The sequence below is a fragment of the Leiobunum rupestre genome, chromosome 6 (genome assembly GCF_980474605.1).
Source record: "Leiobunum rupestre chromosome 6, qqLeiRupe1.1.hap1, whole genome shotgun sequence".
Classification (NCBI taxonomy): domain Eukaryota; kingdom Metazoa; phylum Arthropoda; class Arachnida; order Opiliones; family Sclerosomatidae; genus Leiobunum; species Leiobunum rupestre.
The window spans coordinates 15949865-16021953 of NC_143389.1; the positions used below are offsets into that span (position 1 = coordinate 15949865).

A 72089-nucleotide genomic window follows, 5' to 3' on the forward strand; every position below is an offset into this window, starting at 1 on the left:
ATTCAACTTAAAATATATATTGATTTTGAAGTGATTACCTAAGATATCTACAAAGATATGTATGTAATCATTCAACATGGGACAAATACCAAACGAATATCGGTCGCTGTAAGAGTATGTAGGATTGAGGTAGAAATTTTCCAAAATCAAAAACCTTCCATCACAATTAAGTCACCAAAAACTCTCAAAATACTGAGCACCGAAAATGGCTGACGTTTGCACCACCGAAATTTTATCCTAATCTGGTTGTCAGCCGTTATTTTCAATTATTCACTAACAAGTAAGATCATTATTCTTATTTAAATTGAAACCTTTTTGACTCAAGTCCGCGAACTTCATGTCAAAAATATCAAGGCATAATAGTTAAGATTTTATTTTTGCGTTGAGTTTGAAAGTTATCTCCCCACTGGTTCATGGGGTTTCCCCCTCCATAAACATTTGTTGAGGTTACAAATAATAGTTAGTGTAGGGAGCGTTTGGCTCGCGTGGCATGAAGGGCTTGCCACCACCCTTCTACGCATTGTAACCTGGCCACCTGAAATAATGGTTTTAAAAGTCTCTTGATGACTTAGGCCTTAAGTGGTTTCTAGGGTAGTTTTGTCCATCCTGTTGACCGCACATTGATGTGCCCTAGTATAAACCTAATTACAGCATTATTATGATTTTGCCAAGATTTTCCAATTTACAAATAGGTCAGAACTATTTTCAAATATAAACGTGTACATTTTAAAACATTTTTATCAATAAGCTTATTGGTCGTGAAAACATCATTTATTCCTTTAAGTGCTAGTCAAGTATGGACAAATATCTTTAGTTATGTTTTATATCTGAATTTAAGGTACATTGTTTTAAATGCTTTGTGAAAAGTGTTAAAGTAAAGTTGCTAATGAAAAATAAGATTAATTGCCAACGTGGAAAATGCAATAAGTAGAGTTATAAAGCTACTGAAGTATCGAGAGAGTAACAAAAACTTGGGGCCGAAGTTCAAGTGATTGGACGAGCGCGTGAGATGAATTTATTTATAAACTGGGAATCGAGGAAACCTCAAATCAATCGGATCGGCAAAATACAATTTCGCGGACTGAAAACACATTTCATTCTTTTTTCTCGTTCTGAATTCGATAAACGTCTGTAGACCTTTCCTTGGAAAACTTAAATATTTATTAATCTTTCTGCAGAGAACACACCACTGCGTACAAATAGCTAGTTGATTGCGTATGCCAATATCATTTTTAAAGTAGTGAGACTTTACACGGTTTTTTTTTAAATTTTCAGTGTTTTAAACAGTTTTTAATCAAACTGAAAAACCAATGAAACTTACTTTAAAAGATGTTTAAAACTCTCCGTTATACTTTACCTTAAGTTTTGTGTAAAATACTTGTGTAATTCTTCAAAAGGATTTGGAAAAATTATGAGGAAAAATGTTTAAATCGGCATAAAATATTTTAAGCAAATTTCTGTTTTTAAAAACCAGGTGAAATCATGTTTTCAACCTTAGTTTTAAACATTTGGTTAGGATTCGATTTGGATTTTTAATTACATCCAATAAATCTCGTTTACACTTTTGAATTATTGCACTTATTTTATTTCTGATTTTGATAATAACACAAAACGTAGTGATATCCAATATATTTAATCATTTATCAGCTTGAGAAGTAAAAACCAGACTTATATTACGTAAATTTCTTTACGAATTGTTTGAAGATAATTTATTTCATTAAAAAACAATATACTTTAGTGAAATTTAAGAAAGAATGAGAGATTATGGACTGGGCGGTTTCAAAATGAGATCTCAATGTCTCGCGGCGGGTGGATCGAATAAAAATATTTGCGAAACAGCTAGAGCGGCCAATAATGAAGCATTCTTCTGAACCACTGAATCGAAAGATTACTTCTCCGCGAAGCGTCTACTTTTCTGGAGCTATTAAGCTTATTCGAGCGTCCAAACCAATTTCGTCGAAGGATAACGGCTTTCAACGGACCGCAGTTTCTTTTCCGAGACATTAGTTCATCCCTCGCGGAATGAAGACGTCTCAAGCTCGGTCGCGTCGGACCAACCCTTCTTTAAATTTAATGGGAAACACCGAACTTTACATTGCCCAAAACCTTCTACTCAGACTTTAAAAAGGTTCTTTTTCAGCTACTTAATGACATTTCGATTGGTTATCCCTTCGGTCCCAATGATTATTCTATTATAAATACAATGAAATACCTCAGGTTTCTCAAAATCTTCGTTTCTTATTCTTATTCAGTGCTCTAAACATCTTTCATGGTAGGTTTTGTCTGTTTTTTTTTTCAAATGTGGGCGCCACCCGGAAGAATTGAGTAAAAAGACATTTGGGTCGATGTCCGTCATGATCCATAACTTGTGCTCCGATGGTTCGATCTCATTTTCTGATATTATCTCATTCATTTCCAGCAGTTCTTCAAGTTAAGTCCGTTTAAGTAAAATTTCACGGATATGAAAATTTTGTCTATTCCAATCTACGTCTAAGGATCGCTGATCTATTGATTGAACGTATATATAACTCTCTGTACTCTGAATCTCTGTATTCGAAACTTCAGCAAGATTAATCTTTCTTGATGCTATATCCGTGCACGAGCCTTGTGTCGAATGGCCATGAAATGCCTCCTTACGCGACTGCAACGAAGTTTCACACTTCTAGACCAATCAGCAACTGAATAAGTCATACTTTTACACTTTTAGAGATACCAGAGTATATTAAAAAACTAGAAGTCACCTTTCGATGGTATTCCGCATAAGCAAGTTTGCAAATTCCTTTCAGTATCCATCAATTTGAATATAGTTATGGACATAACCAATATAACCAATTTCTATGTAAGAGAAACACATTAGACTATAAAATTGTTCATGTAGCTCAATACCTTTCAACGAAATATAAAAATACTTTTGCATTGACTTAGTTCAAACATAAATATTAAAGGGTAGTTTGAGATTTGGATCGGCGAACGCGATGAACAATTTTCAGTTTTTTAACGTACCTCAAATCAATTGTTTCTTTAAGTCACTTGTTCTCGAGCTAAGTTCCAAACGCCAAAACCAACGTAGAAGGTCAGTACCAGCTTTATTTTTAAAAAGTCAGCCAAAGGCTCGTAACATCTTCGCACATAACATTTCTTATTCTAGATATGTAGCTTTTTGCACATATCATTTCTTATTCTAGATATGTAGCTTTTTGCACATATCATTTCTTATTCTAGATATGTAGCTTTTTGCACATATCATTTCTTATTCTAGATATGTAGCTTTTTGCACATATCATTTCTTATTCTAGATATGTAGCTTTTGCACATAACATTTCTTATTCTAGATATGTAGCTTTTGCACATAACATTTCTTATTCTAGATATGTAGCTTTTTGCACATAACATTTCTTATTCTAGATATGTAGCTTTTTGCACATAACATTTCTTATTCTAGATATGTAGCTTTTTGCACATAACATTTCTTATTCTAGATATGTAGCTTTTTGCACATAACATTTCTTATTCTAGATATGTATCTTTTTGCACATAACATTTCTTATTCTAGATATGTAGCTTTTTGCACATAACATTTCTTATTCTAGATATGTAGCTTTTTGCACATAACATTTCTTATTCTAGATATGTAGCTTTTTGCACATAACATTTCTTATTCTAGATATGTAGCTTTTTGCACATAACATTTCTTATTCTAGATATGTAGCTTTTTGCACATAACATTTCTTATTCTAGATATGTAGCTTTTTGCACATAACATTTCTTATTCTAGATATGTAGCTTTTTGCACATAACATTTCTTATTCTAGATATGTAGCTTTTTGCACATAACATTTCTTATTCTAGATATGTAGCTTTTTGCACATAACATTTCTTATTCTAGATATGTAGCTTTTTGCACATAACATTTCTTATTCTAGATATGTAGCTTTTTGCACATAACATTTTTATTCTAGATATGTAGCTTTTTGCACATAATATTTCTTATTCTAGATATGTAGCTTTTTGCACATAATATTTCTTATTCTAGATATGTAGCTTTTTGCACATAATATTTCTTATTCTAGATATGTAGCTTTTTGCACATAACATTTCTTATTCTAGAGATGTAGCTTTTCTAAACTAGGATCTTTTTATTTCCTTTGAATTTTATTTAATTATGATTTATATTTGACCGTGTGACCTTTTGTTGATAAAGATATCAGTCCTCTCGAGTAAAATCTGTTAAGAGTGTCAAAAGGCTTCTCCTAATTTATGAAGAAGCATCGGCGAGTGTAGCAACGTCGAAACGATAAGAGTATTAAACGTCTTTTCCTTTCCTCGCCAAAGTTTGTTAAAACGGCTTATCTCCGACTTCACACTTCCCTTCACCGTCATTTGTTTCGCTTAATTTTCCCTGTACGCCAAACGTCCGCCAAGCTCAGAACCTCGGTCGCTCCGTTGCAATTTCCGCTCTAGAAACGGTTCGCTTTCGTCGCTAATAAATGAAACGATTTTATTCCAGTTTCTAGAGTAGAGTGTTATCGGAGAAAACTTTCCAGGTTTCGTTTAATTTGTACCCGAATATGAATCGTAAGAAAACGAAAGGATATATATTCCTTAAAGATTTGGTGAATCGCAACTTTTCAGAGGGAAATTTCGCGTAGTGTATGTTTATTAATAAAAATATTTCGTACGACGGCTTCTTAGGATTTCTTTTTCTTTGAAAAGGTTTTGAATTGTTTTTAAAACTTGTTCTGCTTAGGCAATATAGACAATTACCCGCACTTCAGAAGGGCCGGTATTTTAGTGGTAGGTTTGTTACATTTATTTTGGAAAAAATAATACATTTGGGGTTTGGTTGGAAGACTTGGCCTATAGGGCCTGAAAACTGCTATTGCAGTCCTATTTATATATTAAGTAAATGGGGTAAAATTAAAAAAAAATATATATACGAAGGATTATGAAATTTACATCATTTTTATAGATATAAAATGTAATAAATTAAAAAAGGAAATACAGGGTGTTTCAGGAGTCAGTACAGTAACTTTGAGGTGTTATAGAGGTCGAGTAAAGATGTATGACTGTCTTTGTCGCGATCCTCTGCGCCGAATAGGAAAAGCGCTAGAGAGCGTTAAAGTTTGGCCTAAAAACGCCTAAATGTGAGCTTCCAACGAACACAAGAACTCAGATAGAAAGCCGGTTTTAAAGGGGTAGTAGGAAATTGTACTACCACAAAAAACTCTAAATATTCGAGTGCAAAAAACTTTTATTTTTTAAAGCAAATGCTCAAAATGTCGTCCTCCAGCTCCTAATCAAAGTCGGCAGCAATGAAGAACACGCCAAACGGACGAATGATTGTACCCCAACGAATGCGTGACAGCACGTGTGCTGGTCAAAGGTTCGTTAAGGAAGGCCTGCAGAGACAATTGAGAAAATAGACCAACAGACCTTGAAATAACGTTTTTAGTCGAAGCGAAACAAATGAGTAGACATGTTGCTAGAAGAAATGTCCAGTCCTGTTTGGAAACCGCCTAGCAACAGGTCTAATCATTTGTTTCGCTGCGACTAGAAACGGTATTTAAAGGCCTGTTGGTCCTGTATTTTCTCCATAAGTTTGAGATTACTACCCGTCAAGGAGCGTTATCGATATACCACTGAAGAACTTGCGGACATTCATTTTACGTACGGACGAGCGGATGGTAATGCAAATGTTGCTCAACAACTTTACCGTGAAAGGTACCCGAACAGAAATATCCCAAATCCAAGAACTTTTACGAATGTCCATCAGCGACTGCGCGAGACAGGTGCAACACGGGTAAGAAATTACTGTTAACTTTATTTTGAAGACGAGATATTTAGGATATTTCTTTAGGCAATCAATCAAGACCTTGGCCGCCCAAGGGATATGCGCAATCCCCGGATGGAAGCGGATGTTCTGCAGGCCTTTCATAACAACCCTTCAACCAGCACACGTGCTGTCGCGCATTCCTTGGGGTACAATCATTCGTCCGTTTGGCGTGTTCTCAAGATCTCAAAGCGACCGATTTCCCGTTGCGCCTGGAGTTCGCACGATGGTTTTCCGAGCAAACCGCCCAAGATCCTGTTTTTCCAAGATCTGTACTCTTTAGTGACGAAGCCACATTTTCCAGGGAGGGCATATTCAACACGCACAACCAGCATGAATGGGCCCACGTTAATCCACATGCGACATTTACCCGTGGATTTCAAGAAAAGTTTGGCGTAAATTTGTGGCCTGGAATCGTTGGAGATGTGTTAATTGGTCCGTACATGTTGCCGCCAAGACTAGATGGGACGACGTACATGGTTTTCCTTCGTGACGTCTTACCTGACCTTCTTGAAGACGTCCCGTTAGCAATTGTAAGACACATGTGGTTTCAGCATGACGGGGCTCCGGCTCACTTTTCCTTGCGGGTACGAGCGTTCCTCGACGAGCAATATCCAGGGAGATGGATTGGCAGAGGAGGTCCAGTCAGATGGCCTGCAAGATCACCGGATTTAAACCCACTTGACTTTTTCCTGTGGGGGTGGATGAAGGAACTTGTCTACGAGACACCAGTGGAGACGGAAGTGGATTTGGTCGCAAGAATACACGCAGCATCGGAAAAGATTCGTACCACACTTGGAGTGTTTCAGGACGTACGTTGATCCCTTCTTCATCGCTGCCGACTTTGTTTAGGAGCTGGAGGACGACATTTTGAGCATTTGCTTTAAAAAATAAAAGTTTTTTGCCCTCGAATATTTAGAGTTTTTTGTGGTAGTACAATTTCCTACTACCCCTTTAAAACCGGCTTTCTATCTGAGTTCTTGTGTTCGTTGGAAGCTTACATTTAGGCGTTTTTAGGCCAAACTTTAACGCTCTCTAGCGCTTTTCCTATTCGGCGCAGAGGATCGCGACAAAGTCAGTCATACATCTTTACTCGACCTCTATAACACATCAAAGTTACTGTACTGACTTCTGAAACACCCTGTATACAAAACTCGTTTCAGAACCACAATCGTTTCATTGTCAATAATTTGGAGTTTATAGATAATTATGAAAAATATTTGACCCATAGATTATTATTTTTTATGGTATCTATATTCAGGGCGAGGTTCCGTTTTTAGTTGAAGTTATTATTTAGAATTGCAAATTGCGTTAGTAACGATTATTTATGGTGTTGTGAAGTATGGCTCAAAGGGTGACACCTTGAGAAAAATAACCTGGCAACACCGCCTTAAGTGACACAACTGTTCTATCCATTGATGACTTAGGCCTAAGGTGGTGCCTTGGGTATTAACCTAGCTGATTATTATCCTTATCCTTCACAGGAAATACCTTTATCGAACGTACCACAGAGATGAAATGAGAATTCCGACAGGTATTGCGTTCCTTTCATTTCGGGTGTTTGTAGATCTGGCTCGTGTAGTGGCTCGCGACTTCAATCAACGTAAATAAGGTCGCTACGGAGCCGCCGGCGAGGTTTGTGGTCGCTCCAGGCTGACTTGTTAGTCTCGCACTTCTCCGCAAAGTTTCTGGGTGATATCGCTAATAAATGAAACAATCTTCTTATCTCGGTGAACGAACACCCCCCCCTCCCCAAACTCCTTTGGTGTTTTTCTTATTAAGTAACTGAACCCAGGTACAACTTTTTCCTTAGGCTCCAGGGATTAGGGATTGCCTCAATATACGCTGTATCTTCTGTCTCGAAATATGAGGAACATACAATGATTACTTTTGCAAATGAAGTGTAAAGCTTACTTTTGCGAGCTTTTTGCAGGGCTTTGGGTATTGTATACTTATATTGTACAAAAGTACTCAAATTTAAGAGAACCTTATATACAGTGTTACATTTATTAAAGAAAATTCATGTAAAACATGATTTTTTTTTAAAAGAAGTGAGTTACTTACTATTTTAAGCATTTTAATTGACCTCGAAAGGTCTAATCATATATTTTACCCTTTCATGTTAATACAATACCATTTGGGGTATTGAAAGGAAAGAAGCCCTAAGAATAAACCTTTTCCAGTACTTGTGGTAAAGGTATAAATGTTATGTTCCTTAAATTGAGTTCTTTTGAAACAAAGAAAAACATTACATGGACGAATTTCGAGACTAGTATTTGAATACTTGGTTATTTCCTTTTGGAATATTTTCTTTAAAATAACACAATGCGAAAAAATCCAATCACCTGGAATATTGAACGACAGTTAAATCTTTCAAAGTTTGATTAAAGATTTTAAATATAGGGGATATTGAATAAGGCGTCAAACTATGCGTACCCAAATAGGGGCGCTCAAGAATTATTGTTAAATGTATATCAACTACTGAAATACTTAAATGATATTTTAAGGGTTGCAGCCCCCTTTGCTCAGCGACTTCAGGGACGCTCATTGGTATATTAACCCCGGGCGATAACCAGCTTACTCTAGTCTTGTAAACGGTTAATATATTGCATCGCATTGAATAATAAAATAATGAGAATTAATAAGGGCCGATGAAGGATTGTAAATACTATTTAAAAGGTCTAGCTTCTTACGTTTTATGAAGTGCAATAAGTACTTTAACACTCCACAAAAGGACTGACTATGGAAAGCAGAAGGTTTTAATATGTTCTGTGGCAATACCTTCAATGGTCTTAAACATTGGAAAAAGTTTTAACCACTCTAGAGGTCTAAAATAAAAACGTTATTTTTAACAGTGCATTTTATATATCTTTTTTGTCTTCTTAAGTCAACACCAACGTATCTATTAGACTGGGTTAGCATGGTAGGAATGCCTTGTATCCCGGTCACTTGGATTAATGGCTTTAAAAGACGATTGATTGATGACTTAGGCCTAAGGTGGTGCCTACCGTGCCTTGGGTATTAGCCTAGCTGATTATTATTTTTTTTTTTAGTTTCCGCTTCATAAAACGTTGAAAAAGGCTTTGTCTACAACGTTAAATTTCCAGTCTAATTTGGTTTAGATAAAATTATTTGCTGATATTGGGTATTCGATTAAATCATCGGCAGTTTCAATCCCTGTATTTAATTACTTTTCTCGGTTAGGAAACTGTTAAAATACAGCTATGTGGGTTGACGGAGTGGTTAGCACTTTCGCCTTGCAGCAAGAGGAGCCGGGTTCGATTCCAGCTTGTGGCACTGGGTGAAAACTCGGAACAACTCCTTCCGCGTTGAGTTGGCAAGTTCTCTCTCCACTGATTTAAGGGGTTTTTCCACGAGTTCTTAGGTTTCCCCTTCCAAAAAACCTTGTTGAGGTTAACGGTTATAGGTAGTGTAGGGAACTGTTGACTCGCGTGGCATGCAGGCCACCACCCTTCTACGCCTTGTAACCCGGCCACCTGAATTAAAGGCTTTAAAAGTCGCCTAAGGTGGTGCCTTGTTGCTGATTGTTGATTATTATTAAATATTTAAGTTTTCTTTTAGGAAAATTATTTGAATAAGTCCATGAATAAAAGATATCGCTACACAAAAGTAACAAACTGTTTAAAATAAATAATTGTTGCAATGGACATATGTGCTTTATAAATTACATTTATTACGAAGGTATTTGAGGAAATATGAAAAATATAAACGTTAAAATAGACATTGGCCACAATTTTATATATAAACAGTAATATAGAGCAAAACATTCCCTATTAATATATCTGGTGTACAGGTTACGTTATTATACATAGGTCGAATTAATAAAATATCTGACCTCCATTTTGAACTTCATTCAATTGATTGTAATATGGAGAAATTTAGATAACTTCTATTAAAATATAGAAAATATTTGCCCACAGTTATATTAACAGAAATCATAATATTATAAAACAATGTGTAAATAGCCCCCAAATTTGAAAATTAAGAATTTTGATACTATCCTTTTAACAGTTAACGTTAAACAATTTAAAATTTTGTAAGTATACAAATTTAACCGTTTTCTTTTTTAGGTGTGGGGAATTTAAAAATTGGTTTTCATTCAGGGTCGTGCAGAGGTTCGAGGCAAAGTACATAACTAAGTTTCGTGCTGAGTAACCTACACGACCTTAACATGACCTTGGGCCCTTACAACCGGTCCCTTGGAAATTTAGATTGAGTTTGACTTCATGAGAAATTTTGTAACCGTAGAAAATTATGAATTTAGCAAAAAAAAATGGATATGGAGTTTTAAAAATTAGTTTCGTTTAGAAGATTGGCTATAAGCCGACCAACAAGAATGTTTTACTTAAGCAATCAATTTATTATACATCCAGTTTTCCATCAACAACTTTGACAAACGGTAGACGAGCCCGGCTCCCAAATGTGACGTTGGAGAGTGTAAAATTTCACGGCGAAGAATTGAATATCCCATTTGGTTTGGTTATTGAAGTGAAGGAAGATTTACGACGCGCGAACAGGTTCCGAAGCGGGAGAGGCAGGCCAGGTCCCCGATATTTACTGGCAACTGTCGGGTCCACAGGCGACAAGCGAGCTTCACGGACGCATCTCGGGTTGAGGGTGGAGCGCCGGGAGAGAGCTAGAGTTCGATCAATGGGTGCGCGAGCGCCTCCCGCGGCACTCTTCATCTCGGGTTCGTGGCTTCGTGGGAGGCTCGTTGGGGCCTTTATCAGTCTCTCGGTCAGGATTTGAAGGGAGGACAGCCTACTAACGCGGAGAACGGTCGTCCGCTTCGGGTGAGAGATCTTCCGGAGTCGACGAAAGACAACGGTAAACGCCAGGACCTGTAGAATAAGTAAACAGCCGCTGTACCTGGTTTTGCGCGTCTTTCCAATAAGTTTAAAGTTCCACGCTTTATTTGGACGCAATGCTAAAGAAATAGCGGATAGTCAAAAGGTAATATTGATGTGCTTTATATGTATTTATTTGAGGTGTAATTTAGGTTTAAGTGTCAAAAGGCCTTTTTAGTAATTTACCAGGAACGTTTAATTTACTATTGTTAACGTGTCTTAAGTCGTTCGTTTTAAAGCCTGCTATTTACGAAGTACGCGCGTTATCACCTCAAAAAGATTATTGTCTTTCTTGTTCTCTTTTTTACTAACTCTATTAATCTCCAGACCAACGGTGGTTAACTTAATTTTCGTCAAGAAATTAAGACAGTAGATAATGGTTAATAATTTTTAGCAATTTAGAGACTTGTTCTAGGGAAACATAAAGTTATAATGCTTTTTATCAAATTATATACTTTTGTTCTACCGAGTGATACTATTCTTCTTCAGATTTTGAAAGTAATGATTATTCATTGATCAATTTATATACAGCTGTTCTAAAAGGGAAAACTTTAAAACTAATTAATATGTAAAACCCGGCAGTTCTTCGAGGCGAAGGATATAATGTTTTTATTGATAAGTGAGTGTATGAAATGGACCAAATTGCTAATAATATTTTTTTATTCTTATATAAATGATTTAATCCAAGCTTTCTGACCAGTAAATAAATTTAAACCAAATAACATGTTAGTTAAATTTACAGAAAATATACTCCAAGTAAAAAAAATATATTGTTCTTCTTGAAAACTTTATTGATTACGGAATTTACTCGAAAAATTTTATTGTAAGATAGTAATAATAATAATAATAATTATAATAATAATCAGCACCATCTTAGGCCTAAGTCATCAAGCGACCTTTGAAGCCTTTAATTCAGGTGGCCGGGTCACACTGCGTAGGAGGGTGGTGGCAAGCCCTGCATGCCACGCGATCGAGCCAACAGCTCCCTACACTAACTACTACCGTTAACCTCAACAAGGTTTTATGGAAGGGGAAACCGAAGAGCTCGGGGGGAAAACCCCTTAAACCAGTGGGGAGAGAACTTGCAAACTCAACGCACAGCAAAAGCCCAACGTTGAAATAAGTCAAGAAATAGCCCTTAGCGGTGATAGTTCTTGTTGCTTATATGAAAAACTTTCACTAGTTTGACACTCTTTCGCCTTCTAGAGAAGAGGCCATTTGCGCAGAAATACGAAAGGTCAAAATTATCAAACCAAAACCTCCTATTTTCAAAACATTCCCATCAAATATCAAATATTTTAATCCACAAGGCAGTGTTCAAAAATCTGTCTCAGCTTGACCTAATAGTCAGTTCAAGCAAGTTACACTTTTCATACGAATCGTTTCCGTTGTTTGTGACCTCAAATATTTCATTTCAAAATAAATGTTTCCAGATTTACGCAAGGTAAGGCCATGATGTCACTTGAACGAAAAGATACCTACATTTGCATTACCTTTACCCTCAACAATTCAAAATGTTTGCTGGAAATTTATTTTTCGTTAGTAGCAAATTTCCCTCTATATCGATTAATCCTGAAATACCTAACGTTACAGATGTTGTTTTAAGATTCACATGTCATCCTAAAATGTCACACAATCAATTAGTAGGGTGTTTTGAATTGCTCTGACTGGGCATTTTTTTTAGAAACTGCAGAAGATAGAGTTGCGTAATTTTTAGGGTGTTATTTCTAGTGTGGGATCGCTTTAAATCCTAAATTTCAGAAAAATCGGGAATAATTTCAAGTTTTTGTAAAAAAATATTTTTTCACTGGTAGGTGCTAGAAAAAGACGTATCAATGAGAAAGTTGTAGAGTGCTGTCGAAAATTTTCAAGCAAATTGGTTTCATTGGAAAAGAACACTTATGATATGAACTGATGAAAAAAAACTGTCCATATGGGCCAGTAGCCTTCGCATTTTTGTACGTTAATGAAAGAAATCACGTTAAAATATTAAAAAAGGTAAACGTAATTAACCCAAACGCCAATTTAGGCCCACATTAGGCCTAAAAACGTATCATTAGCCAACTACGCACGAAGGTCAAGTTCTCAATTAGTTTTTTATGTGAAATCTTTTTGTTTTCAACCATTCTCTAATGGTTTTTGAGTCTAATCAACATGCCACTAAAATATTTTCGTGATCAGCGTGCTTTCATGGTCGAGTTATTTTATGAAGTCCATCGCCACGCTCAAAAGGTTAGTGAATTGTTCACCGTTCGATATAAAGATAGAAGACCAAGCCACAACACAGTTCTTGGAGCTGTTCTTGATTTTCAGACTTACGGAAATGTCAATCCCAGATTTCGTGAACCAGGTCGTCAAAACATCAACATGGAAGACACCGTTCTAGCTTATTTTGTTGCGTATCAACAGAGGTGCAAACGACGATCTCGGATTATCGACGAACTACGTGGGGACCTTTCTTCACAATCACAACTTCCATCTGTATCGAGCGACCCTCCACCAAGCTCTGCACGAAGGAGTTATAGAACGAAGATTTGATTTCTGCAACTGGCCAATAACCATGTCTGATGATAACCCAAATTTCATCAATCAAATGCTGGTGACCGACGAATGTTATTTTTCTGAGAGATGGGCCTTTCAGCCATCAAAACACCCACATGTGGTGTAAAGAAAATACTCACTGGAGTTTTCCTCACCATCATCAACAACAACTCCGACTGAATTCTTGGGTGCGTTTGCTCGGGGATCGAGTTATTGGTCCATTTTTCCTCCCTGCTCGTCTTAATGGACAACGTTACTTGGCGCTTTTGCTGAACGAATTAGCAGACGCTTTAGAAGATATTCCGCTAGAAGCTTACAGACAGATGTGGTACCAACATGACGACGCACCACCCCACGTACCTAGATGTGTAGTGGAGCATCTTACCAACGAGTTCCCTCAGCGTTGGGTTGGCAGGAATGGCCACGTCCAATGGCCTGCGAGGTCTCCGGACCTAACTCTGAAGGACTTTTTCTTGTGGGGGTTCATCAAAGCACAATTTTGCGTGACGCCTGTTGAGAACATCGAAGATTTGCGTCACCGAATCATTGCAGCCTTCGAACTTATCACTCCTGATATGATCAGATGCTTGTTTCAAAACATGCTTCATCGTGTCCAAACGGAGATATCATAGAACCTCACTTGTAAAATTCCTATGTTTATTCGAATAAAATGTTCAATTCAATATTTCGGACATTTCTTTCATTTACGTACAAAAATGCGAGGGCTATTGGCCCCTATGGACAGCTTGTTTTATTCATCAGATCTAATCTTTGGTAAAAGGTGATCTTTTCCAATGAAAATTTCTTTGAACATTTTCGACAGCACTCTACAACTTTCTCATTGAAACGTGTTTTCCAGCACCTACCGGTGAAAAAATAGTTTTTTCCAAAATTCCGAAATTATTTCCGATTTTTTTCTGAGGTTTAGGATTTAAAGCGATCGTACGTTAGTTATAATATACTGAAAATTTCGTAACTCTATCTCTTGCAGTTTCTGAAAAATATGCCCAGTCATTTATTCACAAAATTTTATGAAAACTCACGAAATAGTTGACGATAGCATAATCATTTGGTAATATTTTTCCAATGAACTTCAAGGAATTATATTCGATTCAATAATGGATTTTAAGAATCGATATTATATTTGGACAGTATGATACGTTTGCATCTCAGGCTAAACTAAAATGAACAAAAAGAGCTCTTTAGAAAGCTATGAACCACGCCCGCGTTTCAAAAAAATATCTTAATAAATTTTTCCGTCTTGACTTTGGTAAAATTAGGCCCTGCCACGATCTAGGAAATATTTCATTCTACCTATGTGCCAATATTCGTGCAAATAGGTCCAGTAGTTCTTGAAAACTATCGATTACCATATAAATTCATTGGTTTGATTTCGATTACCACCAACAAACTTTTCAATTCCTATGCTTTATTAAATAAAAATTCATTTTGTACTAATTTTCCATAATCAACATTACCAAAACCGCAGTGGAATCCTACAGAAAAGGTGAATCAAATTTGATTCAGAAACTATACCTAAAATGGGAAGATTTCAATTTTGATTTAAACATTTTTATTTGATCCATTACAATGCATAGAATTAATCTTTATTCCAAATTTATTCAATTATTTAATTCAAACAGAACTGGGTTGGACTTGATTCCCGTTGAATCCACATTTGGACATGAAATTATGTGAATTTCACCAGGGAAATTATATAACGAAAAGGAAGCGTATGGAACAAAAGTTACGGATTGTTTTAAAACAGCGATGCAACTTTGAGGCTGATCGAAAGTTTTAGAAAAATTGTTTCACAACATTTCTTTTATTAAAAAATGTAATATTTACTAGAGGTGGGAACCTGCCATCAAATAAACGGTCACCTGAAAGAAACCCACTCACCCGGTTAATAAAGATCTATGTTGGTTATATTGGGTGTTTTTGGAAGAATTTGTACTAGGGTTATCCGTTAAAAAACGGATATTTGATCTATAATTGATTACAGATTTTGTTATATTTCTCTTAGGGCCACAACTTTATGTATACACTGCTCAAACATATTCAAATATATAAATTAAGAAGAAGCGAGCGTAACTGTCTATTACGAAACTATATAGAAAACCAACGCGCGGGTATCATTGTATACCGCAGGTTGGTAGAAATTTTAGCGGTTTTACTTAATTGGGTAGGGGTAAGGAATTTTTATTGACGTCAGATGAGTTATTGCATTATAATTGTTTCGGTATGCAGGGTCTCACCTCTCATGTAAACCGTTCTAATTTTAGTACATTGAGCAGAAATCGTTTTATAAACTCCGGCTAAAAGCTGAAATAAAGAAATCTCGTGAGATTGACGAAACATTGAAATAAAATCCATTCGTGAAATTTGATTATGAGTAGCGCAGAAAACTCACAGATTGTTTATGTTGTAGCTTTCAAAGCATTTTAGACGAAAAATACGCAAGTCTTCCTATCATAAAAATTCAAAGCCAACTGTTTTTGACACTTAAACTAAACTTCGTTATATTAGCCGATTACCACATATGATACTATTTGTTATCTTTGATACATTTATTTACCATTATTACTAACCAGTAATTATTTTTTTGCAAAAGAATGAATGTCTAAGCCAAATGAAGTAAAGAATTCAATAAAGAAATTAGGAATAAGAAATCAATTGAAAACGAAATTTCGAAGCTAATATCATAATTTTTAATATTATCGAAAAATTGTGTTTGTTGTAGAGTTAGTTAATCATTTGAAAAAGACTGTTGAGATCTCGGATTTACGGCTTAAGCGTTAGAGAGATAAAGAATTAAAAATAATCTTGCGAATAAGTATTTAATTAAAAGGAATTCAATAGATTTGGGAAATATGATTTTAGATCAATTATCTAAGTCTCTAATTAATTCATTAAAAACTGTATCATAAAACTGTCTATCTTGGAATATTTTAATTTTTTTAAAGCTAGAGCTAAAGGTATTTGAATCTTGACAACAAACGCAAAAGTGAAAGAGATATCCTTCAAGGGGAACTCAGCTAAGCGTACGGTATGAAAATCGAAATACGGGTGGACTTAGTACATTAGCGATACCCGGAGGACCTTCCTCGACATAAAAGAATCGCGTGGAAAACCTTCAAAATGCGAGAACTTTAAAAAGTTTCTTAACCGTCGGGGCATTCTGCCTCGAGGGCCCAAATCTTTACTCAAATTTAGAAGGAAGTTTAGTTTTCTGCCAAAGAAAGCGTTCCCTCACTCGTGTTTTAAATCCTGAAACCTTGAGCGGCTAATGCACAATCGGGAGTTCATTAAAAGAAGAATTCGACGTTCATTGAAACATTTGAAACGCTAATGGCAAAGAGAGACGTGATATTTATGCTCTCAAAATATTCAAATGACGTGAAACTATCAGGGTTCTGTCTGACAAACAGTTTCCACCACTAGTTTCGATTTGGTGCATTTGGTTTGGCAAAATTTATCATGCGTGGTCGGGAACTATTGACATTTACCATTTAACTTCTACTTAAAGTACAGAAAAATAAAAAATAAAAACCATGTTAGTCGAAGAAGGCAGGCTTATAAATACATCAAAAATGTATAACATTATTTAAGTTATCAATTCCAAAATTAATCAACCAAACATTTATCAGATTTACAAAAGTTTTTACGGTTGTACATTTTTATATGTTTATATCAGTTTCATTATATATTTTGGGAACTAAATAAAGTTATTTGGTTTTGACGTGGTAAGTAGTGACCGTGGCAACCGATTTAAATAAGAGCTAAGATCAACAGATGGCTCTCTGGAAATCATAATTTGACAGGACTTCGGGGTGGTCTAGGGCTCGTTTACAACTAAATACTTCTTTTTAATGACTTCCTTAAAATCTTTACAAATATCGCATTTTCCCCTTACCAAACAAAATTTAATTATTACAGAAATTTACCAAAACCAAAATTAAATTTAGCTTTAAAAAATCCAAAGACAATGTAAAAAAAATTGCAAATGGTCAAGAACGTCTTTCAATATCTTTCACGGAGATGGGGAAGGGGATACCAATGTTGTCCAATTAGTTTAAAGGAATTGAGAGTAAAATTGTGTAGCATAATGCATTTGGATATTTGAATTGGTAATAAACTAAGGCTAGCAAAACATTCAAATGAATTATTCCGCTAACAAAATATCCAAATATACATAAAAAATTCCATTATCAAAAGGTAATTGAAAAAATGCAATAAAATTTTAATAAATAGTACATGACCCGGAAACTACGAACGACAGACCGTAGTGTATTGAATGAGGATGGCTGCGGTGACATATTCATAAGGTGGTAAAAACATTTTAAGCCCACCATTACATTGGCTATAAATATATTCCCCCCTTCAGAACGCCTCTGAATAAGGATCAACTACATCTTAAAGATTTTATAGGTAATGGTCCAATTGCACAGTTCTCATTTGCGCCGTTTCCATAAGCGCATATGCAATTGCGCGGTTTTGCATTTGCGCGAGTTTCACTTGCGAATTTTTAATAAGCGCAGTTTTTCACTTGCGCAGATATTGTCCATTGGCGCGGTTTTCCGTTTGCGTAGATCCTCATGATTTAAATAATATAAATCAAGCCTTTTTTGCTTAGAAAAAGGTATTTCGTGTCGTTTTTGTCAGAACTTAATTTGTATATCCAGCTGAACTGTTGTGTATGTTTTATGTTCGGTCGTGCTGTAAATACCAATAATATTCATGTTTTTCTACGGTTAAATAATATTCGTTGAACTATTGTCTAAGGTATATATGTTTAGTCGAACAGCAAATCGTAGTTTCTCAGTCTTTCGCCTTCGATGAAAATGTAGTATCTGATTAGCTGTGAACAAGTTTATCAGTTCGAAGGAATAAATGCAGCTTGTTACAGTTGCATTAGACCTAATTTAGCTGTATTTTTGAGAGGTTAAGCTTATATTAAGGTGGAAAATTCAGCAATCTAAGCGGGGCCAGGGATAAAAATTAGCGCTTAGGAAATGGGATTTACGTATTTCTCAGGGGACAATAAGATTTTGGTGGTGAAGGTGCTTTTTTGAGTAAATCAATAGTCTAAGTTGAACTGGGTAAAACCAACCCTCAAATAAACTGAAGCTACCCGAAAACGGCTAAACCTACCTGAAAATTAGAAAATTCATGGTAATCGTTTTTTTTTTCAAATTCAATAAATTCCCATTCGACCGAATAATTTCAATCCAAAAATAGTATTCCCATTGGTTGGTTTAATATTTGGTTGAACAATACTTTGTACCATATGGCTAAGTACTGTCCTCTAGGTCGCGTTGTAGACGGACCAGTTTGATTAGCCCGATAACGCAGGGGAAGTGCAGCGCCGTCAGGCGCCAATGCTTAGCGTACGATACCGTTTTGATTAGGAAAACACGAAAATTATTGTTATTTACAGCACGACTGGACCTTAATCGTACGCTAGCAGTTCAGGTAAATGCTAAACAAGGTTATTAAAAAAAGCCACAAACAACCATTTTACAAGGAAAAATGCTCGATACGCAATATTTTCTTCATGGCTTAATATACAATATTTACGTCATGAGAAGGCGCGCAAATGGAAACTCGCGCTAATGATAAAACTGCGAAAACGGAGAACTGCGCAAATGAGGGAACTGCTGAAACGAAAAACTACGGACAGCAGAAAATTAGCGCAAATAGTAAACAAAGCTATTGAGGAACTGCGCAAATGCACAGCCGCGCAAACGGCCACTGCGCAAATTGGAAAAGCGCCAATGAGAAAGTGCGCAAAAGAAAACCTCGGAAATGGCAACTGCACATACGGACCCAAATCATTGTCTTCATGGTACTTAAAAGCTACGGTTGAAAATAACATTATAATTACGTTTTTATTTTTGGTAGTTTTAACTATTTTAACTATTTTTATTTTCATTATTTTTCGAACGCAGGAAATCGAAATATGTGCAAGTAGTGCTTTCTTATTGTCCTTCAAATGACCGTGATCTCTTCCGTGCCATCGGCCATTTGCCCAACGGCTGCAGTCCGGCAGATTCGATTCCGGAGCACGGTTGACACGTTAGGCGCGAACGGACAGAATGGGCGCGAGCAGTACCTCCTGAACGAGCAGAACGATCACCCGCTGCAGGAGCAGCAGCAGAGAGGCGGTTCACTCAATTTGAAATCCAACATGAGGAACTCCAAGTGTCCAGCGGACAAGATAAGAGAAGGGTTGGCCACCGTGGCTAATGTGGTGCCGGACAAAGGGGACGAGATCTACGGAATCAAGAAACAGTTCCTCTACGTTATGATTGCTTTGTCGTGGATAACAGTCGTCATGAATCTTTCTCTTAACATATGGATAATTAAAGTCTTAGACTTGACTTCGGTAAGTCACATATCAATAGAGAATGAGTTTCTTAAATAGATTGGGCCAAGTGTTATATTAGAGATATGATCAAATGTCCTATAAAGCAACTTAAAAAAATGTTTAAAGCATTATGGGAAAATTCAATCTTTTTCAATAGTTTGGTATTTCCTTTTTTTTCACAAACTGATGCAAAGAAACACATTCAAGCAGTGTTATGGTCTTTAATTAATAAATAATTAGATCGATACCATCTCAGAGATACTTTATCAAGTTTCAATTAATCATTAAGAATGTAAATAGACGGAAAATTTAATCAGTTGTCGGAACAAAATTTTCCATATCATTAAAACAGAAAAGAGTCCAGTTCAATTTCTGACTGTAGTTTTTTATTCTTGGTGCTTAGTTGTTTACTTTGCCTGTTAAATTATCAAAGATTTTTTTCTGATTCGGCGCATGGTTGATTAATATGTTTTTTTAAACAGGTAGGCATTGGATCTATGTCCTTATCATCTTCAGGAGTTAAAATCAAGAGCCCTGTTGAATCCATGGACAAAATCAAAGCGAGATATATTACTACACCAAAAGTAAAATTTATTTTATTTATGTGGTGCACGAACGGTAAATGTTCGCATTAGAATATTATGAGAGGATAATACGTTAATCGGCAAGATATAAATTTGGCTCTAAGCCAAACTGAAGGCATTTTAGTCATTTCCAAATAGTGACACTTAAAGTTTCACAAGTGTTATTGATCTCCTAATATTTTTTATTCCAAAATATAATTTCCCCTTTGTTCGATTCCAAGAAAAGTTTCCGTTCATAAGGCATTAATGTCTATAATAAAAATAATGTTTTCGTAAACTATGTCTGTAAAAAACCAATTAATTTGAAATACAGTTCGTTATACAGTTTTCTCGATTTTTTCCAATTGATCTTAAATGAATTAGTAGTAAATCAAATGGTAATCCTAAACTATATTAGGTTTGTTTTATGTTTCTGAATACATTGGTACAACAGTTTCATATAAAATGTTTTTAAATAATTATATTTAAAAAAAGTTTAAATTTCATTTTCCAAAAAAACCCATTAAAACAAAACATGTCACTTTTATCAAATAAAAGGGCATAGATAAGCAACCTAAAATCGAGCACCAACAGGCTTATTTGCATAAGCATGTCACTTATAATACAGTGTAAAAAATAACGAATTTTTGGAAACTAAGTCGATTAATTTTGATTGTTAAAAGATAATGAAATCGATCAACGACACGTGTTAGGCGTAACTAAGTCCTAAATCTGAACTAAATTATTGGCGTATTATCTAGTCATATGTTAATAAATTATTAAACTCTTATTTTTTTTTAAGTTTGCCACTATTTCAATTAATTAAAGTATTTAAATTTGTATATTAAAATTATTTACATTAAAATGAAAAGATACTTTGAGACTAAAATATTTTAGTCATGAAATATCTTGTCATTTTTATGTAAATAATTTTTAATTTAGTTATAAAGCCATGATTCGAAAAAAATTATAATTCAAGATTTATATTTGTATTTTAGAATCAAAATTTGAAGTTGGAATCAGGAGGAAATGTCACAGTAGTTTCATACAATCCGCAGCCTGGCCGCAGCAGCTATATCAATTTAGGTAAAATTTATTTATTTCCTTACAGGGCTGGGCTTAAACTTACTAAAGATCGGTTTCTTGAGCCTCTATTTAAAATTTTTATAACGTCGTTCATTATATGCACCACCCAAAAACGATAATGCAGCATAGTCCGGCTGTCATTTTACTCGAATTACATTTACACTGTGTACTATGTCGAGGGGTCTATCTATACAGGGTGTCTCAATTTGCTCGATCAGGCAATTTTTCTCAAAATGTATTTATGCTAGGGTTCTGAAATTTTCATGGTTTATTTGTTAGGTATGGAAGGCTTTCGTTACTAAATTTCAGAAAAATCGAACGATTTTGTGCCGTTTTGGAAAATTTATTTTTTCACCGGTAGGTGTCACGCAAAATGTTTCAATAGAAAAGTTGTAGGGCATAGTCGAGAGTGTAAAAATAATTTTGGTTCGGTTGAAAAAGACCTATTTTTCACTGAGTTTGGTGGTCGGGGGAAAAACAAGTTGTACTAGCAGGCAATAGCCTTTAACGTAAACAATCGTACATAATCACAACACACATGTACATTTATTTTAGGGAACTTATGCTTTCAGCTATGTAGTTACTAATCAGATCTGCAAAAAGTTATTGTTATTTAACGAATTGTAGGTAACATGCATTTCAGTTATAAGATTTCGAAAAATAAACAAATAATAATTAGCCCAAGTGACAAATGTTTTTAATGACTTCTACAAAATGTTTTCACCTTCTGATGCAATGCACAAATATGCGAAATGCTCCCCGAACCATTTCTGGAGTCACCCGGCGACATGCTTCGATGATTCTTTGTCGTAAATCTTCAACGCTCGTCACAGGTGTTTGGTATACGTAGTCCTTTACGAATCCCCAAAGAAAAAATGTCGAGTGGTATTAGATCAGGGGATCTTGCAGGCCAACGAACAGGACCAGTTCTTCCGATCCATCTTCCAGGAAACTCGTCGTTTAGATATGCAACCACGTCACGATATTGGTGAGGTGGCGCCCCATCTTGCTGGAACCAGATGCGTCTGTACTCGGCCAGAGGAATGTCGCCCAACACGTTGGATATTTCATTTTGAAGGAACTCCCAAGTAGTTTTGACCGTTCAGACGATTTGGCAGGAAGAACGGGCCAATAATTCTGTCACCTAACAGACCAGCCCACACATTTAAGCGAAACTGCACTTGGTGGCGGTGAGGAAATCCCCAGTGTGGATTCTCGTAGTCCCACATATGTTGGTTTTGACGGTTGAAAGGCCCATCTCTTCCGAATGAACATTCGTCGGAAATCAGTAGTTGATCGTGAAAATCCTGGTGTGCGTCAGCCATGAGGCAAAACCAATTGCAGAAGTCGAGTCGGCGCTGTCTATCACCGTCATGCAGTCCTTGGTGAAGTGTCGCTCGATAAGGATGAAAATGGTGTCTTTTGAGTGTTCTCCAAACGTAGTTTCGATCCAACCCTAAGTCAAAGCTGGCAGTCCTGACGCTCGCTCGAGGATAGGCGACGAAGTAGGCAAGTATGGTGTTTTCCATGTCGATGTCCTGGAGACCACGACCACGAAACCTCGGATTGATATTACCCCAGTTGTCGAAGTCGCGGACCACTCTAAGAACCGTCGTATGACTTGGTCTGCAATTGGGAAATCTTCGTCTAAATAACTGACTTACTAGAGTAGCATTACGACGACCTTCTCCGTAAAATAATTCTAGCATATGAGCGCGCTGATCTCGAGTGTAAAGAGGCATACTGGACAACAATCGGCCAAGCTGAGATAATGTTTTAACTTTGAAATGTAAACGCTTTAAATACTACTCGGACAATTGATATTTCACGTTAAAAATCAACAAAAGAAAAATAAGCGTAATTTTTGGTCTACAAATCTTTGTTTGATGATCTTACTCGTAACCACGTCGAAATGGAAGACGCGGTCTTTGTCTACTTTGTCTAATTAGGTGTTGAACGTAATAATTTTCTTTAACAATAACTTTTGCAGATCTGATTATTAACTACATAGCTGAAAGCATAAGTTCCCTAAAATAAATGTACATGTGTGTTGTGATTAAGTACGATTGTTTACGTTAAAGGCTATTGCCTGCTAGTACAACTTGTTTTTCCCCCGATCTCCAAACTCAGTGAAAAATAGGTCTTTTTCAACCGAACCAAAATTATTTTTACACTTTCGACTATGCCCTACAACTTTTCTATAGAAACATTTTGCGTGACACCTACCGGTGAAAAAATAAATTTTCCAAAACGGCACAAAATGGTTCGATTTTTCTGAAATTTAGTAACCAAAGCCTTCCATACCTAACGAATAAACCCTGAAAATTTCAGAACCCTAGCATAAATACATTTTGAGAAAAATTGCCTGATCGAGCAAATTGAGACACCCTGTATTTCTATCTTATTTGATAATGATATGAATATTTTAGTATGTATGTTTGTAAATTATCCATAGATTTGAATATGATCAAAGAGATATTAGAGTCAATAAACATTTTTCTTGTAAACTAAAAATTGTTGAATAATAGGGTCACTTAAATCAAAAGATAAGCATGGCCCTGCTTAACACATAATATATTATCATTTCAAGAAATAATATAGATTACCGGTATTAATAACAAATTATCATACTTGCGTTTACTATCGATAGATAAATTTGCGAAAGGATGGATTCAATGAAAAACAAAAAATAGAATATCGATAGAAGCATAAGTAACGTAATAACAATAAATATGACACTTCCTATTTTTTAATGCTACTTAACTGGCCGAACCTTTTTGAACAAGGACATTTTCGCCAAGCTCCGACTTGGACTCGCTGTGATTATCGAAAATATTTCAACAGAAAATGGTCCAAGTGTCATTTTATTCTACACCTCGTTAATCGTATTAGTAAAAGGATTAAATTTTAAGTCGTGTTGCGGGCTATGCTTCGGCATATTTGAATTTTATATATATGTATTTTTAAGATCTTCATGGATTCAAGCTCTGATATTACGAAAATAATATTTTTCTCCGTTCCGAACATCAATTTCAATAAAGTTCCGGAGATTGCGAAACCATTCATATTAAACGTTTTTTGTGATTTCAACCAAGTTAATCATATGATTAATACTTTTTGCAATTCAATTTAGGACAAGATGGCTTTGAAACCGTCGGAAGGCATTTCATAGTTCGTAATTCAGCAGGAGATGTGCTTTTCCGAGTGGACCCGAGCGAAGTCCTTGTCGCAGCTGATGACGTTAATATTGCTAGTAGGTGCAAATATCTTCCGAAAATAAAACACATTTTTTTAGTATCTCATGGCGGATAAGAAGGGTCTACTACAAAATGTCAAGGCGCAGCTTTGCGTTTTAAAGTCCAATAACTTATGGAATTCACTTGGAATTTTTTTTTTTACAGAGATGAATATTTTTAAAACCTAATGTGTCCAAAATCTATATCATTTGGATGTTAGCACCTAAAAATGTGTGTTTTTTTTTTTAGTATCTACATTCGTATTGAAAGGTTGTACATCTACAGTACAAAACTGAAGCTAGGTATTTTCCTTAAAACAAAGTTTCTGTGCACTACTACTATCCGAGCAATCGTTGTTGCGCAATCTTAGTTTGAATGTTAATGTTAGCGAAAACTATTTCTACACATTTCTTACATTATATAAGACCAAATTAAGGTGCGTGCAAAAATTCCTCCCGTTGCAATTTTTCTGACGTTTCTTTAAATTGAATCAGCGTGTGCAGGGGGGAAAACGAGTCAAAAAAGAGTAGCTTTCTGGAAATGAATCAATAAATGTAAGCTAAACTGGTGCAGTGAATAATAGTTAGCAACTAGTTTTATGGCGCCACTGTCCGTTTTTGTTATGCGACAATTAAATGTTTCGTTGATTTCATTACATCAATCCATCTCATTACTTTCATTTTAATTTCATATTTATTAATATTTAGTATTTTCTTATTTTTGAACTTTCTAATCACTAAATAATGATATAAAACATGCTTCTCTACTTCGCTGGAATTAAAAACCGTTTGGTGCTTCCTAAAGCAAACGGTTCAGGTTATTTAGGTCGTTATCTTCAGACGTTTGTCAGATCAAGTTGATCTGTTATTTTCCTCCAGTCAGCAATCGTATCTTATACATTATCCCAAGTAACCGATCTGAACTGATCCGCTACAATTTACTTCACCCAATTTGGTAAACTGTACAGTTATCTGACATCTGCGTTTAGTAGACGTAGAATCTTGTTGGTACGAATCAAAGCAAACCTTGATTGAAATTTCGAAAGGAATATTATCAGGCAGTATGTAAAATCGATAACTGTGAGTCATCTGTCTGTCGGTTTACAATGAATTCAGATTGATTTTGGGTTTAAAATATCTGGTTTGCATTCTGAACCATATCAACTGATCTTATAATATATAAGAACGTAAATTCCCGGTTTCGGATAAAGCAACTGTGAGAATCTGTTGTAAGCACTAATTGCGTTTAAATCAGCAGTAATTTTGGAAATGTATAAGCTACCAATGACTTCCTGCTCTGCTAGTCGTTGTAAATTTGTACTCGGTGACTGGTTCGATTTCCGCTCTGAACGGATATACTCTTTTCAATCTCAAACATGCAAATAATAAGTTTTTTCTTGTTCTGGTAAGCGGGTAGGTTGTAGGACCCTATTTACAAGACAAAAATTGTTCCACTTCACTCGGGGACATTAATAAAATACCTCAAAATATTACCGAAATAAATGGTTATCATGGTAGAAGGTGCCTATAGCTCTTAGTTACGCCACTCTATGTTACAGTACTATCTTTAAAATTACTTAGACGAAATAGTAAGCCTAAAAGAAGTCTAGCTGTTCAAACATCTCATTGCGTCGTCGTGTACTCTGCTTTACTCAAAAACGAAATAAGTGCGCTAAAATTCTGCGGAGAGCTCTGCAATAAGAAGAAATCAGGAAAAGTTAGAAATAATTTTCATTAATCTAAACGAGCTGTTCAAAATCTAATATTTTAGATTATTATTCAGTAATATCTTTGGTTCTTTTATAGGTGCTGATTTTATAATTTGGTGGCCGCCCATGAAGAACTTTTAGGCCCCTTACTATAGGGGTAATTATAAAATTTCTGATCCCAAGGCGCAGTGTGCTTTGGGAGTCCGTTTTGCACCCAATAAAAAATGCTACAATTCTAAGTCATGCAACTTACCTCCATTGAATGGGACACAATGGTGCAAACCAAAAATATTGGCCCAGTGTGCCTAGACGTAAAATCACTCCTGCCACGTACTTAACATTTTCTTTGCCCATTATGTTTCCCAAATAGGCAACAAACAAGCTTGGCCTGTTACTGTAGCTCAGATTGCTCAATCTTTGAAGGACTAGATTGAGCAATGTTATACAGAGGGTTACGTTTATTTCCCTTGGTTACTTAATCGTAGCGTTTTGAAGTCAATTAGATTTTAACAGGTCCTGGATACTCCGTAGTCACAGAAACGCAGCTCTTTGTATCTGACATAATTACAATATTTTATTTCAACTGCTGAACTCATATACTCTCACAAGGGATATATGAAGATCTCTGCCGGTTTTGTATTTTAGAGATGAGGCCGGTTTATTAAAACCTGAAGTGAAAGCCACTAAATGTTACTTTTTATAAGGTAAGCGACAATACTTTCGTGGGAGTTTAGAACAAGAATTCAATGTGACGTAATATACTTCTCAAATAAACTTTGCCCTCAAGATAAGGCAGTTTACGTGTTAACTTGACGCATACCATCACTTATAGAACATAAACCCGAGTAGACACACAAACGTTTGGTTGTTCTTAAATTGTTTAAAATGCTATGATTATTTTCTTTACATCTCTATAGATTCCGGAGGTTTAAGACTTGATGGGTCTCTAGAAACTACATTGATTAGAGGGGAAATTTCAAAAGATTTGCTGTAAGTGCATTTAAAAAAGAAATCCTATATTTTATTCGAAAAATCAGCCTAAACGATCTGATTTAGTGATGCACAAATCAACTACAATTTGTGTGCTTATAATAGGAAAATTTAGATCTTTTTCCCATAATTAAAATTGATGGTACAAATAGATTTCGATAAACTTGTACATTTATTAAAAAAATAGTTTATGCAATGAAATAACCGGTTTCTATTATAAATAGATAGGTGAGCGTTCTACCGCAGAACCACGGATACAGTTACCCTTCACTGAAAATTAAAAACTCTTCCGAGGAGAGGTATATTTTGGCTTGCCAACTTGTTTAGTGTACAAAGTTCACCAAGTAAAATGTATCATAAATTATTATCAATAAGACTATTGAACTCATAACCTTAACACCTTCACATAAATTGAAATTGAAGGTATTTATTGAAGAACAATTTATTTTTGTGAGAGGAAACCCATAATTTAGAATTATTTAACTAGGAAATATTTATTTGAAAAATATGATTTTTTTTATTTAAAAGTAATTGTGCGTGAAATGTAAGATTTAACTTTTACCATTTATTTTACAATTTCTAATTTTGTATCGAAATTCAAAAGGATTGAATCTCCTCGAAGGACAGTAAAAATTCAGGGCGACGAGGAAGTGATTTTCGAATCTAGAGCTGGAAAAGTGGAAATCAAGTCGCTAAACGACGTATTAATTCAAGGACAGAGAAAGGTAAATCCCACCTGGGACACCTGGCCGACTGAGGAAGGCTACTTATTATTGCATTTATTGAACATCGTCACTTCATTGATATTTATAATAGTAGGCACATTAAAAAGCTACTCCAATGAAGTAAAAACGTCTTTAAAAATAGCTTAGCGCTTGGTTTAACTGAGCTGAAGGGTATAAATTGAAAATACTGCTTTTATTAACAAGAAATGGGTACCTTTCCTGTGATTGGTTATAAAACCTAATTTTTATGTTTGCTAAAAAACCTCAAAATCAGCTTTATCCTCGTGTTTTTCAAGGTTCCGCGTCAAACTCTTTCAAACTGTTATTTAGCTTCCGCTTGACAAAAACCCTCAAAATCTCATAGCTTCCGCTACTAGCGTTAAGCTTTATTTTCAGGTTCCCGAATTTGTAGGTCTTTACTTAAGTTACTTTTCACTGGCATATGAATTACGACGCAGATCTTAACAGGATAAGTTAAATTAATTTTTGAAATGTTATAAATAAAGGAAAATAACACTTAATAAATTATCAGCATTAAACTATCCAATATAGCTCTAACGGTAATATTTAGTGTAGGGAGCTGTTGGCTCGCATGTCTTGAAGGGCTTGCCACTACCCTCCTACGCATTGTAACCCCGCCACCTGAATTGATGGCTACAAAAGTTGTATGATGACTTAGACCTAAGGTGGTGCCTTGGGTATTAGCCTAGCTAGCTGATAATTTAGTATTATATTACACGATAAAGCTAAATCAAATTTAGTACTTTTATATACGTACGTAACAAGACCAATCTAAAACTTCTAACAGGGAAATAAACACTTATAACTGAGCCAATAGAGGTTCGATTTTAATGCTCTTTTTCATAGTAGATGGCACCAATAAAAACGTTTTGGTGGGATAGGAGTTAATACATCCTGATATAGTACCAATAAAACGTGTAATATTACTTTAAGTTTTGTAAAAACACAAAAGTTTAACGTTAGAAACATTCTGCAAAAAAAGTAATCCAAAACAATTAGATTTTTTGTAGATTTTTGGTACTATTTGTTTCTGACTGTTGACGCCATCTGGGTGTATAAAAATGGGACCCTAACGGCGGTAGCATTGTAAAAGGATCTTATATCTTATCAAATGTGTGTTGGTTAAGTTAATCAAATTTATGGAATGTTTAACCTTTTACTTATTTTTAAAAACGAAGGTGGTTTTGGATAATGGCAAGCTTCAAATGAAAAATTTGCCAATATCATGGGCATATGGAAAACCTTCCGGAAGTCCGAGAAGTTTTCAAGTTTGCGCTTGCGACAACGGCAGAATTTTCTTGGCACCGGCAGAAGACACCTGTCAGATCGAAGCTGATGTCTGTGCACAGACGGATGGAACAACCAGCGACAAAATATCGCTCTCCAAATCGGCGTAATTCTTCATTCTGGAATGCAGCTAGGCCTGTCTGCCTTAAGTTTCTTAATACTATTCGTAGTTTGAAAGACATGTCTTAAGAATTGATAGGCTATGGAATTAGTCTGTCGTAGTTCATTTCACTCTAATTATTATGATTCGTAATGTGAATATTTATTTGTAAATAAATGTTTTAACAGTTTTAAAACAGTTTTTTTAATATAAAATTCCATACATAAGTATCATAAAAATCGAAATTATACTAATAATAATAATAATAATCGAATAAATTAACAGTACGAAGAGACCCAAAATAAAGCTTAAACTGTATTCATCCGGGTATCACGAGCTGACCAAATTTAACCAGAAGGGAGTCGGTAAACTTACCTAGCATAACTAATATAAATAATATATAATTCAATATTTAAGCTATATAAACACTTTTTCTTCAATAAAACCAATTTTAGCCATGATTCATTTTATTTTAACTGTTTTTTTAAGTTTAAATAAGTAATGGTTAACTGAAAACCAACGTGTACAAATATTGTATGTTCAAGTCAGAAAAGTTCATTACATATACCTGCAAGTTAGCGACAACATAACGTATCCTAAATTACCTGTTTCCATTAATAGTAGTAGTTTGAAACATGTTTCTTCGCAAGCTTACACATAGAAAAATGAGTGGAGGCCTACTACTTCATCAGGGAAATACGGTTTATAAATAATAGAATATCCCTAGATAGTTAAATGTTTTAAATTTTTTCGTTAATCTTCCGCGATTCGCAGGAAGCCAACGCCCATTCAAAACTGGGAAAGTACACGATTCATTTTAATAGCCTTGATGGGTAATTATCTGCCACGAAATATGTGATAAACCCCTGAGTATATTTAGAATTTAAATAACTAGGTATTTAACTAAATCAAAATCAACGGGAATGGTCAGAAAGGTAAGTTACGCGCATCGTTAGAATAAAAGGTTCACTGTTTATTGGATTCTTCTGCCGTAAGTGATATAATTCGAGTTATTTTCATAATTTTAAAACTCTAGCACTTTTGAGTACACAATACCCTAACTTCATGAAAAACAAAAGTAAGCTATTCACTTCCTTATCAACAAAAATCATTGTATTACAAGCAGTTTCTTCATTTCTCGAGATAAATGCTACTCCGTATATTGTGGTTGTCCTTCGAGAATATGAATAAAGTTGTACCTGGGTTCACTAATTTTCTAAAAGAAAATTGCTGTTTGGGGTGATCGGTCACTTAGAAGAGAAAATATTTCATTTATTAGCGATATTACTAAGATATTTTTATGGAAAAATACGAGACTAACAAGAAAGCCTGGAGCGTTCACCAACCTTATTTACGTTGATTGAAATCATGAGCCAGTCTTTTAACCAGTTCAACAAAAACGCAATGGTTTCCGTAATTATGATTTTATTTTGTGCATTTGGATGAATAAAATATTCATATACTATTTTGTTTAAAAAATTGAACCGCGTAAGCCATTTCTTACATTTACGTACAAAACTCTAAAAAATATTGATTCCTATGTCTAGCTTGTTTTCTTCATCAACCTCCTATCTCCATTAAAAATTGGTCCCTGTATTCATTAGTCAAAGGTATAACATAGAAACTGCTAAAATACGTGAAAAGTCAAATAAGTCCATAATAAAAAGGGGGTAAAAAAGCTTAACTCTAACAAATTTAAATTTCTTAGGGTTTAAAAAGTCGCAACGTTATCGAAAACCAATCGTCCGATCTCAAAGTTAATTTAGTGCTTGACAAAACGTTGCCATAGTAGGGGTATAAAGAGGGTAAATATGCCTTAACTAGTTCTCATAATGTAGAGGTTGTAATGAATGTAAAACTGAGAAATTATCACGAAAAAAATCATCCGCTCTCTTGCAAACCCCGCCACTAGAGGTCTCAAACTTGCGCGAGTCTGTTAATTGGATTTAAATTAAGACTCCCGCGAATCCAATAGACTGAAATGAATTTTGTTCATTAAAAACCGGGTTAAAATAATTATCGCACAATGGGAGGAACGATCGGAAATTTGGTCCCTTTTTTGCCGACGTTTTTTTGGGCCTTTAAAAAAGTCGCTTGGTGACTTAGCCCTAAGGTGGTGCTTTGGGTATTAGCCTGACTGATTATTAACAATTCGTCAATGTTTATTTCCTTAGATGAATAATGATCAGCGTAGTTAATAAATAATAATCAGCTAAGCTAATACCCAAAGAATCATACAGGCCTAAGTCAACTCGTGATTTGTGACTGTGTGAAATTGCGTCTCTTCGTTCATGCCACACGAGCCAACAGCTCTCAATACTTTTACTATTACCGTTCACCTCAGAAAGGTTTTACGGAAAGGGAAAAACGAAGAGCACGGAGGAAATTCCCTATAGCCAGCAGGGATAGAACATACAAACGCATCGCAGAAACAGTGGTTACGAGTTTTCACCTAGTGCACAAACTGAGATCGAACTCGACATGAAGTAAAATCACGCTCCGTATCACCTTTTTATTTCAGATTAGACATTTTTTTATAATGGATTTGCTGTCTCGCGATTAATTATTTGAACTCGTCTCGTCAAATTATTTAAATTGAAAAGGCATGATAAATTGTTTTGTTTCATCACGGCTAAGCTTTTCAAGAAATACGTTGTTAATACAAAATTAGCTTGTAAACGATCTGATCATAGATTTGGCTAAAAAAATCGAAACTATTAACAATCGTTTGTTTTTTTTCCTTTTAAAAAAATTTAATTATCTATAATTATATTATACACGTCTTATTTTCTAGCGTCAAAAATTGACAGCAGCGACAAAACGTGATTTCATAAGAAGGAAATTAAAATCACTTCAGTTGTTGAACGAGTTTCGTTCCGTTTGGTTCTTTGATAATTATAAACTTCGACATTTTTTTATTTATAATTGCGCAAGAAATAACATTTACCAATTTAAATATATCACAATTAGCGTCTTTAATGAGGTAACCTACCTATCTAACAAAATTTAATATTCATTCAATGATTTAATAAATTATCTCCTATGAGGGTAATAGGTATAAGTAAACAATTCACTTCTCTGAAATAAATATATTTTTTTAAACGTTACGTCTAAGAAGAAATAATACATCAATTTTAAAATATTCCATTTGGCGTCTTCATTGAAATAGCCAACTTTAGTTTTGACATACAATCTTTATGGCTTGAACCTTTTACTTTCTAGTTAAAGTTTAAAAATTCATTAATCAAATAGTATGTAACAAATGTAACTTAGCTTAAAAAACCATCCTTCTATAGTAACACACCTAATTTCAAGTTTAAATTGTTTACTATACCTGTATAATGTTAGTGCACATTTTTTGTTTTAAGGTGCATCTTACTTCGATTATATTTGAAAGCTATATATGGTTGTAGAACGTACAATTTTCCAAAGAAAGAATCGAAAAAGTTGTCTAGCTTGGGCCACCATCAGAATGAATGTACAGACTTGCAAATCCAATGAATTGGAATTTTGGTGAATTAATGATATCATTCTGGGATTAAGTGGATTTTTCTGCCTGAGCGTTGCATTTTGCTAAACGCAATTTGTAATAATGTTGAACCCCTTTTTTAAGGAATCATTGATATTTCAATCAGAGTTTTTGCTTAAAACGGTGTCCATTTGGCCTTACAATAAAGAATATAGAGAACTGATTTTGTATTACATGTTACCAGACGTTCACAGTAAATCCCTTCGGTGAAGTGTACCATTTCTCATTGAACCCATGCTATTTAGACCGAGGTGGGGCCACAATTATAAATTGATTTACTGTTTTTCCTAACAAAATGAATGTCCAAGGTAATGTAATATAATTTTTACGTTAAAGGCCATTGAACTAATTCAGTTAAACAATAAATATTAAACTATGACAGGGATCTTTGTCAGCAAAGAAACTTGAGTCTGCAGTCTTGAGGATAAGGTATGTCATTTTTTAGCTTTGGCTGGCTAAAAAGCAGCCTGCATAGGTATATTATATTACTAATTTGAACTGGTTTTCATAAAAAAATGCGATAAATTTATTATCTAGGAAATAAATGTTCGTGTTTCGAAAAATTACCATCTGAATCAACTGAAGGAAAATAAATTAACATTGCTGGGCAACCCGAGACAAAGTCTTATTTAGAAACAACCAGACCTGTTTCTGTTCTGTATTCAAAATAATTACAATAATAATTTTATAGTGGATATATATTTAAAAAACTAATTAAAATAATATAAATATTATACATAACATGAAGTCAATAACTAAACACCTAAGTATTCTTCAAATGTTTTCTAAAAGTCACGTATCTTCCTCTCGGGTAGCGATTATTTGGAGTGTTATTTTGTTGGAAAAATTTTAAATTTTTTTTCCATAAATATTATATTTAGATATAATCATGAAGGCTTTGCAAATTTTAGTCATTACGGGCGTAACATTTAAAGAACAAATATACATATTATTATGAAGGATTATATAATTAGCGAATAAGTAGAAAAGTTCATTATGAAAAGGGATAATAAAGCTAAACCCTACAAATTTGAAGAAATTTAAAAACTTACTAATAGCTCGTACCGATAGGTCTTTGAGCGAAAAAAAAGACGCAAAACTCGGACCAAATAGATCTTCGAGTGAAAAACTAAATTAAATTAAATTAAATAGCCAGAAATTTCAACGGTAGACCGGTTTCGTCCTATTTGGGACTCGTCAGTACCGTGCGGGAAATCTGGCCCGCGACTATAACACCGAATAGAGAAACTAAGCCTAAATATTTAAAATTTCAAAACTAGTTGCATAGCAACGAAAAGCCTAATAGGGGGAGAGTGGTGGAGATTAGTATATACGCAATGTTAAGTTAAAAGGAGCCACCTATGGACTGCATTGTAAAGGATTATATAATTAGCGAATAAGTAGAAAAGTCCATTATGAAAAGGGATAATGAAATGAAATGAAAATGAAATGAAAAAGGTGGTTTAATGTGTAGCAAAACAATACAATGATGTATCAGCAAGTTGTTACACAGGTTTTTTTTTAGATGCTCATGGCATGGTACATTTTTTGGTTTTATAATTTTTATACATTGTTAAAAAGTTTTACTTACAGCGAATTTACCACAAATTACATAGTTTTAAATATTTTTCTATGCAAGAAATGAGACGGAAATGACATTGACTAGGAGTGTAGATGATTAAATTTTCATAGTTTGACAGGAATTATAATTTTCTGTTTTAAGGAGAAAGATAATTTAAGTCACACGGGTTATACAATTGGTTTTAAAATATTAATTTTGCAATTGTGAATATCAATTGTTTTACTGAATTTATTAGCTGTAATTTGGACCCTGTTTGTTGGATTTAATCTACTGCGACCAGTTTTAAATGTATCCATACATCTAATATTATAATTAGGGACAGAGAGGTTTATTTGGGGAATTAAGTTAGAGCTTATAAGGAGGTTATTTAACAATTTGTACAAAAAAATTAATTCGGTTTGCTCGCGAATCGTTGAAAGATAATATAAGCCAATGTCTTTAAGTAAGTTTTCATAGTTATATTTACAATGTCTTTTTAAGAAATAAAAATACAGGTGGTCTACAAATTTACGCTGAATTTTTTCGATGTTTAATAATATATAATTAGAGCATCCTCCCCAGGCAAGAGACCCGCACATTGCTTTGGAGCGAATCAGGCTTAAATACAATAAAATAAAATGTCTACTAGAATTTATATTTCTGCTAAGTTTTAGGGTTACTCCTAATAGACGTTTACAGACGGTTATTGTACTATCAATTTGTTTCCGAAAATATAATTTATGATCATAAATGTGAAGGAAATAATTACGGATTTTGTGGGATTTATTGTTAGATTGTTTAGTTTGCACCAATTATTAATTTTAAATAATTCACCTTGTAATGTGACACAATCACCAACGTCCCCAATGACTCGACAGACCTTATTGTCGTCGGCAAATTGGTAGAGTTCAGAACTATGTAAATGAAATTGAAGATCGTAAATGTAAATAATGAAAGCAGCGGTCCGAGTGACGAGCCCTGCGGAACACCACATGTCACAGGGTAGGTCACATCGGTCACAACCCCGTTGCACTTAACAATAATAATAATAATAATAATAATAATAATAATAATAATAATAATAATAATAATAATAATAATAATAAATAATGGTCCTGCTGAAGTTCAAGCCAATTAAAAATAAAAAGGAAATAATTTAAGTGTATATTATTTAAGTTCCTTTTACTTTCAATACAATTCTATTTAAAAATAAATTTTGGTTTTAATTAAAATACAATTTATAAGAAAACAGACTAATGTAATTACATAATAACATAAACACAATTATAATCAGTAAGGTTTGAAATCCTATGTTTGAAGCAGTGGCGTAACTAAGAACTCCGGGGCCCCCCCGCGAAAAACTACTCGGAGCCCTTTTAAATAGCACCGATTTTAATCAGAAACGTTTGGGGGCACCCTAGTTCTCGCCCCCCCCCCCCGCGCCGCGGGGTCTGCGGGGGTGCTATTTACGCCACTGGTTTGAAGTCATCTGGGTATTTTTTCTTTGTTTTTATTTGACATAAATTTAATATTGATATTAAACCAATTAATAAACCAATAAATTTAAGGTTTATCTCTTTATCACAGTTCTTCTAGTAGGATAAGAAACATATGAACAAACGAAGTTTTAAATAAATATATAATTCCTCATAATTAATATAATTTTCTCAGCTGCAATTTCAATCCTGAATGTGAGGTATTCACATTAGAAATCTTGAATTATTTACCTTGACCATTCTTTCAATTTGAAGAATGCCTATAAATTGTATTTCATGACAAGGTGAAGTTTTTATAAAAGCAAGCAAATTATTTCCCCACCATATTTTGAAATACATTTTACATTCTCACTCTTTCCTATTTTAATATTTAATTAACTAAAATATTTTATTAAAAAGTATACCTTTCATAATTTTATCGGCAATGTTAAACTTCATCCAAGACGCGTTATTTTAAAGATCTTTACGTATGTCGACTGCAGACAACTGGCGACGAACACGCGTATGGTGTAGGATTATCACCATCCGCGAATAGGACGCGTTTGTATGACGCCACGGTTAAGTAGAGCCGGTGAGTGCTGCGGAATGATCTATCATGAATAAACTGAAGTCTAATTCTACACCCGAAGAGGTTTTATTATTAACTTCTGATGTTACTTATCTTTTCAGCTACAGAATGACCCTTTTGAGATAGTGAAAATTATTTTGAAATACTGGAATTGAATCAGTATGAAAATCCTGAACTATTATTATAGTGCATTTAACGCGCTTTAGTAAGAAGTTACCAATGAGGAATAATTAATAAAATAAAATATACAAATTTGGTTGTTTACCGAAAACAAAGCTCAAAGGAGCTCTGTAAAATGAAGAGCTCAGCTGCGCGACTGTAGATAGTATTCTTTACTTAGTCGCAACGGTGAGAGGTCGTATTTCGGAACGCCTGAGCGAGATTCGTCCGGGCCGCCTAAAATCGATAAGTAATATGAGAGTGAGTCTAGCACTCGTCGCGGTTTCTTGACAGGCCGCGTATTTTTAGCCCGTATAAGGTTAGCCTTGCATTAAATTGGATCCGCCTGAGATAAGGAACTCTTATCGAGTTGGAGGATTTCAGGCGCTTCAATATCCCGCAGTCTCTTAAACGAAACTAAAAATCCGTTAATGTAATAGAACAAGAATACCGTTTTTTCGCGTACGCCAAAGATAACTGGATCCCAATTGCATTTGCTGCGAATTTCGTCAACTGGTTTAATTTTCTATTTTTTGGTTAGGTTAATTAATGTTCAGTAAGGTTAAAATTAGGGGTAGGTTGAAGCTAAGGTTGGGTGATGGCCAAGGTTAGGTTGAAGCTAAGGTTGGGTGATGGCCAAGGTTAGGTTGAAGCTAAGGTTGGGTGAAGGCCTAGGTTGGGTGATGGCTAAGGTTGGGTGATGGCCAAGGTTAGGTTGAAGCTAAGGTTAGGTTGAAGCTAAGGTTAGGTTGAAGCTAAGGTTAGGTTGAAGCTAAGGTTGGGTGATGGTTAGGCTAGGTAAAGGATAGGGTTGCGTTGATGCAAGGGTTGGATAATGGCTTAAATTCGGTTATATGAGGATAAAGATGGATTAAAGTTAAGTTCAAATTAGGTTAGGTTAAGGTTAGGGTTAGCTTGAGAATAAGGTTGGTTGAGGGGTTTGGTGAGTTTTAGGTTAATTTAGGCTTAGGTAATGTTAATGTTGGGTTAAAGTTAAGGTTATATTGAGTTAGGTAAATGTTACAGAGAACTTGAAAACAAGTTAATGTTTGAGTTAGGGCTTGCTTGAGAATAGAGTTAGGTAAGAGCTAGGTTGATAATAAGATTAGGGTTAGAAGGGATAAGGTTGCGTTAAGGTAAGTTGGGTTCAGTAAAGTAAGGCCAAAATAGTACTTTAGGTTGCGAGAGGTCATTCAGCTAGTCCTACCATCATGATACATTTTGCACACTTCTTTCTATGTTAGGATAAAATCTTTATTAATAAATGTTTGACAAGATTTTGTTTGAAATTTGATGGATCTCTAAGAGCGTTTCGATTTATTAAGGACTTGTTTTTGTTGTACGTTAAAGAAGTTGAGGATATTTTGCGAGGGATCCCGAAAATCTTTTCATGAGGTCCAGCGGTTCCACTTTTGAAATGTTTTGATTTTTAAGATCCCTGAAAATGTCTATTTTTTAAAATTTCATTTTCCAGAGACGAATTATATATCAGTTGAAAGTTAAGTCTTCGGTTATCGAAAAAATTGCAATAGTTTTGTTTTTAAAGTTGAACCACTTGAGGTTTTGAACCATTTCTTATACGTTGAAATATATCATAATTTCTTCTGCTAATATTAGTATTTCTAACTTGTTATTAAATGAATTATATATAAGTGTACTTTTACTGAAAAGTATTTTGATTTCAATCTAACGCTGAAAGTTTATTGAGTTGTTATCACACGTACTACCTTACCCATTTTGTATAATGATCGATCTTCTGAATGTACCTTTTAAGCGCCATAATATTAAATTGGAATTTATCCTCATTGTTGAGAATCAGGTTATTGTAGTCACTTCTAGCATCGCTATTAATTCTCAATATCTAGTGGTCCATTGAAATACTTCTGTAGCGGCGCAATTTTATCATATCTGTATACAAACATAATTCAAGCTTTATGATCTCGAAGTAGTGTAAAGCTTGGGCAGGCAAATATCCAGATGGCGCTATTTTGAATATATGAAGAGTCACGCTTTTCAGAACAATGACTGAAGTTGCGTTAAGCGATAACGGATAAATTGAATGAATATCAATTCCACGGCGTCTCGGTCATTTAGCTCCTTAGAAGGTTTAATCGATCAGCTTTCAAATCAAATCTTTCGCTTTGCAATTAGTTACTCGGAACTACATCTAGAAGCGAAAAGAATTATAGAAGCAAGCTAGATATAAAAATAGCAAATTATAAAACGTCATGGATTACTTATTTCGGGGGCCCACAAGAAGGAGGTAAATCTGGTTATTTTAGGAGGAGGTGGTGGATTTCACTATGGCATTGGCCAAATTAAGAATGTGGTTTGTTGTTAAGAGCACAGTAATTATTATAACTTTACCGAACCAGAGGTACAATAAATGGGAGAAGCCATTAGAGAGATTTTAAACTTTAATTTATATTGTTTGCGTCACTTTGTAAAACTGCAGGTATTTAAAAATAAGACTATAACGGTGTTACACATGTGGAACCGGAATCCATACCTCTACTTGGAATGCTTATCCTGCTGTATCGGGTATGGTAAGATCACTCTGACGGCTTTGTCCCCCCCCCCCTCTACGAGAGACAAAATCCCCTCTGCGCGAGCTCCCCTCTCACGTAGTTGTTTGTTAAGTTAGCATGGTGACGTCAAAAAAACCATCAGCCACATCGAGACGAAAATGTGCCGCGATAAGCATTCAAAGTAGAGGTATGGATTCCTGTGTGAAATGATGTGCTCCCTTTTCAAATGTGTATCTATCAATTATATTATTTGCGTAATAATTTAATGTTACATTATTTATGTTAGCGGTCGATTTATTTATATTAGGAGCTAAAAGAAATAGTAATATTTTGTTTGAAAAAAGGCAAATGGCCCTATTTTATGTAACGGATGTTAACAATTTTAATTGTAATAATTTTCCGACGAACCGTCTGTGGCAACCACGAACTACGCTTTAGCTTCGCGCATCAATAAAATAGAAATCGGGTTAGAATCTGCATTTTGGGAGGCTTTCCTAATAGAATCCTTTAAAAAAGTCTTCAGAGAATCGAAACCGCTGTAAGCCGAAACAACCATCGTTACGCGGGCTTAGCTATAAAATTTACATTTTTATGAGACTGTCTGCTCGTATCATTCGTGATCCTGGCCTCGGCTTCTAATGCGAAACAAAAGAAGATTGCCAGATAAGCCCCTAGCTGTCAAGAAAACTTTGGCTAAACTCTCTTCGAACTCCCTCGGCATCGATTTCTTGTCAAGATGCAGCCATCTATTTTTTTCGCCCTTCCTGTAAAGACCAGCAGCGTGATGCGACGAATAAATCTCGCTCCTTCCCTTTTTCACCGCTGAACTTATCACCTTGTTTTTTACAGTTATTTGGTTAGCGTTATACAAGCATACTTGGCCTTTTTGAAACCACAAACCTTTAGTTGAAGAGATAAATGATGATTAAACTATCACGCGAGAAAAACTTGTTAAAATAGTTAAGATCCATCGGAAGCTGATAAAATAAAAGAGTATCAAACCTAAATTTAATTTTTGTTTACTGATTCGATTCAGTATTTATTGCCATAGAGACAGAAGAATCCACGGCTAATAACTAGTTTAAGTCGGTTGGAAGGCTAAGGTCACTAGCAAACGTTAGAGGGTAGAGTCATCTGATTCTTTTATCACAAAACGCAATCATAGGTGGTGATCGTCCGTTTTAAAGGGTGTCACGAAATAGTATTAAATAGTGGCGTTCTTGGGAATTGGTAAGTACTCTCGTCTCACAGCAAGAGAAGCCGGGTTCAATCCTATTCCTGGTAAGTCATCTTCCTTCTGGTTAGAGAGGCTCTCCCCCGAGTTTTTTTGGTTTCCTCTTTTAATATAAACTTGCTGAGGTTAACAGTAATAGAAAAAGTAGGGAGCTGTTGGCTCGCGTGACTTGAAGGGCTCCTTCTCAATTTCACTCGGCCACGCTAATTGGCTTCACAAGTCACTAGTTGACTTAGGCCAGTATGGTTCCTTGGGTATTAGCTTAGCTGATAATTAATGCGGTTGATCATCATCGAGACATTCTACGTGGTGGGTTCCGAGTCCTAAATAAACGGTTTTCTTAGGCTCCGATGTAACAACATTAAAGTTCGCCTTGAAAATCAAATCATTCCCAGTGAATAACATATTAAATGATGGCAGAAATCAAATAGGAATATTTAAATACCATTTATTTGTTCGAAACACATCTATTAAAGACTCAATGGTAGCAAATAAACACCTGCTACCATGGCTATCCTCTCATATCCAAATTAAATCCGCCAAGGTAAAAGACTGGAACCTTTTTAAAATTATGAGAATAATAAAAAATAAGACAATGATTACTATCCTCTAAACATTTCAATTACGAGCTTCAAATTTTAAACCCAAACCAACGGAACAGAAAAGAACCAAGACAGAACTACTTAATTGACCCTCTTTAAAATAATCCTACTTTATATGCATAATCGATGACGTCTCGCGAATAGGATAAGCTCAATTGATGATAGAAAACGTCTTCATTTCAATTATTCCTTCGAGAAAATGATTTCAAAACACGCTTTTAAACACAAAGTCCATAACTGACTGAGTTAATTAACTTCAACATATACAGATCACAAAATGAAGTGTCCAAATCGCCTAGTTATTTCTGATAGTGCTGTTCGTATATAGTGGTAAAATCACCAATTAGAATCGGCTGCCATCGGAACAGCTCTCTCGTGGAGTTTGAATTGAGTAATTGAAACATCTGCAGAGGAATCACCGAAATAAGTCAGATTAATGTAACCAATCAAGATAGTCCACAGCCCTTTCGCATACAAAACGAGTCTGGATTATAAATTGAGATGTTCTTGCCGTTTGAGAAATGTTCCACAGGAAAAATCAAAACCAAATAAGGCCATCCCGGGTGGTGCATGATTTTAAGTAGTTCCTTTACGATAGGGGCCATCGCCTTGTTCTTAATTGGTACCCCTCCTTTCGAAATTTCAGAAGGGCCTTATTCAGTTAACTATATAAAGGGCCAATTAAACATGAATCCTAAAGGGCCAATTAAACATGAATCCTATGCAATCAATACAAATTTAAGAGCTTTCAGACCATAAAAATCTGTTGAGTGTCCGTCTTAGAGATCGTATCAAGATTAAAACAATGTACCTTATTTAACTTGTTAAATAATTTAAAATTATAATAACATTTGAAGTGAAATTCATAACATATTAACATTGATAGTCTAGATAAAGCTATTGAAAAGATTGTGTTTTGTTTCTAAACGTTATTAAAATGAAATGACTCGTGCACGAAAAGCAATTTTGGTGGACATTCCAGCACTCAATGAAACGAATGAGAAAGTAAAGGTTTCCGAAATCGAAAACCTTTCCGGCGACGTCATTTGAAGACGAAAAAAAGTCTTTGGAACGAGCGGAGTGGAATAAAGCACGCGGCCGATATTGATTCGGTAGCCACGAGAAAGAGCGTCACCGAGCAACTCTGTAATGAAATTCCTCTTGACATTCCGCCTATGTACAGATGACAACCGCGACACTCTGCCCAAACTACCGACACTGACTTTTTTCATTTCTGTCTCCATAGAGCGAGTCCTTTCATTTCGCCCGAAAAATGATCCTCGAATGATACTTACGATAGTTTCGACGAAATTTAATAAAGATTTTTATTTCAATTTCTATTACCGCAATCCGATGTTTAAGCTTTTTGCAAATTCAGGTTTGTTAAAATATTTGGCATAATGTCGTGGACGTTTCCACAAAAAGTTGTATGAGATGTAATTCCAAATCTAAATTAAAATCATTCAAGTATGTCATTGGCAGTAGGAGATTACAAAGGCAATATCTGTGTTCAAACCCTCTTTCTCTTGTGGGTAGAATTAATATTCCACCTCTCTTCAATCCCTTGGAATCTTTGCATAGTCTATACTGTTGATTAATTTCTAGCTACGCCAATGCTTGTTGGTTTGATCAAAATGAGATCGCAAAGAAATACAACGAACTCTTTTTTAGTAAATTGCCTCAAGCGACTGCACTTGTGATCAGAAAACTATATCATTTTAAAAGTGATATCTGTAAATTTCCCAGACCAAAAATTTCTGATCATATCATTTTTTAACTTATTTATTAAAATAATATTAATAATCAGCTAGGCTAATACCCAAGGCATTTTAAGTGTTCGGTCTAAAAGCCCTACCCCGATATCGAAAATGATAAATGAATTGCAAGTTTTGTTCTGTGTTGAATATGATATTGTTCCACATAATTATTTCATCTATAGCAAAACAGATATTGACGTCATCTCGTTTTAAAATAACTAAAACTTAAAGAAATCAAATTAGTATTTTATTTGAAAAAGGGTAGCTTATATTTTTGCCTTAAATTCAGATGGTTCGGCTGTAATGCGTACACTCTTAATAAGGTTGGGTTGTTTTCAAACCAAAATGGGTTACAATTCAGCCCAAAACCTGGGTCCGTATTTACCCAGCCCAAAAATTGGGTTGTTTAGATTCAACCCATTAAAGGTTAAAAATTCAACTTGATTTTGGGTTGTTTAGACTCAACCCATTAAAGGTTAAAAATTCAACTTGATTTTGGGTTGAAAACTACCCCCCATTGGGTTGAAAACTACCCCGCCTCTGGTTGAAATCTACCCCGCCTTGGGCTGAAAACTACGCCGCCTTGGGCTGAAGACTACGCAGCCTTGGGCTGAAAACTACCCCGCCTTGGGCTGAAAACTACCCCGCCTTGGGCTGAAAACTACCCCGCCTTGGGTTGAAAACTACCCCGCCTTGGGTTGAAAACTACCCTGCCTTGGGTTGAATTTTAATCGCGTGATTGCAGCTAGGTAGGTAAATTTTTGACCTGAAAATTTTCGTCTACCTATATAAGACCAAGTGAATGTCCCTCTTAGAGATGAATCATTTAAAGGATCCATGGAGATATTATAGGAATCCAATTTAAATGGAGGACACACATGGATTACTATTTCTCAAGGTAATCACTGTCTTGAGCTTTCGACCCGCAGGTCTTTGTCACACTAAATTGAACGAAACCAATTTTCTTATATATATCGACTCGTAAAAAACCTACAAAGTTATCAATTGTTAAAAATAAAAATACATTTTTTTTAACGATTAATAACTTTGTAGATTTTTTACGAATCGATATATATATAAGAAAATTGGTTTCGTTCAATTTAGTGTGACAAAGACATGCGGGTCGAAAGCTCAAGACAGTGATTACCTTGATAAATAATAAACCATGTGTGTCCTCCATTTAACTTTTACTCCTACAATTTCTCCATGAAAGAACATTCATATCTAAGAAGGTCGTTTAATTTTTATTATACAGGGTGTCTTAATTTGATCGGCCCAGGAATTTTTCTCAAGATCTATGCTTTCTAGAAATTTGAAATATTCACTATGTACGCTCTCGGGGGAGATCGTTATTTTTTTTGTAAATTTCAGAAATATCATGAAATTGTTAGGTTTTGAACGCTACGTGGTACCAGCGTGTTTGTTTTTCACGACCAATTATTTCAGTCACGAAACGTCCGATTACCACCAGACCAATTCCATTAAAGGTTTTCGAGTATGCTCTAGACTACAACTTGATTGTTGAAAATTTTCGTCTACCACGTATAGCGTTCAAAAACTAACATTTCTAACACCGTGAAAAATTTCAGGATTTTTCTGAAATTTACAAATAATAACGATTTCCCCCCAGAGAGTACATACTGACAATTTCTATGTCCGTTTCATAGCATTATTTTTATGATTGTTTTTGTATTTTCAACATTTTGTTTTATTATAATAGTAACAAAATATGTACTTTTCAACAAATATGAGAATCGGTAGGAAAAGGCTAACCATTGTTAAAATATTTGAAACCAAATGAGAGTTGAAAAGTTTCTATATGGATTTCAACCCAAATTCTTATCCTAATTTTGGTTTAATAAAACAACCCATAAAAAATTACCCAATTTTTAAAAATTAACTAAGGTTGGGTTGTTATTAACCCAAATTGGGGTTGCAGTGAGACAACCCAATTTTTTAACTCTTCATTTTTTAGAGTGTAAGAGTTCTCTACACTTACTGATATCTTAAACCTGTCTAGCTCTTCATTCCACGTTACCCAAGAGCTCCCTACACTTACTGATACCATTAATCTCAACAAGGTTTTATGAAAAAGGCAAACCGTAGAACTTAAAGGAAACCCCTTTACCCAATGAGGTCGAAAAAACAAGCTGCAATGCGTTACAGCGTATTTTTTTTCGGTTTAACATATATTCAATTAGTTTAGGTAAAGTCGTTATTAACCATCACAAATCGTGTCAGTTATCCTCTTTTGCTCGGCCAAGGTTATAGGTTTATCCGTTGCTTTGACCAGATTGGACTATTAGTTTTCGCTGCGCAGCTTTTTGTGGAATTAACTTTCGTAAGATTCGACGAAACGTGAGATACGGTTATTGATGGCTCTGAAATCCGGAATTTTTTATACGGACAAGAGCGGAATAAGCTTCAAAATAACACTATAACTTTACTTTTGAAGGCTTCCTTGCGCGTTCGAACTAGTTGAGCGGACTTGAGCTAGCCCAACAAGTAGGTTTTTGTCACCGTAGGTGGAAATTCTTCGATTCTCTTGGACATTCAGTGTTGCGCAAAATGGGTAAGGATATTTATGAAGATGACGCTAGATTTTTATCTAAAAGTTCGGAACTATAATAACAGTGTTATTTGGTAGCAGTCGAATTTATATAGCAGACTTCAACAATCAGACGTTTTTTGAGATTTACTTCTATTACTGCATTACAGTGGCTGATTAGCCAATAGGCTGATAAGGCTTAAGCCTACGGGGCACGCGAGTCTGGTCAAAGATAGGGGCCCTCAAAAATGATATAGCTAGCAGTGGGGTCCTAATAAAGCCCAAGTCTAGGGGCCCCAGTGGTAGTTAATCCGCCACTGAGTTTGAGTAAAATTGGGGAAGTGAGTGCTGTTGAAAAGTGTTGAAAGTGTAAAATCATCGTTCAGTTGTAAGTTCGGGTAAACAAAAGTGGTATAACTAGGATTGTTACAATATTAATTGAGAAATATTGCTGTGGAATGTGTTAGACGTGCAATATTCAAATCTCTCGTGGTACAGATATGTTAAATGTCTTTTTAACATTAGTTAGTGTCTTAATCAACTTTTAATAACCGTCGAGATGAAAGTTCCACGTCAAACTATTTAATTTAGGGTTGTTGGCTGGACCACATTATTTGCATTAACGAATGGGTATTTGCCCAAAATAAGTTGGAACTATTTTTTCAAAGTGTCTCTGACGTCAGTTTACAAACGCGTCCTAGAGTTGGCAGAAGAGACCGATAATTTTTTAGCGTGCGGGAGAAGAATAAAGAATATAAAGCGAGTTTTCTTTTGAAATAAGAGCAACATTTTATACGTTTCATTCCTTGTATTTTATTTAATCAACGGCTGTTTTGGGAATTTTCGTTAAGGAAATCAAATCGTTATTAAGGATTATTTCTGAAAAACTTAAATTTCGTCCCTGGAAGAAATTACTTTTTCGTGTACCAAGAATAAGAATTGGAAAGACTCTCAACCCCCTAAATTTCGTAAAAAATATTCAGACACCCGGATCAATTAAAATAGAACTAGCGGTGCTTCTAACGGCCCACTGAACTAGTTATTAAGGTCGTCATTTGCAGATAACTGAAAGTAATCACTTGACCAGACCGGATAAATATTTCCCTCGCCCATTTGATCTCAAATTATATTTAATACCGTAACCCAAGTTACGGATCTGAACTGATCTGCGGTAATAAATCTAACCATATTTAGATCTTTAAACCCAATATTTAGTGTTGGGGAAATCAAATTAAAATAAACAGTAATTCAAATATCGCACTGAATTAATTCGTTAAATATATGAAATCGAAAACTCTTAGGCATTTGAAATCTGCTCCCCTCTATTTGTCAGTTTTGCAATGAATTTTGGGCTAAAACTATCTGGTATGCATTTTGGCCTATATCAACTGCTCGGATAAAATTTAAGCATTAAAAATCGTAATTACTTCTTCGGTAAAATGATTGATAATTTAGATTCCGGTAATAAAATGTAAAACATTAAATAACGCTTGTTCGAAACCACCCCTCTCCATTTAAAGCATTGCGTTATTTGTGATTGCCCATTATAAAAAACATTAAATGTACAAATTTTACAGGATTTAAAAAAATCACTTTAATTTTTTTATAGCTAGTACAACGACGTTGGAAATGTTTTGAAAAAAATTTAATTTTTTTCAGGATTTGGATGGGCTTCGCCACGCGTAATAAAGTTGTTATTTAATCCGCTTTTTCAAGTTAATCCGATAATAGCATTTCTTCCGTTCTATTTCCAGTACAGTAAAACCGGATTAAACGAGTGTGGGTTTAGCGGTTCGGTTGAAAAAGCTTTTAAGTTTAAAAATAGTTCATACGCTTTTTACCTTCCCCTTCAACGTTTTTCCAAGAAATGAAACGAAAAAATATGAGTGTTTTGAGTGCAGTCCATAATCGTATGAGCTTTTGGGAAGCCTTTCATGGTAGAAATCCGTCTAAAAAGTAACAGAATTTTCCAATTAAATAAATCTTTTTGGCGTTACGGTTCGTTTATCACGAATGTAATTATTTCCATGTTATAGAATTACATTGTTGAAACGATTCGCGGGTATCGTGATCTAATTTACCTCTGGCACGAGAGTACAGCAGGAAAAACGTCTTCGTAGTGCGTTTCATTAGCGCAGTTAGACGTCATTTTAAGGAACCAGCGAGAAAAGGGGCTGATTGGCTTAATGTGAGAGCAAGAGGAACATTGGAAGCAACGCTACAGATCGTCTCAACATAATCATTCTCCTTTAGCATAAGTGAATGCATTTTTGTGTTGTGATTCTTCTTTGAAGGCTTTTCCTGGGCCCGGATTATCAGAATAATGGAGTTCACGTACGGTGAAGCGGAAAATGATCGATGTTATCTCTAGTTTTGCTTATAATAACACTAGCTTCGTACGAGCCCAAATTAGTTGAGTTGGTCTAATAATTATCCGCTCAACCATTGTATTTATTAACCCTCCCCCGGATAAAACAACAAGGACGTCATGTTTCCAGAGTGAAAATAATTACTTAAATTTTAAATCTTTACCAGTTCGAATAGCTTATGTGATCTATGGCCAAGACTGTGGGCACCCTTAGTGAAACCGACCAACACTACTAACTTTCGAAAATCTAGACCACTAGTCGAGGTTAAAATAAAATTATATTATAATTAGGTTTTACCATTGTTCAGTTTTATAAATTATATGATGAAAAATTATTTTTCCCCAATAAGTTATAAAAATATGTTATCGTTTAAACTTATTAATTACCTAAGCCTATTAGTGTTATCATATCTTTCAAGAAATCTTTTATTTTTATCTTCCGATAAAAAAAGAATATCATTTGAAGAGTTGAAGAGCGCTGCAATAAGTCGGGTGTTGTAACGAATTTTCATCAAAAAGCTAAGCCCTTCTTCTCAAGAACAAAATTGTGGTTAGAAAGGTTTAATTAAAATGCCTGTCAGTTCAACAGAGTGACATCTCAAATTCTTCTCATATTACTTTTTAGTATACTTAGCTCTAAGACGTTATTTCAGATTAATATTCTAATTATATTATAGACCGTGCTTCGCTACTGTTTTCTCAAGATAACAGGACCATCATTTCAGAAATTTAACTACAATTTATTAAAACATAGAAGTACTGCAATTTATATAACCCCATCAATCGAAAAATTCAAAATCCAATTTGCTTAAAATATACTGAAATTTTAAAAAATCTACGAAATCTCAAAAATCTCTTAAAAATTCCACAAATGTATACAAATTACCAATCCGTCAATTTTGAAAGTTTGAAAAACACTAAATATATAAATCTGGAATTTGAAAAAGATTTAGAATTGAATTTTTGTAAAGTTCGCAAATCCAGGAAGAAATTTTAAAAATTCATTGGATTTTCAAATCGCTTTTTCTCAATGTTCTATTTGTCGGATGACCTGGAGTTTTAACCGCTAATCAGCTAAGCAGATAACTAGACAATGAGTTGCTTAACAATTTAAATCAGAACAATTAGACGACAAAATTTGACATGAAATCTGATTGAAACGAAAATGTATCAGATAGTAAATCCAACTGATTCTTAGATAACAGTTGCATCAGCTCAACCAATTAAATAATTGCGATGTATCAGACATCAGATTTTCCGTATTAACATTCAGATATAACCAGATAAGTTGATATGGGTCAAATAAAGGAGATTGAGTAACCCCGAAACTAATCTTAATTTATTGTACACCGACCGATTTCAGATGCCTTATATATATCCCCGATTAAACTCCTTTCAAAATTTCCATTTCTGTTAATTTTATTTTCCTTATCATAAGATTATATATATTTAACGTATAAATTCAACTAACTGAGTCTGATCAAAACAGCAGATCCGTTCAAATCAATTAATTAGGAGAATTAATGAGATATGATTTAAAATTCGATTGCCCGGTGAGATACATATAAAAGACTAACGTGATCTGACTTACTCGTTATATTTGGTTATCCGCCAGTTATGAGCTAAATAACCTTATCAGAAAGGTTCTCAATGAAATGTGTTATCGGTTGAAAGAAAGTTCACATGGGAGTTTTGTTTTAGTTAAAAACCTTTATTTCTAACTATGCCTTGATCAAACGTTTCTAACTTTGAAGGTCTATTTGGCTTAAGCCTGTGTGGTACCTTCGGTATTAATTTTTTAATAAAAAAAACAGATATTCTTACATCTGCGATTCCGACCCAACAAATAAATATTCTAATTTTTAAACTAATCCTTGAAAAATATTTGAAAATATTGGTCACGGAAATTCGCCGGCAGAGATAGTTCCATGACTCAAGCTCCTTCTCATTTTTGCTATCCAGGCCAAAGAAAAGTGTTCTTTGCTTTATTTACTTTGGAAAGAGTGTTTAGCGGTTTTTGGCGAACGAAGCAGCGGTAAGCCCCGTCTTAAGGCTTCGGAAGAAATTGGATGGAAATCCCTGTTGTCATATAGCGGCGTGTGTTCCGGGAAATAACTTTCTCGAAGGCACCGTCGACAGGAGAATGGGGAAAGGTTTTTCGAGGATAAAAGGGGATTGCATTACGTGCCAATTTCCTCGAAAGACTGATAAGAAACTGCGAGGCCCGGATTTATTATTGGGGTGTATGTCATCTCTGCAAAAGCAAAAGTCTGTTGACACCGCGGATGACGAAGGCTATCTTCGTGGAATTCACGAGAAATGGAAATTGGGACACAGAGGTTTTTGGTATTTTAAAGAACCAATTTATTTTCTTAGATTAATTTAATTTTTTTGTTTCGAAAACTGTTTATTCTACTTCAAATATTTTAATGAATTGAAATATAAAACATTTTTTTACTATTAGAGCAGTGAATAGTAGACAAAATGATTATTAATTAGGAAGCGCTCCTCAAAAAGGGACGTTTCTTTGAAAAGTGATAAGGTGGGATCTTTTACCCTTAGTCACAAATAAATGATATATTTATTACGACCAAAGCATCCATGTTCATATCCTGCTAAGGTTATTGAAACATGTTCCTTCGCAGGCTCTCACTGATTTCCTAGAGAATGTTTCTGTGGAAAAATAATGGGGTCTAAAATATGGTTTATGAATAAGCTTCTTTGGAAGCCACGTTACGGTGTATACATCTGTGGTTTGAGGGTAAATTTATGCCTATATGTACTTAAACAAAACCTGTTCAACAATTTGCCTAGAAGTAGTAATACAAGGAGCCCGGACATACTTTTAAAAGACTTAAATTCAGATTTCAAGCGGTTTTGTTCGATTTCGCAAACACCTCCTGTAAGAAATAAATGCCTTATACTTAAAACTAACATAAAAACGTGCCTATTTTATTAAGTGAATCGCGCATGCGCGTTAGGGGGGGGGGAGAAGAAGAGAGTGGCATTTATGGAAGCGCCTATTGGAATCTGCCGCTAGCCTACGAAGGTCCTTGTTTCGTTTAAAGGGCCTAGATGAAACTCTTCTAGTAAAATATATTTTAAGTACTTCTGATATCTATAAAGGTTATAAAGGCTAGATATAATTGAAACAAGCCAGTGGCACAAAATCGTAACGGACCTAGTGTAATTCGATATTTTTAATAGAATATTTTAAATTTTCTAGTACAATTGCTGGTATCAGAGGAAAATACGTTTTGTCTTATAAAAATAAAAACGACGCAAGCTCTAAAAGTAACGCTACCAATTTCTTGAAAAGTAAACATTTGTTGTTATATTTTATCTGATTATTATCTTTATGATAAATACCTTTTTCTTCCTTTTAAGTTGCACATCGAGATATATTTCGAATATGACTATCTTTTCACTCGAAAAGTGGTAGTTGCTGTTGTTGTGTTGGTTGTTTAGTGTATTCTTTCTATGCGTGAGTGCCTCCTCAAAATTTAAATTAGAAAGGGTTCATATTTTTTGGCGCCTTTTTAAGTGGCGGGGTTTGGTTTATAAGTCCGCTCCAGCCATATTGCCAAAAGAGTTGCGTAGCCGTATTTGTTGTTGGCTTTTTCCCATGATGTCCTTGATTTCTAATATAAATGATATGTTGATATATTGGTTAGAAAATCTTTCTTGATCGCAATAGCCGCTTGGGGCCTCGGGGGCCCATGAAATCTCTGAAACTACTAAGGTGATAAATATTAATTAAATGAAATGAAAAGCAATTTCAAATTGGTTCAGGTATTTGGTAAATCGACAAATTTCTATCTCGAAGTGGATCTAATAATACAGCTAGACCGCCTTGGTTGGAAGCCAATTTTCTGCCCAGGTTTTTCTGTTTCATTTCATCTTAATTTATTGCTTTTTTAGCCACGATACTTTTGCACAAAAGCCCTGTGTGCTTTAATAAATTGTACTTACAAAATAAAAATAAAAGGTGAATTTAAATAAACAAATAATCAATTAAATATGAATCTCTTTTTCGCAAATTAGTTTCATTTTCTTTTCCAATTTAATTTAGCTTAACATTTTATTCAAAAATTAAATTAAATAACTTTAAGCTTTTACGTTTTCAATTAATACAAAATACAAAAAAATAAGTTTGTTTAAAAATTTATATAAATTAACAATTTGTATAAAATAATTACAATTTAATGAGAAAGGCTAATTAATGTTCAATAAATTTTCAAAACATTAAATAGATTTATAAATTTTGGAAATATATATAAATAACTAATTTTTCAATAATGTTTAATATTGCATTGTTTTACAATTATAATTAACTGACGAACTTTGATAATTTTTTACAAAAGCTGTGGCTATAATTTTTTTATAGTCAAAGCGACTTATATTCTGTTCTTAGATTGCAGAAAGAACTTGAGGCAAACTTTCTCGGCACCTTTTCCGTCGTTCAATAAAGTGCCGCCTTAAAAATTGCTGGCTTGGGAATTTCCCTATACGGAACATTAATTTTATCCCGAGCTCTGGCTGAAAACTATCCGAGCGTCGCTCGTGGCCATACCGAGAGACCCCCGTAAAGGGAGCTGCAATAAAATTTTGTTAAAAGCCAGAAAAACCCCGCGATATCACGGTGCCGTAAGTTTCATAAAATTAAACGTTTGTTTTTTATCCTTTCTATATAGCGAAAGAGAAAAACTTAATTTCTCAATACTTTCATTTTTATTTTATTTTCAAAGCGTATAACCAGACAATCGTAAATTTTTCTAAAGGTATTAAAGTGTATTTTCTTCAAATATGATCAATGTTATTTTGATGTGGATCAGATTAAAAAGTCCCGAAATTAGTTAAATATCGTGTTGATAAGAGATATTCAATTAACTTTTCAATTATTTTTATAGCAAGTAACGCTTCTTAAAGCAATCGCATTTTGATTTAAAATCATTTTTATAGATGTTTTTTTATTATTCGTTACATGTATATAGATTGACTTTTAACCTTCCCCTGACTTAAAGAAGGCCCCGTGCCCAAAAACAATTGGCGCGCGATGGTGGCATAGGCCTAAATGAATTTTATTCTTCAGATTTGTTATAAATATGGTATTATATTCTATATTGAACTTGAGTTAAAGAGTTGTGTATGTGAGGAAATAAAAACTTAAATAAATATTATTGAGCGACGCCCTCAATATTAAATTAGTATAACCATGAATGTATTCATTTTTCTCTAGTTTGTAGTTCTCAGAAACAATATCTGTACTACTACAAAATCACACTTCTCTTTGATATAGATTCAAACCGTTTCGAAGGAGTTGTGTGAAGCAGGGTAAATCATTTTAAACTTATTCAAAACAATTTCTATAGCTTACGTGTGAACGCACATTTAAGAAATTTGGCTTAATAACTTTAACCTATTTTCTTAATTAAAGTTTTTCAAATTTGGAGCTAAGCCAACTTTGAAACGTTGCCCATGTAATGCAGCTTGATATTTATGGTTGAAATGAATAACGCATTTTAAGATGTGCTTTCAACATTGATCTGGTATCATGCTAATGCTTTTAACTTGAAGCTTCGCAAGGTTAAGCTGATTTTTTAATATATATTTTACTTTCACTCTCATTGAAAAAATATATCGATCCTTCGAAATAACTGGTTTTTCTAAATGACCTAGATTGGTACTTCTCGTAAAATATATTTTTTACACTTCTGCTAATACTAATAATAATCATAATAGAGAGCGGAATAAAAACATAGCATTTTCATTTTGAGCCCTCTCCTAGAATGGATCTCTTTATTTCAAAGAAGCAGTTCAATTTGCTTTATCTAAAGTGATTCCCTGGATGTAACAATCAAACGCTTCTATTGACTCACCGGTCTCGAAAATCCTCTCGAGGAAATTGAAATCATCTTGAGGAACTCTTTCTAAAGCAGCGACTTGGGAAATCATCGAATTCAATTTGCCCTGTGTCACGCGACAGTCTTAACGCTCGGGTTCCTCATATACGAGCTCATTCGGGAACAATCCAAGCTACGAAAGTATAATGGATTTTTTTTCTCACAATTTCCTAACCTCCAGAAAAAAAATTAATAGTCTATATACATAAAAAGGAAAGTTATTGAATTTGTAAAGCGCATAATATAAAATAATACCTATTTCTCACGTAAGCCTCAACTCACAGTTTTCGTGGGTCGTTTTCACGAAGAATACAGAATAGGTTCATTCCACTTAAATTTTAAATTTAAACCAACGATAATCACTTTTCCAATATTTTAGAAGGCATTTTTCTACTGGAAGGAAAAAGAAAATTGATTTCCAATAAAAGCAATTACACTGAACCATAAATATTACCCACCACTTAATACACAATCTAAAATATCTTAATTTATTAATGAATATTTTGCATTTTTAAAAATCATAACATCAATGTCTGTCCAGACATGTGATAAATATTCGGTTTCATATTTTTGGAATATTGAAATTTTTCTTTTAATATAGAAAAAATGCCAAGGATAGAGGATTAACACCTTCGAAACGTTGACGGTCCTAAAAACCTTTAAAAAAATTAATTTTAACTCTAGTAGCTGCCTCTCTTCAGTATCGCATGATCGCAAATTCCATTAATTCTCGCGTATGAAACTGAGATAATGCTAAATCTTTATTTATGCTTGCTCGAACCCTGAAGGCGACCAGATTTAGACAGAATACTATCTTCATGTGGCTCTTGGTAATCAACTTCAGTGCTGAACGATACTCCAAGGTATATAATCTGAGTGTCGAAATGGATCCGCAAACATTGGAGACTCAATGGTATTCGATCAACAGTATTATTGAGGGATCTTGCAATTATCATTACCAAACTCAAGACAATTAGTAAGTTGCAAATTTGCCACCAAGGTTCAAGAGTCATTGAAGGTCATGGAGAGCTTCAGCGACCACATTCAAATTTTCCGCCAAAAGTTCAACTGAGATAGTATCGGCGATGTCAATGCGAGATGGTTGCTGAAGACAAAATAAAGAGAAAAATAACACTGAGCAACCCTGCTTCAATTCAAATGTAAAGTTAATCCTGGACTTAGAAATAAAATCCAACCAGTAACGATCGAAATTGGTTGCAAAACTTCGAAGGTATTCTAAGCCAAAAAGAGTGTTCCAAAGAAAATCGTGGGCTTCTTTAGGTCCAGGAAAAGCACGTAAAGGGGTCGCTTCTCACGGCGAGCAATTTCTATCAGCTAAATCAAAATGAATAGATTATCCGATCCTCTGAGATCCCTCTACTGGATACATATTTTCCAAGAGAGCAAATCATTTTACAGGGGTAACGTCAGCATTAGAGACAGATTAATTCTTTAATTATCTACGTCTTAGCAGATGGCGCCAACAGTCTGATTTTAAGTATATACGATTTTAATTAATAAAATACCAATTTATTTAAAAAAGACCGCTTTTAACCGTAAGTTTATTTTTCCACGTGCCATTTTGTACAAATAAAAGCCTTAAAATCGAATTTCTTGGGGCTTTTACTGTAAATATTTGTTTCACTGTGATCATTTTGTTAATCAGTTTACATCCAAAATATTTCCAGACATACAACGAAGTAAAGTGTACTAAAAATATTCTTTTCATTTCCTCGAAGTTGCATTTCAAACTTGAAAATAGAAAAAGTATTTTCGACCGAAGAAATACGGAGAATGGGTCAATGCAAAGAAAAGCTCGGGAAAAACACGATAAAGTACTCCGTCGTTCGCTGAAGTCTCAACCTGGCTCTTCGAGAGATGGATCGCCTTTGTGTTCCGCCAACAATATGAGAACTTGATAACTCGATTTCGCTTTCAACTATATTTCACGTTTGTTTTTCTTTTGAGAGTGTGCAAAAGTCTGAGTCGAAATTTCACGATATTTTGAAATATCATCAGAAAACAAAATTGGTATTCAAGCGACCCAAAATTGATAAAAATTATTGTAGATAATTTTCCTTAGAATCCAGTATTTCTTAAAGGAATAATAAGCTTAGTCGACACGCGCAAAATTTATAAACCGGATGTGATGTTCACACATACGCCGTGAATGAACTTGGCGCTGTAAAACAACGTTATGAATCTCAACGTTTTCCTAAATGACAGGCTGTAACGATTTTTCAAACACGTGCAAGATATATCATTGTATAAGTCCTTTGTACGACGCCAATAAAAGCGATTTCTAGCTTAGCGTTTAGGCGGTAAACGAATTAATGCCATAAACATGGCGCCGATAAAAAACGAAACGTTCTTATTAATATCATTAAATAAGCTTTATTTCCTAAAATATTTTCTCAAATTCCTAATCTTCCACAAACTTTAAACATTTTACATATTTCTCAACAAGCATATCTATTAAGACATATTTCTGCCAGAAACCGAGCGTTACATTGTTAGTTCAGTACCGATGAGTATTCTATGTCTAAACCATTGTAGAGCGCCTTTGATTTCAACGTTGTTATGTTTTGTGAAAACATCGGTTTTTTTTCACGGATGAAATTGTATCTTGACCCGAATTTAAAACAAATACATATTTATACAAAAGTTTCCAATTAATACTCAAACTTACTTTTTTTCACATGGATTATCGAAAATAGTGCATCTTTATTTGCTTTAGAAGTTTTAGACTTTTCAGTCTTCTTTCCCCTTACCCTACGAGCCATGACTAACAATTTTTCTATACATTTTACAACTGCTATGGTTTTGTTAAATTATTTATTTACTTTATTCTAAATAAATTAAAACATAAAAAAAATAAAACTAAATTTAAACTATCATAGATGTTTCAGAAAAATCTGGTCTAAATTATAAGATCTTAAATCTGTTGTCCAAAAATTAAATGGTTTCAAGAAATGGCAATTTCAAATTAAACTCCGAACGATTTTCAAATGCAAAAAATATTCTCGAAGAATTGATTATTTATTTGACAATATTTTATGCAAAACTTAATTGATTATTTTAATATTTTTTAACTATACAAACATATAAGAGTTTATATGATGGAATTAACGCTCGTTAAATATTTGTTTAATCAGACGCTATTAAAATAGTACAGTAAATTCAGAGAGCCATAAGGTCAAGAATTTATGGTGTATATTAAAAAAGGAAATAGGGGTGTGGTAGCCAGGGCCGTCTTAAAGCATGGGCTAAATGGGCTACAGCCCAGGGCCCCAACCAGTTTAATATTGTGTATATTTTAGTTACGTCTAAAGTAATTTGACTCATTGCCACATCGCGTATCCTACGGTACCGACAATTTCTAAAACCTAACAGTGACTCACTCAGCGCTCACTGTCAGTAAAAATCTAGTAGGCCTATGTTATACTTTTGAAAATAAATTTAAAAGTTTTGGTTTTATTATTGTGTGTAATTTAGACAACGGACATACAAAAGCTGACCGTTGGGGATCGCAAAGTTCTTAAAAAATAATTTAGCCCAGGGTAGCTAATTGTTAATAGAAGACTGTTGTTAATTCACGAAGCCCTCGCCCAAGAACACTTTATTGGCCAAGCTGCCTACCATAACTAGATCCTCTTTTAAAATCGAGTAAATTTTAGGAAAGCTTTCAGAGTAAAGTGACATGGAATCGGGCGAAGTATTAAATAATTCTGCTTCTTGCTTAAATAATATAAAAATAATGGAACTAGGGTAACATAAAATATATAGAGTATTTCTGATAAATCTGGTGCAAATTGAAAGGGGGGGGGGGGGGGCGGGGCATAACTGAAAAGAAAAGGTTCCAACATTTTTCGAGATTATGCACTTATCGGCCTTCAAAACGTAAATACGTAAGCCTTTATTGTCTACTAAGCATCGAATATTGCTTTGAACAAATTGTTTGCAAGTTTTGTTTAGTTACTATAAAATATTCTGGTTAAAATTTGCAAATAAATTATAATTGTTGTTTGCAAGTATTAAACTGGTGAATTTCATTACGTCAATATACGACTAATGTTTTACTTTTGATGTGCAATATCCTGAAAATTGTTAAGCTTTCATGTGCAATATATCGAAAATGGTAAACTTTTCATGTGTGATATCTAGAAAATGGTGAACTTTTCATGTGCAATATCTCGAAAATGTTTAACTTTCCATGTGCAATATCTCGAAAACTTTAGAACCATTAAGTTCTTTGGACCTTTTTGGTTTACTTTGTCTCAAAGAATTCAACCCATAAAGTGTGCCAAAACTAACCGAAAAACCCTGTATAACAATTCTTACAAATCTCCGATTTACAAAAATGGGTAATTCTTTTAGAGTTTTTCCGAAATTGACGGTCGTCTAGCTTACTTATCCAAGTTCTTCGTCTTTTAAATGATTCCCCATTTCTTGATATTTTGAGTTAAAAAATTATATTATTGCCTGTCAAGATTACATATTTGGTTTGTTATATTTTCACTTAAATATTGTCACGCGTATTAACTTTGATTTCGGAAAAATTCAGTTACCGATTGAGAAAAGTTGATAAATTTATACCATAAAATGGCAAAAATATGGAAGTTATAAAATTAAACTGTTTCCAATTTAAAATAAATATTGTTTCTTTATCAAAAAACATTTTTTTTCTAAAAAATATTCAATATCTAACTACCCTTATTAACTTTTTGTGTTGGAAATTGAAGATGAATGTTGAGAAAAGTGGAATCCTCTTTATTACTTAATTTTTACCACAATGATATTAGAAATTTTGAGTTATAAAATTTAATTATTGACTATCAGGATTATATATGATTGCACCGCCAAAGAACAATATTTTCGCTAAGAATTATTTAATATAATTTGGAATCATGAATTTAAATAAAACCCAATTCCAGGTGAACTGTAGTTTTATGTTTACAGTTGAAAAAAATTTAATATAACTTTTACTGTGGCTTTATTGGAATGTACTTAAAATTCAGAAAACAGTGAATTTCATGTCACCTACTTTTAAATATTAAAAGAATTATAGAGATAAAAGTTATTGTCAATTCAGGATAAAATATGGTTAGGAAAACTAGTAAAAATTATTTTTCAATTATAGTAATAACGTCCAAAGCTTAACTGTTTACTTTTTCTTTTTATTATTAAATTTTTTTAAATATTCCACGTTTTGGCATTTTAAATTTGAACGTATTAACTAACAAAGAGAAATCCCGAGGTGTTTCTCCCAGATTTTACTCAAACTCGGGGGTTAAGTAAACGTTCATGTACCTTGATAGCGCCTTAAAGGAAAGGTTTCAATTGTCATTCGGTTTACCATGGCAACTAAAAATGATTTTCACAACTCAAGTTTAAATTTGCTCTACGTAAAATAGCATGGCAAAATCACGGATTTTTAACCCTTATGATTTTAACGAATTTTATTAATTTTACCAAATATTTGGCCAAAATTTATATTTTTTAATTTTTTGAAAATGGCAAACCGTGATTTTCCCATGCTTTTTACAAGGCAAAAATAATGGCCATTGAAACCTTTCCCTTTAGGAGCTTCAAAGGTACATGAAGGTTTACTTAACCCACGAGTTTGAACAAAATCGGGGCGAAAATACCTCGGGATGTCTCCTTGTAAGTGTTGAGGTATTAAACATGTTTATAATTTTTTGTGTTGAAAGTCGAAACGTTAATTTTTTTGTAGAGATGTACATCTAAACTTTAAAAGTCTTTTACAATTAAAATGCATTCATATATAAAAATAATGCTTATTTCAGTGTTATAAGGACAAATTCTGATTTTTATAAATACTCACTTTATTGCTGTTGTTGATTGAATTGGAAAATTGAGACCAAAAACACGTTTTCACTGGCCATCTAAAGTTTCCTGGAAGCCAAACAAAGATAAATTATACTTAATAGTTAATTGGTTTATGTAGTACAAGTTTGATATCCCGTTAAAATGGTGTTAATGGCCTTGAAAATGGAAATATCGACCTTCAGAGTGCGGATCTCGACCTTTAAAATTTTAAAATAAAAAAGATTGCTATAAACAGGCCAATGTCGGCCTTCAAAATGGCTTTTTATTAAATGAGAGTTTTGAGCATTTCTGCCTTAAATTATAAATTATCTGATCGTTATAATTTAAAAAATATAATACCATTTTAGTTCAATAATTTAAGTTTATTTTATAGCCACTGTAACCGTTTCGATGCCTTAGTCACCTCAGTTTGTAAGCAACTGAAATGTATTTCAATCACCGCTTTATCGATCTCTGGAAAAATATATATTTATTGTGCTTTTGTTTGGAAACACAAAGCTATAAAGCGGAAATTTCCCCGATGATTTGAGCAGCTGTGCACTCTGACCATTGCCTTCGATTGGAGCTTAAATAAGAATGGAGAAAAGTCTTTTTGAAACAATTCTTTATTTCTTTGGAGTCTTTGGTTTCTCTCTTAACACGGATGCTCTTTTCCTCTCCGTATGTTCGCCATTCTGCACCGACTATAGGATTGTCAGTGGCTATATTAAGATAATAGATATTAATGGCTAAATAATTCAAACAAATTATTTATAATCAATGATATAATGGCATCGTTTCGATTGCTTAACAGTCCCTCTTGGAAAATTAATATATTTTAAAATATGCTATCTTCACGTTGGTTATCTTAGTTTTATAAATTTCATAACTACAAAGTGAAAAACGACGCATCTAAGTTTAATAAAACTGCACAAAAAATAAAATTGGTTGAATACGATGGAGACCACGTTGTCGCGCTAATCACACTATATGAAAAAGGATTGTATTAACAAGATTTATATAGCAAGAGAGCTGCTGGAACATTTCATTAGCTCTGGCATGTATCGAACCTGATTTTACCTTCATTTGAGCATTACCATTCTTCAATGCCTTTCAATTTATGAAATGAAATCCATTTTATTACCAAAAATGATGATATCTTATGAAATAAAAATTAAATTTAGTATAAAAATATTCTGAAATATAAGACATTTGATAAACCTAATAAACTATTCAAAAAATAAAAATGCATTGTTAAACCAATAACTTTATGCTAATAGAGTAATTTTCTATAATTTCGTATTTATGGATATAACAATTATGATACGGACGATTGACTGAGCCGTTTTATAGGCTTAGGCAACACGTAAATAAAGCGTATTTTCCGCCTGGAAGTACGTGAGCTGTTGATAAGATGATTCTTTTCTGGCGGTGCTAAATTGGAGCGGAATCCCGCGACGTCAATAAGTGCCTCGGTGGACCCTCTTCGTATCAGCTATCGATCTTCATCCGACTTTGTTGGACCCCGCGTCTCTCGTTCATGCGGCTTGTCCTTTGTATCCGCTATACTAAAGCAAGTTCTTGTTTCCGACATAAATGAATCTCACTCATATTTATTTTGTAGAGGCTAAAAATTAGTTTTCTAGCTTTCATTGGGGTTGACTTGTTTCCAAATAAGCTTGACTCAAAGTGCTAACAGAATTGTTCCCAAATAAGCTTGACTCAAAGTGCTAACAGAATTTTTCCCAAATAAGCTTGATTCAAAGTGCTAACAGAATTGTTCCCAAATAAGCTTGACTCAAAGTGCTAACAGAATTGTTCCCAAATAAGCTTGACTCAAAGTGCTAACAGAATTGTTCCCAACTATTTTCGGAAAATAAGTAAGTTTTCCAGAGTCTTATCGGTCAGTCTGTAACACAGAAGTGATAAAACTTAAATATAAAGAGAAAATATATGCCAATTTTTATAGAAATCTTCGAACACTCGGTTGAGTTTCAAATGCTCAAAATGCCGAGATTCTTTGCAAACTATAGGCCCAATCGGCTTTAGTTAAGGGCTCTATAGACGCTTATACAAAACCGGTTCAGTGATTTTCCCAGGACATACTTGTAAAAGCATTATATTTTAAAGCGCGCTGCTTAATATATTTCAGAATAGAAGGGCTCGTTCAGTTTCGCACGCGCCTCCTGAAAGAGAAAGCAATGCGCGCGAGCTATTAACTTTAGCCTTACAAATAAAAGTTACAAAATCACGTGACTAGTTTATCCAGAGACTCAAGCATGCGCGTCAGGGGAAGAACAAGAAAACGCCTTTTATTGAAGCGCACATTCAAAGTGGCTGGACACTTTGGAAAAATCAATTTCCCTTTTTTGGTAAAATGTATTAAATTTCCCGGTTACAAAGTTAATATTTGGTAAATGAAAAAAATTATGGTTTTTTAATCACTGTCCTTCAACGATGATATTTACATTTTCTAATTTTTCAGAGTATATTTTAGTAAACATATTCAGTTGGAATTAATTTAATTTTTCCTAACGTTTTCGACCGTTGATTTTACCGAAAAATCGAATAATTTTAAATATCAATTTTAACCCCACACAAACAAAATATTTTAAAAAGGCTCAGTATTAATATAACTTAGATAATGAACTGCTACTGAAGCAAATCGAGACTAGAAATATCATCTTTTCAAGATTTACCTTAAACTTTTTAAGAACCTTCATCTTTTCAAGACTAACGTCACCCTTTTTAAATTTTCGTCCACCTTTTCAAGATTAACCTTTACCAAGATTAAACTACTGACCATGAGTTCCGTTTTATTTATTTGTCTAATTGGGCCCGTAGATCCCTTACCAAACGTTAAGTACGTACTCTAGTCTGAACCACGACTGAGGCTTCCTCCCGGCATTATTTTCGGGTAAAAAAGTAGCGATCCACCCTCTCAGTTTATTGATCCCTCAAAATCGAGAAGCGTAACCCTTGTGACTCACTAATGAAATTCCTAGAAAATACCAGAACCACATAACAACTATTTCCCGCATACTTGCTCATCGTTCTTTTTCTTCCATTTATCGAGTGCTTCACGGCAGTATATTCTCCATCGAAACGTCGTCGGTGAACACGCGATTCGATGTGATTCTTGGATAATTAGCTCCATTTAACATTAGCTTCTGTTGAAAGAAATGTGATTCTGGATGATCCTCCAGAAACATCTACTTGTATAGTCCCTTTAAGAGGTTCAAAGATAATTATGTCTGCGTATATAAAAAAAGAATAAACTTGGAAAGGCAAATTTTAAAGTTTACACTTTTAAGAGTGTTCACGATATTGTTGAATGAAAACTGAATAGTTATAAAATAAGGAATATCTTATTTATATCTGACTTTAAATTTTTCAAAAAAATATTTTTTTTTATTTAGAGATAATAACTACGTTCCAATGCCACTCTATCTCGGAGCATAAACTACTTCCCCCTTAAATAAAAATCCAATCAGCCCGCTGTCCCATTGATTCCCTAAAGCAGATGTTTCCCCCTCCCAATCATCGCGCTTCGCGGGAATTCAACCATGATGGCGGTGACTCGTCTCAAAATAGACATTACCTAAATAGTTTTCTTCAAAAAATGCCAATACACTAAATACATTGCACTGGAAATGATTCGTCAAGGATATAATAACAATAATAATCAGCTAGGCTAATACCCAATGCACCACCTAAGGCCTAAGTCATCGAGCGACTTTTGAAGCCATAAATTCAGGTGGCCGGGTTACAATGCGTAGGAGGGTGGTGGCTAGCCCTGCATGCCACGCGAGCAAACAGCTCCCTACACTAACTATTACCGTTAACCTCAACAGGTTTTTATCCAAGGGAAAACCGAAAAGCTCGGGGGAAAACCCCTTAAACCAGTCTGGAGAGAACTTGCAAACTCAGCGCAGTGCCACAGGCTGGGATCGAACCCGGCTCATCTTGCTGCAAGGCGAAAGTGCTAATCACTCCGCCACCCAACTTGCTAAACTCCTAGAAGAAAAAACCCTTGCAATTGAGTCAGTTCACTGGAAACCTCTGATGGGATCCAGTGCCGTGGAAAGAGGAAAAAACTTACGCACCGTGTGTCAAGGACAGTTAGATAAATTTACAATCCACGAAAACATTCCACAATGATTTTCTATTTTGTAAGAATCCTGGATTTTAAACTACTACGCAAATCTTTAAATTTGAATCATCCACAAATCGCAAATTGAATAAAATATCCAGTTGGAGTTTTGAACTATTCGGCAAATCCATTGAAGAATCCGCACTATTCCTTAAAGTGCTTTCCTGACTGTCCCACGCCCCATAGCTTTGTCTGTACTATAATTTCACCACCAAATGAAACCCCTTCATCATTTTACATGAATATCGAAAGTATAGCAGTGCCTTTTCCAGAATATAATAGATTTCACATTAAATAATCTTAGATGTAGCCTTTAACATCGGGATAATACCGCACACTTTAAGATTCCGAATGTACAACGTTGTGTTAGTTGTTAAATAGAGCATACGTTACAACATGTTGCAAATTAATTTGTCGTAATTATTTAAATTAATTTGTGAGTAGCGCACCGAATTTAATTTTTTTTAAGTTGTGTTATGACATTTAATAACGTACATAATAATAATAGTAATAATCAGCTAGGCTAATACCCAAGGCACCACCTTAGGTCTAAGTCATCAAGCGACTTTTGACATTATGTTGTTTGCCTAATTTTCCAACTAAAGTTAATAATTCAACACTTCACATTGTAACGAGTTATATATATTTTGATAACATATGGTCTCAAAAGCGTTATTTATCTTGTACGTTGATACATTAAAAGATGAAAATAAATGTTACTAAAATGAGATGATGAAACATCGATCGTCTCTACTAGAAGAAATAAGTTGGATTTTAACGAAAAAAGTTTAATGATTTTATGTATATAGGTCTCATTCGATTATAATTAAAAAATTCAGAATTGCTAAAATAATTCTTATATCGTTTACAGATGGCATACATTTCGTTTGTGAAACGACAAAGAATTAAACAGACTTAACAACGGTTTAAATTAAAAAATATCAATTTATTTCAACAACGAACTGAAGGAGGACAAGTTCATCCGGAGCATTGGATTTCTAAAATAAAGTATTGTTAATTTATTCCGTTTTTATATATCATTATTAATTTTATAAAAACAGTCATTTATAAGTTTGAATACGTAGCTTCTAACCAAGCGCAATCGAATTGTTCGATTAACTTTGAGCCTCGCCTTATAAATAAAGCTTTTATACATATATATTTATATTTACACATATGTGTAAATATAAAAAGTCAATTTCACATTTTAAATACAAAACAGGTGGTACTAGTTATTGTTACAAGTATTGCGATTCATTTATTTATGACCTTTTGGAGTGTAAAATAGAACGTTTGATATTGAATCAACGAATTTAACATGGTTTCTGATAGGTGCTGTTCACGTAAGAAGTCTGTAGAAGCTAGGAGCAACAAACACAAAGAGAACGCAGCTAGCCTTTAATCACGCTAACGAAGGGTTGTGTACGAATTTCATTGGACGAGCGTCACGAGCCTTTACGATGAACGTTGTACGGTGGGGGGGGGGGAGACAATTTCCGAATTTTCCCCTTCCGACGGGAGCAAGCGCTAAAGCGTCTAGCCAATGAAAAACGTACACAAGAAAATCCACGACTTTTGACGGGTTGCGTTCTCCTTGTGTGGGGTGTTGTGTTTGCTGCTCCTAGGTAGAAGCATCTTTTTTTATCATCTTTTGCATATTTCGAACGCTCGCCTTTCCCGCAGGCGTTCCCTTTGCTTATTGTAAGATAATTCTTTGAAACAAGATTTTGATAAACACCTCAACTGCGTTAAAGGTAGTAAGAACTAAATCGAAAAGTCGTCTGCTAATTCGAATGACGACTTGTTTTTAACCTAACTAGCTCCAATCTCACTTTTGTTTTGTTTAACCTAGTGGCCAAATTGTGGAATTCGTTGACGCCTTGAACCTGTAACTTTTTCTAACTCTAATTTTCAAAACACTGTATAATCCCTTTAAATAAGCTTCTCTCAAATCTGAAGACCTAGGTCTGTGTTGTAAAATCCCTTTTTAGAATTTGGTGCTTATTAAAACCCGCGAACTTGGTTAACGACGCGATAATGACGCCCTCTATTATAATCTTTCGATAAGAAGCACTCATCACATCAAGCACGTATTAATCCCAGAGGATCATCTAATGACGCTGCACTCCAAAGAAACCGGCCGCTCCATTCACAACGCCAGGGAAATTTCGTTGATGGCATTTTAATCAACCATAAACGTCTGATAAAATAATTACACCTTATAGACTGGTCGTCTTTATAGATTCAAGTATTTATACTCGTAATTACTATAGCCACCAAATTATAAGGGCCCGGGGAAATTAACGGAGCTCTGGGAGACTTTAAGGGCTTTCAAAGTTAGTTTAAAAGAATTTCGTTGATATTATGACACGTAACTCTTAAACGAAGACCTTTTGGCTATTTCCAACACGTTTCTTCTAAGAGGGATCAATAAAGTATGGTCAATGGGAAGAAGTTCTTAGTTCACCGTAAAGATATGTAATTCATCGATAGATTATACTTTTGATATCAAAAGTTACAAACTTACCAAGAGTGTCTGACTGGCTCGTGGTAATGTTATGTTGCTTAATTAAAAAGGTTTCTAGCTTGAGATAATGCTATGTTTATAATTGTATGATTGTTCAATCGTGAGTGATATCAATGAACTTCGATTTTTCATCTAGTTTTTCTTAAATACGCAAAATGGTTATGATATAGAGAAAGAAAAAATGCCGCACTGTTCTCTGATTCGGCTCATTAAATGTTTTTCCTCTCTAACGCAATTATACATCAGTTCAGTGAAAAGCCCTATTAAATCAACATATTGTCTTTTTCAGAGCTTAATCTTCATTCATTACGCAGGCCTATTGTTAAAAAATAAATAAATTGCTACACCTAACTATATGCTAAAAAAATGTATTTATTCTAATGTAAGGCTTTGTAGTAAAGTCTTTAAGCGCGTTAAAGGCAATTTTAGTTGAATTTTATCATAGAATTTTTCAACACAATGAGGGATTAAAAAAATAGCCAAACACATAGGTGGAATATCAATTTCTTTGAAGCTGCCATTTGACTTTTTTATACTTTTATATTTCTTCAAATTATACTTTGAAAAACAGGCATTATTTTTTGAAAATCTTACTGTACATGTTCCATAATATTCTATAATCTACGAAACTTTTCTTACTGTACATGTTCCATGGCGTTCTATAATCTACGAAAATTTTATAGCTATACATGTTCCATGGCGTTCTATAAACTACGAAAATATTCTTACTGTACAATTTCCATGGCGTTCTATAAACTACAAAATTTTCTTACTGTAAATTTTCCATAGCAATCTATAATCTACGAATATTTTCTTACTGTACATGTTCCATAGCAATCTATAATCTACAAAATATTTCTTACTGTACATGTTCCATGGCGTTCTATAATCTTCGAAAATTTTCTTACTGTACATGTTCCATGATGTTCTATAATCTACGAAAATCTTCTTACTGTAAATGTTCCATGACGTTCTATATTCTACGAAAATTTTCTTACCGTTCATGTTCCATGACGTTCTATATTCTACGAAAATTTCTTACCGTTCATGTTCCATGACGTTCTATATTCTACGAAAATTTTCTTCCGTTCATGTTCCATAACGTTCTTTTAGCTACGAAAATTTTCTTACCGTTCATGTTCCATAACGTTATTTAAGCTACGAAAATTGTTTTACTGTATGTGTTATCAAACGTACTTACGGAAAAATCCGTTTTTCCTTTACTAATTCAGCTTTCGTATTAATATTTGGCAATCTCGATTAATGATCAATTTATTTTTCCGCTGAACACCAAGATTGCTGATATTTGTAAGCGCGTGTACACGGAAACCAAACTTTCTCCCTTTTGGGGTAAAGTGAAAGGTTCTTTTCCGGGCTAATTGCGTTTCTCCGAGTCCGTTCGGTGATTTACGCGGCAATTGGCGGTCATCGTGATTGTAATTGATTGCAGTTTGGAAAGCTCTTTGGGTGCAGATCCTCCTCCACGCTTCTAAATGAGACTCCCCCATCGAGGAAGATTGATATCGAAATTGCACTCGCTATCTCTTCTTCGCTCCGAGAAACGACAATTCCCTCATCCTGCTGGTTTTCACTTCGTTTCTCGTAAAATGATTTATCGGAATAGATTAAGATTTTCAAGGAAAAGTGATAAATTGTTTCGTTTTAATATAATTTGTTTCCAATGAAGCATTATTGAAAAAGGTTGTAAATGAATTTAATATACTAAGATCCAACGGCTTTCCATGGCCGATAATTGCGCGGTAGTTTCGGTACTTTGACCCCTTCGAACTTCGAAGAGAGTTGGAAAAATTAAAAGTGCTAAATTGAGCGAAACATGTTACCACTAGCGATGTTTGGTTTTAATTAAAAATTGTGCCCATTAATTCCATTTTTATAATGATTAAGAACGTATAGAATTGTAATATAAGTGAGAAAAATTACGTCTAGCCCTACGCATTACAAACTATGAGTAGAAAATATTTGAACCACTGTTGCTTAATATAAAGCGGTTTTTTTTTTCTGGCAGCAAGTTCAACGGTTTTCGTCTGATAGTGGAGATTTAAGCCTATTCCTAAAAATGGATTAACTATTTAGTTTTTAACGATATCACTACGCAACTGTGCTTCATAAATTTTCTAGTCATAGGTGAAAATGTTTCAGGTTAATAAAACGTTTACCGCTTTTTTACCAAAATAAATTTGGTTTAATCATTTTCCTTAAATTTCTTAATCATTTGATTGTGAAATTCACAAGCTTTTTAAATAATTGAAAACATTTTTGCTATACCATGTTACTTTATCACTATTTTGGAGAAGATAATTAAGAGAAACCAAATCACATTAGGTCTGCCTATTTGAAAACTCCTTGTTATTAACGGATGTCAACTGATATTTCATTTTTATCGATCGAGACAATTGTCGCGGACACAAAACAACTTTACGGATATTTATCTACAACTAGGACTGGAAATAGGCTCAAAATCATTAGGAAGTTTCACTATCATTAGCAGCAACTTCCATATGAAATATGCTATATGAAATAGACCCATTTAAGAGAAAGAGCACCATCTGCGTGTTGCTTTAAAAGCTAAAATCCATTTCTTCTTAATATCATAAAGATAAATGGGATTCGCATAAGAAAATTACCTGTAAATTTACTAAAACAAAATTCTCTTTCCCAAAAAATATTTTCTTTGATATAAAAAACAAGAATTCCGTTTCTGCCTGGTACAATGTATTGATTTTAGTGGATGGATGTACCAGCTGTTGCCGAAACGTGTGAATTAGTTTGGGACGCTTCCCCGTTGCACCTTCTTGCGCGGATGGCTTCTCACGAAAAGAAAGAAATGCTATACTTTTCCTATTTTGTATTATACTACATTATACATGTATCACGTTAACGACTTCGTGAGATGTCTTTTGAAGGAGTAACAAATCTTCTGTAAGGCACAAATTGCCTTTGAAATTGTTTCAATAAAAGTCACATCAAACGTTTAATAACGTTGATTTACGATGTCATTAAGAAATACGGAAGCCTTGATCTGATATGTGGTAGAGCAAACTTGCATAATAGCTTAGATTGTCAAAGGTACGCACGTCACTTTAAAATTTTGATATTGGTAATTAATATAAAACATTATATTATACAGGGTCTTTTTTTTTGCTCGGAAAAGTGTTTTTTTTTTCAAAAACTTTTTATAGTACCGATTTCAAATTTGGAAGGTCAATTCTCTATACCGGGGGACATCAGTTTGAGAAATTTGAGCGTTTTCGGTAATGTTTTTCACCAATTTTGAAAAATTATTTTTCGACCACTAGGTGCGAGATAAAAAATTTCTATTATAAAGTTGTAGGCCGTCATCGAAAACCCTTAAAAATTGTTCACTCGACGAAAAACAATTTATTTATCAGTGAAAATTCCAGCTTGAAAAATTTACAAGTTGGTGAAGCCAAATTACGATTGTTTGAAACGATAATTGAAACCGAATTACCTAATCCAGTTGAAACTTTGGTTAAAAAAACGACCGGATTTAAAAAACACGAGGCTATAGGTCAATCCTAAACATGCATTGGGTATTTAAAGGAAAACTTTGGGAGATTATTATCAGTGTTTGATAATATTTCGAACAATGCCTCGTTATTCAGTAGCTGAGCGTACCGAGATAGTTGCCATTTACTATGGAGAAGCAGCGCAAAACCTTAGAAGAGTGACTGAAATCTTCGCAGAAAGACATCCAAATGGAGCACCATCTGTAAATACAGTAAGACGAGCAATTCACGATTTCAATCAATTTGGTAACTTGCAACCTAGGTTTCGCGGATTGGGTCAACCAGATTTAGACTTCGAGAACAATGTACTCGCGTACTTTGTGGCATATCCTCGTCACAGTTGCGCTAACGCCGCTGCTGATTTGGGTTGTTCTGCAAATCGTGTGTGGAAAATTCTTCGTAAGAATCGCTATCACCCATACAGAGCTACGCTCCACCAAGGACTAATTGACGGAGACCATCAAAGACGTTATGAATTTAGCAACTGGTTACTAAATGCTGTCCAAGAAGATAGACAATTTTTGCGCCATGTTTTGTTCTCCGACGAAGCGTCATTTTCTAGAGATGGGCCCTTTAATCATCAAAACAGCCATCTTTGGTCTGACATCAACCCACATTGGGGTTTTGAATATCATCACCAGGTTCAATTTGAACGGGTCAATGTTTGGGTTGGACTTGTTGGAAACCGTTTGATTGGTCCCTTTTTCCTGCCGACGAACCTCAACGGCCAAAGGTATTTACATTTTCTACAGAACGAACTGAGTGACGCAATCGACGACCTTCCATTGGCTGAAAGACGTCAGTTGTGGTTTCAGCAAGATGGCGCCCCTCCGCATTTTTCCCGGCAAGTAACTGAGCACCTCAACAACGAGTTTCCTGGAAGGTGGATAGGGAGAAATGGTCCAGTGCATTGGCCAGCAAGGTCACCTGACCTAACACCGCTGGATTATTTTCTCTGGGGATTCGTTAAAGCAAAGGTATACGCCACGCCCATTGAAACTAGGGAGGAACTCATTAGACGAATAATCAGTGCTTGCCGAGACGTCACACCAGAAATGGTAGAGAAAGCGTTTGAGAACTTAATTGTCCGCGCACAAATCTGTGTTGCAGCCAATGGTGATATTATTGAAAATGTTTTGTAAAAATTTATGTGAATGAAATATCTGCATTTAAAAACCAAACGTGTTCATTTTTTCAAGTGTGAAAACTCTACTACGTTTGTATTAGACTTGTTCCCTTTTCAATTATCGTTTCAAACAATCGTAATTTGGCTTCACCAACTTGTAAATTTTTCAAGCTCGAATTTTCACTGATAAATAAGTTGTTTTTCGTCGAGTGAACAATTTTTAAGGGTTTTCGATGACGGCCTACAACTTTATAATAGAAATTTTTTATCTCGCACCTAGTGGTCGAAAAATAATTTTTCAAAATTGGTGAAAAACATTACCGAAAACGCTCAAATTTCTCAAACTGATGTCCCCCGGTATAGAGAATTGACCTTCCAAATTTGAAATCGGTACTATAAATAGTTTTTGAAAAAAAACACTTTTCCGAGCAAAAAAAAAGACCCTGTATATATCACAGTTTTTCTCACGTTGCTACAATTTTTCCAACGTTTCTTCGATTTTCCCGGTGTTTCTATGATTTTTCGGGTGTTGCTGTTGACTATGATTTTCCCGACGTTACTTCGATTTTTCTAATGTTGCTACTATAATTCCCATGTTTTTTGTCAATTTAATATTTCCCAAACTTTAATATATTTATCACTTTTAAGTAATACATAAAGTTAAATTACAATATAATTATTCGTATCCAACGATATCAGACTTTTCATGTCGGTAGTAGGAATTAAACATTTACTAAAATATCAAATTTCCGCCACGCACCAAGATTACAAATAGTAATTTTATTTCATTTCTTGTCAAAACGTATGGTTTCAGTTCATTAAAGTTTTACGTATCAGGATACTCCGACGTTACGATTGTTATATTTAGAGACAAGATAGTTGGAATGTGACATAACTTGATTATCTGTCAACGTTTACCATAAATTACGCGAGCCAAGTTTGTTTCCATGAACTGAATTAGTTTGCGCGAATAAACCGAGCAGACGTAATTAATACAAGTTGAGTCAAAGCAGGCAAGAGAGAAGACGGCGAACCTAGTCAGGCCTGAATGTACGAAGGGCGAAGGTAAGTTAATTTAACTCTATTCTCTGGCGCCTCTGTCAAGATCGCGAGTGCCGGTTTAAATTGCCACCTGAACCGCAATAGCCGAGGCTATATCTTTAATGAAATTTTACCGGTGACGATCCATCGAGCTGAAGAAGAACAAGTTTCTCCTTAATGGAGACTTTCAACGCTGGTTTAACGATGCACGAAAACTAAGTCACCTTTTATATTCAGATAAGGTTTAACTAAAAACAAATATTTTAGGGTTTTCTATTAAAATATCG

General features: G+C 34.5%; 1 protein-coding gene across 1 annotated transcript; it reads left to right on the forward strand.

Annotated features, from left to right (window-relative positions):
- The first annotated feature begins 10456 nt into the window (after window positions 1-10456).
- On the forward strand, window positions 10457-29521 carry LOC149939369 (delta-sarcoglycan-like). Its single transcript, XM_090177832.1, has 8 exons — window positions 10457-10804; window positions 19191-19627; window positions 20092-20193; window positions 21171-21258; window positions 24392-24511; window positions 27120-27192; window positions 27797-27917; window positions 29117-29521. The coding sequence occupies exons 2-8, from the start codon at window positions 19235-19237 to the stop codon at window positions 29333-29335; spliced, it is 1116 nt and encodes a 371-aa protein (XP_090033958.1). The 5' UTR covers window positions 10457-10804; window positions 19191-19234; the 3' UTR covers window positions 29336-29521.
- The last annotated feature ends 42568 nt before the right edge of the window (window positions 29522-72089 follow it).

Coding starts and splice junctions, on each gene's coding strand:
- LOC149939369 (XM_090177832.1), top strand. CDS start 19,235: ATGACCGTGATCTCTTCCGTGCCATCGGCCATTTGCCCAACGGCTGCA. Junction 24,512..27,119: donor TGATGACGTTAATATTGCTA/GTAGGTGCAAAT, acceptor ACATCTCTATAG/ATTCCGGAGGTTTAAGACTT. Junction 27,918..29,116: donor TAATTCAAGGACAGAGAAAG/GTAAATCCCACC, acceptor TTAAAAACGAAG/GTGGTTTTGGATAATGGCAA.